At 43.6% G+C, this 71,469-nt stretch overlaps 3 protein-coding genes across 4 annotated transcripts in view; 1 reads left to right on the top strand and 2 right to left on the bottom strand.

Annotated features, from left to right (window-relative positions):
• gch2 (GTP cyclohydrolase 2) overlaps nucleotides 1-1,609 on the bottom strand; it is a 9,133-nt gene extending 7,524 nt beyond the window's left edge. Inside the window, exon 1 of the mRNA XM_029684756.2 lies at nucleotides 1,170-1,609. Coding sequence (XP_029540616.1) covers nucleotides 1,170-1,467 — 298 coding nt within the window. The 5' untranslated portion in view covers nucleotides 1,468-1,609. The remainder of the gene's footprint in view (nucleotides 1-1,169) is intronic.
• Nucleotides 1,610-11,288: 9,679 nt separating this feature from the next.
• On the top strand, nucleotides 11,289-33,866 carry msh2 (mutS homolog 2 (E. coli)). The gene is made up of 16 exons (XM_029684755.2): nucleotides 11,289-11,538; nucleotides 13,878-14,023; nucleotides 14,108-14,386; nucleotides 19,618-19,764; nucleotides 19,978-20,127; nucleotides 24,776-24,909; nucleotides 28,349-28,548; nucleotides 28,634-28,743; nucleotides 28,810-28,933; nucleotides 29,008-29,158; nucleotides 29,234-29,331; nucleotides 29,455-29,700; nucleotides 31,479-31,683; nucleotides 32,309-32,556; nucleotides 32,636-32,799; nucleotides 33,554-33,866. The coding sequence occupies exons 1-16, from the start codon at nucleotides 11,331-11,333 to the stop codon at nucleotides 33,728-33,730; spliced, it is 2,787 nt and encodes a 928-aa protein (XP_029540615.1). The 5' UTR covers nucleotides 11,289-11,330; the 3' UTR covers nucleotides 33,731-33,866.
• A 7,444-nt stretch (nucleotides 33,867-41,310) lies between these two features.
• On the bottom strand, nucleotides 41,311-57,482 carry LOC115144067 (F-box only protein 11-like). 2 transcript variants are annotated; one of them, XM_029684753.2, is made up of 20 exons: nucleotides 57,186-57,482; nucleotides 55,705-55,862; nucleotides 55,391-55,472; nucleotides 55,128-55,272; nucleotides 54,385-54,514; nucleotides 54,229-54,312; nucleotides 53,993-54,125; nucleotides 53,783-53,889; nucleotides 53,593-53,704; nucleotides 49,470-49,576; nucleotides 49,220-49,357; nucleotides 48,497-48,714; nucleotides 46,202-46,382; nucleotides 45,998-46,120; nucleotides 45,787-45,872; nucleotides 45,354-45,685; nucleotides 45,144-45,251; nucleotides 42,885-42,993; nucleotides 42,698-42,796; nucleotides 41,311-42,529 (listed from the first exon to the last, which is right to left on the bottom strand). In XM_029684753.2, exons 1-20 carry the CDS (start codon nucleotides 57,271-57,273, stop codon nucleotides 42,400-42,402), a joined length of 2,670 nt encoding a protein of 889 aa, XP_029540613.1. In that variant the 5' UTR covers nucleotides 57,274-57,482; the 3' UTR covers nucleotides 41,311-42,399. The 2 variants fall into 2 exon arrangements, with proteins under 2 accessions (XP_029540613.1, XP_029540614.1); XM_029684754.2 differs by having other exon boundaries at nucleotides 55,705-55,859.
• Between the last annotated feature and the right edge of the window lie 13,987 nt (nucleotides 57,483-71,469).

Here is a 71,469-nt window from a genome sequence, read left to right as displayed (position 1 = left end):
TGCGTGGTCCCATGGTGTTTATACTTGCGAACTATTGTTTGTACAGATGAACGTGGTACCTTCAGGCATTTGGAAATTGCTCCCAAGCATGAACAAGACTTGTGGAGGTCTACAATTTTTTTTTCTGAGGTCTTGGCCTATTTCTTTTGATTTTCCCATGATGTCAAGTAAAGAGGCACGGAGTTTGAAGGTAGGCCTTGAAATATCTCCACAGGTACACCTGTGGTACACCTCAAATGATTTCAAGTCTATCAGAAGCCATGACATAATTTTCTAGAATTTTCCAAGCTGTTTAAAGGCACAGTCAACTTAGTGTATGTAAACTTCTGACCCACTGTAATTGTATGTGAAATAATCGGTCTGTAAGCAATTGTTGGAAAATGTTGTGTCATGCACAAAGTAGATGTCCTAACCGACTTGCCAAAACTATAGTTTGTTAGCAAGAAATTTGTGGAGTGGTTGAAAAAGGAGTTGTAATGACTCCAATGTAAGTGTATGTAAACTTCCGACTTCAACTGTAATATATACAAACTTTTTATAAATACATATATATATATATATATATATATATATATATATATATATATATATATTTTTTTTTAAATAAAAAGTGTATTTATTTATTTATATATAGATATATATATGTATATCTATATATATATACATATCTATATATGAATAAATAAATTTAAAAAGTATTACAAAAAATATATATATATAACAAACAAAAAATATATATATATGTATTTATAAAAAGTTTGTATTTATTAGGTTTAACCAAAGGGGAAAAGTAAATTGAGTGTTTAAAGAAGTAGGCAGCTGAACTAATAATCAAATAACAGTTGGCAGCGAATCATATATTTGTTTTCAACAAATGTTTTTTTTTTACAATTTACAGTGTAGGAAGGAATGTGTTCCTAGCTCTCTATTCTCTCTCTATCCTACGTTTGGCACTCTCCTGCTGCTCATCTTTGATAAATGTATTCTTATTTTGTTTCTGCACCAAAAACAAAAACCTATAGGCCTATAGGTTTGCATTGCTTTTGCATCAGCTTTTGAAATTGATGGCAAAAACAGGGTACTGATATTCAAGTTGGATGTGCCCTTTACTTTTAGCATATTCCCCCCAACTATTAATCGACCAAATACTGAGTCCCACCGGGTCTTACCGTACACGTCCTCGTGGTATCCCTTGGTAAGGAACTGCATTGCCTTGGCGGCTCTTAGAGGCGTCCTCAGGAGCCCCTGCCGGTCCGTGTCCTCCCCGAGACCCCGCAAGATGCTGCTGTACGCTGCTTCGAGTGCCGGTAACCGGGACTCATCCTCAGCATCTTTACCGGACGTCTCATGCTGTTTCCGCTGCTGTACGGTGGTCTTCTTGGTCTCGAGGCTCAACTCACTGAAACCGTTATTATAGTAGAAATCTGTCACCAGCTGCTTCCCGGTCCCGTTACAATGGCTGTTCATCGCCGTTGGTTTTTAGTATTCGATCTGACAGAGGGAGAAACAATATACAGCCTTTCTAACTCAAGAAGTTGCTGATTGTAAACGCTAGTTGTCGTTTTGTTGTCCGCCAAGCAGTGACCAGCAGCAGATTGTCCATGGCCCTGACCTGCGCTCCGTTTATATACCAGACCTACAGCAGCCGCGTGCGCACGGTGCCAAACCAAACCTCGCTCCGCATTTCGTCACGCTAATGAAAAACATCGGGTGACGCCATCCTGCGCTCCAAGGGGTTAGTTCGTATGAATTGTCACGACTAGAAAAGCTTGCTTGTCTGTTGTTATCAATTCGTTAACTGAATGTTTGATTGTTTGTCATATCTGATTGGATTAAAAAAAGGATTGTCATGACTTGATCATCGGTCATTATCGATAATAAGCCCATATTCGCACGGAACGAGTATTAGTACAGAACGTTGATTATGTAACTATATTATCCCAGAATGTCTGTTATTCCAGATAACGATTCGGAGGGGATTCGTTTTTTCCAAACTGCCCGATGTAATTCTTTATTTTTGTTGTTGTTGTTTATAAGCCATACCAAACAATCGTTGGTATAGATAGTGTCGCCATAATATTTGAATTGAGGAATTGTGATCATTTTAGCGATCCACAATAGAAGACGTCCTAAATGTCCCCTCGTCTTCAGATGTGAGCCAACAGCGCCCTTGATATGCATTTTTAGTCTATGGATGAGAAAGTTAACTTGTCATTTCCAAACGTTAGCTCAGTTGTATTATGCTTTGCGATCTACTAACAGCAAGGTTATAAAAAACATAGTATATTACGAAAAAGGGATCTGCTATGGTTACAAGCCAAATAACCCTTATTTGACACTATATATAACCATTATTTTGTGTGTGTGTATAGTAGTTGCGAATCACAACTTATTTTTAATTATCTATACAAAATATAATTGGTTTGACTTGATTACCTGGGGCAATGGACATTCACAACCCGGATCGTGGGAAGTGACAACGAGCTCTTATAGGACCAGGGCATAAATAATAATATAATAATAATCAATAATTTTGCTCTTTATTTCACCATCTTACATATAAAACCTTATTTATTCATCGAAAATTGTGAATAATTCACCACAGGTTAATGAGAAGGGTGTGCTTGAAAGGATGCACATGACTCTGCAATGTTAGGTTGTATTGGAGAGTCTCAGTCTTTAATAATTTTCCACACACAGTTTGTGCCTGTATTTAGTTTTCATACTCGTGAGGCTTGATAATCCACTCTCACATAGGTACGTGGTTGCAAAGGGCATCAGTGTCTTAACAGCACAATTTGCCAAGGCAGGATACTCTGAGCGCAGCCCAATCCAGAAATCTGACAGTGGTTTCTGACTAAATTCAATTTTCACAGAACCGCTTGTTCAGATATTGGTGTGGACTGGAGGCAAGGCATGAAAGGGATAAGGAATCCAGTTCTTTGTGTCATCCGTTTCGGGGAAAGTACCTGCGTAATTGCGCATGCAACTCACTCAGGTGCTTTGCCAAATCACATTTGACATCGTCCGTAAGCTTGAGTTAATTTGCACACAAAAAGATCATACGATGATGGAAAGACCTGTGTGTAGTCCTTGTTAATGCAGACAGAGAAGAGCTCCAACTTCTTAATCATAAAATATAGTTGCGGAGATGTAATCCTTGATTCAGATCATTCAGGCAAGAAATAAAATCACCCAGATAGGCCAGTCATGTGAGAAACTCGCCATCATGCAAGCGTCAGACAAGTGAAAATTATCGTCAGTAAAGAAAACTTTAAGCTCATCTCTCAATTCCAAAATAGTGTCAATACTCTGCCCCTTGATAAACAGATGACTTCTTTCTGTATGTTGTAAAAGCGTTACATGGTCGCTTCCTATATCATTGCATAGTGCAGAAAATACACAAAAGTTCAGAGGCCTTGCTTTAATAAACAAAGTTCACCATTTTCACTGTAGTGTCCAAAACGTCTTTCAAGATGTCAGGCATTCCCTTGGCAGCAAGAGTCTCTTGGTGGATGCTGCAGTGTACCCACGTGGCGTCGGGAGCAACTGCTTGCATGCACGTTACCACTCCACTATGTCTCCCTGTCATGGCTTTTGCGCCATCAGTACAGATACCAACATGAGCAGCAGCTACGTTTGGCTACATATGGACCATTCCCACGAGAGAGTAACGCTAAATGTGATTGGATGTTAATTATTTGACTAGGCTACCTGTATTTGACATTGTGTTGTTATTTCGCTGAAAAGCAGATAGATTAATTAGATTTTTGGCAGTAAAACGAGGCTACTCTGGCAACAAAAAAAACTCACCCAAATGTATAGCCCAGTTGGAAAAAATAAATGGACTGTTAAAAATGTCATCGCATTTTTATTTGGCATACCCCGACGGCATTGCGCGTACCCCTGGGGGCGCGAGAAGTATGCAAGTATGAGATCTTTCTAGGAACAAATTGCTGTTTGCAAATTACTTTGAATTTCTCTGCAGTATTTTCAGGTATCATACATTTAATTGCAGCTTTTGACTTTTTCGGTGGCATGTTGAAAAAGTAATACATTTGTTGAGCATCACAACTTATTTATACTTATTATCTGTACAAAATACCATTGGTTAAACGGTTTGACTTGATTACCTGGGGCAATGGACATTAAGGATCTGCCCCTTTTTAAAAATGTTCACCAAAACTGACATACCCAAATCTAACTGCCAATAGCTCAGGACCTGAAGCAAGGATATGCATATTCTTGATACCATTTTGAAAGGAAACCCTTTGAAGTTTGTGTAAATGTGAAATGAATGTAGGAGAATATAACACAATAGATCTGGTAAAAGATAATACAATAAAAAAAACATGCTTTTTTGTAATTTTTTTGTACCATCATCTTTGAAATGCAAGGGAAAAGCCATAATGTATTATTCCAGCCAATGTGCAATTTAGTTATTGGCCACTAGATGGCAGCAGTGTATGTGCAAGGTTTTAGACTGATCCAATGAACCATTGCATTTCTGTTCAAACTTTTGTATCAAGACTGCCCAAGTGTGCCTAACTGGTTTATTAATAACTTAACTCCTCAAACAATAGCATGTTATTATTTCACTGTAATAGCTACTGTAAATTGGACAGTTCAGGAATTTAAGCTTTCTGCCAATATCAGATTTGTCTATGTCCTGGGAAATGTTCTTCTTACTTACAACCTCATGCTAATCGCATTAGCCTACATTAGCTCAACCGTCCCATGAGGGACCCACCAATCCTGAAGAGGTTTTAAGGAGAATGGGCATTTACAGAATGTTTAGATAGAAATGTATTGTGCAGATCAAATTTACTGTGAGATAGATTTGAATAGCATAGGACATTGTGGGTGCTCTATTCATTGTATTTATGTTTTCAACATGCAGTTCCAGATACAGCCCTGGCATTAGTTGAAGGTATCCAATCCAATAGTTTCTGAAAAGTGGTCACTTCCTGAGATCTGTATTCAAATATAAACAAAAATAAAGTAGTTGCATTCTCAGATCTGTATTCAAATAGTTTTAAAAAGTAGTGCTTTTTGGGGATCTGTATTCAAATAGTTGTAGTCAGCTCCAAAGTAACTATTTGTTCGCCACTAAAAATAGTTACCTTCCACAAAGCATAGTTAAACTACAGTTATCCTAGGTCTGAGTGTATGTGTGTGCGTGTGTGTGTGAGCTTGTGTGTGTGTTTGTGTGTGATGCTGCAGTAGTAATCTACTGTAGTCTGTCACTCTGGGCCTCTCAGGTGAATCACTGCTATGTTGTAATCAACACATTTGCTGTCGTTATATGAGTTTCAGGCATCTATCAAACAGCAGAAGTGGTTCATCAAATGGTGGGATGATTTTGACAACCAATTCTTTTTGTTGGACGATGTTGCCTGTATTTCCCCTCAGCAATAAAAGGACACATACAATTATTTTTATCTATGGAAATAGACACAATGTTCCAGAAAATGGATAAAGCAATGCTTGCTTATTACAGTGATAGTATCAAATGTAGGCTAAGACCACAATGTTCCTGTGCCCATTTTTAAAAAAACGACCTTGCACAATCACACTGTTCTTTAACGTTGACTTAAAAATAATTCAGAAAAACAAAGGGGATAATGGCCACCACTTAGTAAAACAAATGTAGAACATTTTGTTGTGGGCCTTTTCCCTTCAAGGCACTCTTGAGGAAAAACAAAAGGCTGAACAAATTGATTTAAAATGCCTTTATTTATTTATTTATTTAGGTAGAAATACTGTATTTAAAAACATGTTTCGGGCTTGTTATCTGCCTTTATCAGGGAGTACACTTTCAGAATCCCCTTACATGCAGATACAACTTAGCTGTGAGTGAAAGTGAATGAAGTGTTGTGCACACTGTGTGAAAAGGTTTGAAATAGAAACGGTTTGAAAAGGTCTGGTCAATGTGTGTGTGTGTCTGTCTGTTGGGCTGTCCAGTGATGATAGACAGACATCTACCATCCAGCACACACGCACACTTCTGTCTTGGTTAGACAAAGGCGTGTGTTGGGTCACTCATCTCTGTAACAGAGATGAGTGATGCACAATAACCTGGGGCAATATGGGGGAGAGAGTGAGCAAGAGGGAGAATAAAAGAGGGCGTTGCAGCCAGCAGAGACGTAGGTGGTTGAAACGCACACACCTGATATCATCTGTGTTGCCATGGCATTGGTCGCCCTGGCAACATTAAGAGATCTGTCATTTCTCACCCGTAAATAGGTATCACACACACCAAGTAGAACACAATAAAAAAAAAAAGAAGAATAGAGAACTGTGAAAACAGAGCCAGCCATCACCAGAAATGTCCAGGGCCTCGTTTCCCACTTGCCTTGTAACTAACTTAAGCATTACGATGATCGTACCAGATGCGTCGCTATTTACGAACCAACTTTTTAAAAGTGTTTCCCAAACAAGCACATAGTGTGAAGAAGGTTGGCTAAGTGCGTCGTTAGACCATGTGTCGATACTGATAGTATCGAAAGAAAAGCAGCGCTGCTCTCGGATCAGCTTTCTCCATTCAAATCTTACCTTAACATTAGAATTCTTCCACAATACTAAAGATGGATTAGATCCTAGCAACATATTTCCACCTATGGCTGCAAATAGGCTATTGAGGGGGCTTATTGTGATTACCCAATAATAATAATGCACTAAATCACAGATTGGGCCTATCATTGCGCACGTTGTCACACATCATGAAACACATTGAGGCTAAAATTACAGACAGTAACCTATTTGCAAAATAGAACTCAATTCATTGAACATGAAATTGATTTCAATATGATTGAAAAAGCCTATATCATCCCAGACACCCTAGACCCACTCCAATTTGCATACCTCCCCAACAGAGCCACAGATGACACAATCTTAATTGCACTTCACACTGCCCTCTCCCACCTGGACAAGAGGGGAAATAACTCTGCGAGAATGCTGTTCATAGACTACAGCTCAGCTTTCAACAACATAGTCCCCTCCAAGCTCATCACCAAGCTTGGGACTGAACCCCTCCCTCTGCAACTGGATTCTGGACTTGCCGACGGGCCAGCCCCAGGTGGTGAGGGTAGGTAACAATAACTCCATCACACTGACCCTCAACACGGGGGCCCCTCAGGGGTGTGTGCTTGGTCCCCTCCTGTACTCCCTGTTAACCCACAACTGCATCTATCTATACAGTGGGGAGAACAAGTATTTGATAACCTGCAAAATTGGCAGTGTTTCTCACTTACAAAGCATGTAGAGGTCTGTCATTTTTATCATAGGTACACTTCAACTGTGAGAGACGGAATCTAAAACAAAACTCCAGAAAATCACATTGTATGATTTTTAAGTAATTAATTTGCATTTTATTGCATGACATAAGTATTTGATACATCAGAAAAGCAGAACTTAAAATTTAGTAGAGAAAACTTTGTTTGCAATTACAGAGATCATACGTTTCCTGTAGTTCTTGACCAGGTTTGCACACACTGCAGCAGGGATTTTGGCCCACTCCTCCATACAGACAGTCTCCAGATCCTTCAGGTTTCGGGGCTGTCGCTGGGCAATACGGACTTTCAGCTCCCTCCAAAGATTTTCTATTGGGCTCAGGTCTGGAGACTGGCTAGGCCACTCCAGGACCTTGAGATGCTTCTTACGGAGCCACTCCTTAGTTGCCCTGGCTGTGTGTTTCGGATCGTTGTCATGCTGGAAGACCAAGCCATGACCCATCTTCAATGCTCTTACTGAGGGAAGGAGGTTGTTGGCCAAGATCTCGCGATACATGGCCCCATCCATCCTCCACTCAATACGGTGCAGTCGTCCTGTCCCCTTTCCAGAAAAGCATCCCCAAAGAATGATGTTTCCACCTCCATGCTTCACGGTTGGGATGGTGTTCTTGGGGTTGTACTCATCCTTCTTCTTCCTCCAACCAGGGCGAGTGGAGTTTAGACCAAAAGCTCTATTTTTGTCTCATCAGACCACATGACCTTCTCCCATTCCTCCTCTGGATCATCCAGATGGTCATTGGCAAACTTCAGACGGGCCTGGACATGCGCTGGCTTGAGCAGGGGGGACCTTGCGTGCGCTGCAGGATTTTAATCCATGACGGCGTAGTGTGTTACTAATGGTTTTCTTTGAGACTGTGGTCCCAGCTCTCTTCGGGTCATTGACCAGGTCCTGCTGTGTAGTTCTGGGCTGATCCCTCACCTTCCTCATGATCATTGATGCCCCACAAGGTGAGATCTTGCATGGAGCCCCAGACGGAGGGTGATTGACCGTCATCTTGAACTTCTTCCATTTTCGAATAATTGTGCCAACAGTTGTTGCCTTCTCACCAAGCTGCTTGCCTATTGTCCTGTAGCCCATCCCAACTTTGTGCAGGTCTACAATTGCATCCCGTTGTCCTTACACAGCTCTCTGGTCTTGGCCATTGTGGAGAGGTTGGAGTCTGTTTGATTAAGTGTGTGGACAGGTGTCTTTTATACAGGTAACGAGTTCAAACAGGTGCAGTTAATACAGGCAATGAGTGGAGAAAAGGAGGGCTTCTTAAAGAAAAACTAACAGGTCTTTGAGAGCTGGAATTCTTACTGGTTGGTAGGTGATCAAATACTTATGTCATGCAATAAAATGCCAATAATTACTTTTAATTACTTAAAAATCATACAATGTGATTTTCTGGATTTTATTTTTAGATTCCGTCTCTCACAGTTGAAGTGTACCTATGATAAAAATTACAGACCTCTACATGCTTTGTAAGTAGGGAAACCTGCAAAATCGTCAGTGTATCAAATACTTCTCCCCACTGTATCTTGACTGGCTTCATCACCGCTTGGGGCTGAGCTCCCTGCCATCCAAGACCTCTGTATCAGGCGATGTCAGATGAAGGCCCGAAAAATTGTCAGAGACTCCAGCCACCCAAGCCATAGACTGTTCACTTAGCTACTGTCCGACAAACGGTACCGGAGCATCGGCTCTTGGACCAACAGGCTTCGAGACAGCTTCTACCCCCAAGCCATAAGACTGCTAAAAAGCCAGACTGGTAAATAATCAATTAGTGGTACCTGAACTATCTGCACTGACTCTATCTTGCACTGACCATACGCACGCTCACTAAACAATATTTACACACTCACACACACACTACATTGACACTCCCACACAAAACCCATACACATTCACATGCGCACACATAACACAGACACTCATACCAACAACAAACACACATACACATTACACACACACACATTTCTACACTCATAATTTGTTGCTGCTACACTGTTTTTTTATTCTTACTCTTATTATTGTCTATCCTGAAGCCTAGTCACTTTACCCTGCTTCCATTTACATATCTACCTCAAATACACTGTACCCCTACACATTGGTCTGGTACTGGTACTCCCTGTACTGTATATAGCTCTATTCTTGTGTATTTCAGTGCATTTGATAGACCAATGTAGCCCAATGCAGTCATCTTGGTTTTCATTTGAAGCATAATTTTGCCCTTCACTTGTTTGTAACAATTGCAAATAAATAATTAGGCAACTTTGTATTTGTAGTCAACTTCATTCTGAAGTAATCAGCAGTCAGTCAGACAAATAGAATCAAGATGTTTAGGCTATGTTGAGCAGAGATCTTCTATGAATAAAATGAAGTGGAAGGGAAAAGAAAGCACTTGTAGATGTGCAAAGGTTTTTAAGAGCCACCTTACTAACGAAGGCTATGGGAAACACCTCGGCTCCTAGATACATCGTAAGAAGGTTCTAATGATGATATTACCACTACGAAGGCTCTGAGGAAGGAGGCCCAGGCCTTACCCCAACCCAGCCTGAAGACCAACGTTGAATTACATTGGATGCTTCAGGAGAGAAATCTGAACGTACCAGCACTTTGAAAAGTTCATGTAATTATACTTTCCTGTGGATATATTGTATCACATTCCTACCTGCAAAAGGACCAACCGCACGGACAACCGGTAAAGTAAGTTAAAATTTGATTTTGTTGAACATCCTGGCTTGTGGAGGTGGTGAGAGGAAACTTTCCTGATCCAAACGCTCATTTGTGCCTGTCATCGTAGAATTCAATCAAATTTAACTTCAGGTTTCCAGGCTAACTCCAACCCTAATCCAGGTGTGGGACCCTTTCTTTTACAACCAACAACACTTTTAGAATAGTTTATGATTTGTAACTACTGTAGCTATAAAAACACATGTAATCTTTTTTTGTATTTTACCCCTTTTTCTCCCCAATTTTGATCTTGTCTCATCACTGCAACTCCCCAACAGGCTAGGGAGGCGAAGGTCGAGTCACACGTCCCCCGAAATATGATCCGCCAAACCGCGCTTTTTAACGCCAGCCGCACCACTGTGTTGGAGGAAACACTGTTCAACTGACTACCTCAGTCAATCTTGGTCGCCACAAGGAGTCGCTAGAGCGCGATGAGCCAAGTAAAGCCCCATGGCCAAACCCTCCCCAAACCCGGACGATGCTGGGCCAATTGTGCGCCTCCCTATGGGAATCGACCGCGATCGAACCCGGGTCTGTAGTGTTGCCTCTAGCACTGCAGTGCCTTAGACCACGATGCAGTGCCTTAAACCGCTGTGCCACTCGGAAGGCCCACATTTAATCTTTTTGCGACACTTTGGCACTAAAGTTGCCAACTCGGGGGCCAGGGAAAATGTTTGACTCAGATGGCGTGTCGAGTGGAGATGAGAGTGAGAAGAATTGTATTACAGTGGTGAATGCAAAAGGAAATAAGTAAAATGGTAGTGGAAACTAGTCGTTTTTGGTTGGAAGAAGGGTTTTGAATCGATGATGATACCTGGGAGATCCGTTTGAAGTCTCTATTAAAATTGTGAATGAGGTGGCATCGATGAGAGTAAAGAGAGGTGGGTTTATTTTGTTTCAGGAAGTTGTGGGATTGGAATTTGTTGTGTGTGGATCTTCGAAGCAGGGCGCCTATCAAGGGTGTTATCTCTGGTTAGAGGCCAGGCTGTATCACAACCGGCCGTGATTGGGAGTCCCATAGAGCGGGGGCACAATTGGCCCAGCGTCGTCCGGGTTAGGGTCATTGTAAATAAGAATTTGTTCTTTGTCTGCTAACTTGTCTAGGTAAAGGTTAAAAAATTAAAAAATAAACAGAATGTCGGCCCAAATATATTTTGTTCCATCTTTTCCCACTGCCTGGGCTTCCTCTCACTACCATATTAGGTACTGCGTTGAAACGCCAACCGGATGCTTCACATTTATACATCCGGTGAAATATCTGTCTCATAGTTCTATCTGTGCGTAACTTCCCGTTTCTCCAGTCTGTGGCGGGAGATTCCAGCATGGCGGTGCAACCTAAACAGAGCTTGTCCATGGATGCTGCTGCCGAACATGGCTTCCTTACCTACTACTTTTCCATGCCGGAGAAGCCAGACACCACTTTCAGGGTCTTCGACCGGGGTGACTACTACACGGTGCACGGGACCGAAGCGCTGTTCGCCGCCAAGGAGATTTTCAAGACCAACGGAGTCATCAAGACCCTGGGCTCAGGTAGCTACACTTATTTAGCTCAAAGCTAGCCATCTGCATGGTTTTCACTTTAGATTAGCTAATCCTGATAGCTAGATGCTTAACTACTTCAATATTTGCGTGGGCTATTGTTAGCTTGATACATATGACGCTACCTAAATCCCAATTTGAGCTAACCTAAAATCACGCCACTTTTACGACCGGAATAGAGCTTTTCGTAGTATGTTATGAGAATTTACACAGCAGGGGCCTCGTTTATCAAAGTATTTGTCAAGGAACATGCCTGACATAATTGTTGGGACGCTTAAAAAAATTAAATTGAAAAAAAGTCATGTAACGTCAGACGTTATTCCCGCAGTAGTCCGTTTCGGTGAAAATCACTACAAAAAATGTGCTTCAGCCAAAGATTTATATAACTAAACCAAGATGGACCACAGTCTGTCGTTTCCAATGGGAACAAATGAGCCATGGGGGGCAGAGCGAAGCACGAATTCCCCGTTACACTCCTAAACAACGCGTTTAAAAATATATATATATTTTGCTAAAGTCAACAAACCATAGTCCACTCTGTTCATAACAGATTGTACTTTTGAGACCGGAACTGTATCGAGATCAAATGTTTAATCGTTGAGAGAATTTGAAGATTGTCGACCAAAATCTCTAGTTCCATCTTCTGCCAGCCAGTGTGCTTCCTCTAGTTTTTAAAAATTTATTTCACCTTTATTTAACCAGGTAGGCTAGTTGAGAACAAGTTCTCATTTGCAACTGCGACCTGGCCAATATAAAGCATAGCAGTTCGACACATACAACAACACAGAGTTACACATGGAAAGAACAAAACATACAGTCAATAATACAGTAGGGGGAAAAAGTATATATACAGTGAGTGCAAATAAGGGAGTTAAGGCAATAAATAGGCAAAGTAATTACAATATGGCAATTAAACACTGGAATGGTAGATGTGCAATAGATGGATGTGCAAGTAGAGATACTGTGGTGCAAAAGGAGCAAAATAAATAAATACAGTATGGGAATGAGGTAGGTAGATGGGCTATGAACAGGTGCAGTGATCTGTGAGCTGCTCTGACAGATGGTTCTTAAAGTTAGTGAGGGAGATGGGAATCTCCAGCTTCAGTGATTTTTGCAGTTCGTTCCAGTCAGTGGCAGCAGAGAACTGGAAGGAAAGGCGACCAAAGGAGGAATTGGCTTTGGGGGTGACCAGAGGGATACCTGCTGGAGCGTGTGCTACGAGTGGGTGCTGCTATGGTGACCAGCGAGCTGAGATAGGGCGAGGCTTTACCTAGCAGAGACTTGTAGATAACCTGTAGCCAGTTGGTTTGGTGACGAGTATGAAGTGAGGGCCAGCAAACGAGAGTGTACAGGTCGCAGTGGTGGGTAGTATATGGGGCTTTGGTGATAAAACTGATGGCACTGTGATAGACTACATCCAGTTTGCTGAGTAGAGTGTTGGAGGCTATTTTATAGATGACATCGCCGAAGTTAAGGATCGGTAGGCTGGTCAGTTTTACGAGGGTATGTTTGGCAGCATAAGTGAAGGAAGCTTTGTTGCGAAATAGGAAGCCGATTCTAGATTTAATTTTTGATTGGAGATGCTTAATGTGAGTCTGGAAGGAGAGTTTACAGTCTAGCCAGACACCTAGGTATTTGTAGTTATCCACGTATTCTAAGTCTGAGCCGTCCAGAGTAGTGATGCTGGATGGGCGGGCAGGTGCGGGCAATGATCGGTTGAATAGCATGCATTTAGATTTATTTGCGTTTAAGAGCAGTTGGATGCCACTGAAGGAGAGTTGTATGGCATTGAAGCTCGTCTGGAGGTTAGTTAACAGTGTCCAAAGAAGGGCCAGAAGTATACAGAATGGTGTCGTCTGTGTAGAGGTGGATTAGAGAATCACCAGCAGCAAGAGCAACATCATTGATGTATACAGAGAAGAGAGTCGGCCTGAGAATTGAACCCTGTGGCACCCCCATAGAGACTGCCAGAGGTCCGGACAACAGGCCCTCCGATTTGACACACTGAGCTCTATCAGATAAGTAGTTGGTGAACGAGGCGAGGCAATCATTTGAGAAACCAAGGCTGTTGAGTCTGCCAATAAAAATGTGGTGATTGACAGAGTCGAAAAGCTTGGCCAGGTCGATGAATACAGCTGCACAGTAGTGTCTCTTATCGATGGCGGTTATGATATTGTTAAGGACCTTGAGCGTGGCTGGGGTGCACCCATGACCAGCTCGGAAACCAGATTGCATAGCGGAGAAGGTACGATGTGATTCAACATGGTCAGTAATCTGTTTAACTTGGCTTTCGAAGACCTTAGATCTGTATTTATTGTGTGTGTGTGTAGGTAGCCGCAAGCTGGAGAGTGTGGTTCTCAGCAAGACAAACTTTGAGGCTCTGGTCAGAGACCTGCTGCTGGTGAAACAATACAGAGTGGAAGTCTACAGGAACCAAAGCAAATCCAAGGATCACAGCTGGCAACTGGAGTACAAGGTACAAACACAGCCATAGACACAATCTGAAGGTTACATTTACAAGTCTTGTAATATTTCTCTCTTTCACTACTTCTCTCTTCAGGCGTCTCCAGGGAATCTGAGCCAGTTTGAGGAGGTTCTATTTGGTGGGGCTGAGGGAAGAGGGGCTGGTTCAGCGGGGGTTGTGGCCGTACGGTTGGCTGTCGGGGGTGACGGACAGCGCGTGGTGGGCGTGGGCTATGTGGACGCGTCCCTAAGGACCATGGGAGTGTGTGAGTTCCTTGATGGAGAGACTTTCTGTAACCTGGAGGCTCTGCTTGTGCAGCTGAGCCCTAAGGAATGTCTGCTACCACAGGGTGACAACACTGATAACATACGACAGGTAGGTGTGCGTGTGTCTATGCAACAGAGAGAAAATGTCTTTGTGGGAGGTGAATGAAGTCTGTGAGAAAGGGACTGACTGTGAGGTGAGGAAGGAAGGGAGTGAGTGATTGAGGGGAGGGAGGGAGGGAGTGAGTGAGTCTATATAAAGTACCAGTCAAAAGTTTGGACACCTACTCATTAAAGGGTTTTTCTTTATTTACACTATTTTCTACATTGTAGAATAATAGTGAAGACATCAAAACGATGAAATAACACACATGGAATCATGTAGTAACCAAAAAAAGTGTGAAACAAATCAATCTATTTTATATTTTAGTTATTTCAAAGTAGTCACCTTTTGCCTTGATGACAACTTTGCACACTCTTGGACGGATGATTGTGTAGGCCAGATCATCTGATGCAGCACTCCATCAATCTCCTTGGTCAAATAGCCCGTACACAGCCTGGAGGTTTGTTTTGGGTCATTCTCCTGTTGAAAAACAAATGATAGTCCCACTAAGCACAAACCAGATGGGATGGCATATTGCAGCAGAATGCTGTGGTAGCCATGCTGGTTACGTGTGCCTTGAATTCTAAACCAATGACTGACAGTGTCACAAGCAAAACACCACCACCTCCATGCTTCACGGTGGGAACCACACATGCGGAGATCATCCGTTAACCTACTTTGTGTCTCACAAAGTCACTGTGGTTGGAACCAAAAATCTCAAATTTGGACTCATCAGACCAATGGACAGATTTCCACCAGTCTAATGTCCATTGTTCGTGTTTCTTGGCACCAAGCAAGTCTCTTCTTCTTATTGGTGTCCTTTAGTAGTGATTTATTTGCAACAATTCAACCGTGAAGGCCTGATTCACACAGTCTCCTCTGAACAGTTGATGTTGAGATGTGTCTGTTACGTGAACTCTGTGAAGCATTTGTTTGCACTGCAGTCTGAGGTGCAGTTACCTCTAATGCACTTATCCTCTGCAGCAGAGGTAACATGAGAGACAGTTTCATCATTGCGCTTGATGGTTTTTGCGACTGCACTTGAAGGAAGTTCTTGAAGTTTTCCACATTGACTGACCATGTCTTAAAGTAATGATGGACTGTCATTTCTCTTTGCTTATTTGAGCTGTTCTTGCCATAATATGGACTTGATATTTTACCAAACACAACTGATAGACTCAAATGCATTAAGAAGGAAATTCCACAAATTAACTTTTTAAGAAGGCACACCTGTTAATTGAAATGCATTCCAGGTGACTACCTCATGAAGCTGGTTGAGAGAATGCCAAGAGTGTGCAAAGCTGTCATCAAGGCACAGGGTGGGTACTTTGAAGAATCTCAAATATAAAATATATTTAGAACTGTTTAACACTTCTTTTTTTTGGTTACGACATGATTCCATATGTTATTTAATCATTTTGATGTAATCACTATTCATTCTACAATGTGGAAAATAGTGTAAATAAAGAAAAACCCTGGAATGAGTAGGTGTCCAAACTTTTCACTGGAACTGTATATACCTGTGTGTTCGTCCTTCCTTCGGAAAGTATTCAGACGAAGTTGACTTTCCCCCATTCTGTTACGTTAGAGCCTTATTCTAAAATGGATAATAAAACCAACTCCGAAATCTACACACACTACCCCATAATCAGAAAGCATTATTTTTTTTGTGTATGTTATTTACAGACTCTTTTGCTATAAGACTCAAAATTGAGCTCGGATGCATCCTGTTTCCATTGATCATCCCTGAGATGTTTCTACAACTGGATTGGAATCCACCTGTGGTAAATTCAATTGATTGGACATGATTTGGATAGGCACACCTGTTTCATATAAGGTCCCACAATTGACAGTGCATGTCAGAACAAAAACCAAGCAATAAGGTCAAAGGAATTGTTTGTGGAGCTCCGGGACAGGATTGCGTCGGCACAGATCTGGGGAAGGGTACCAAACCATTTCTGCAGCATTGAAGGTCCCCAAGAACACAGTGGCCTTCATCATTCTTAAATGGAAGAAGTTTGGAACCACCAAGACTCTTCGTAGAGTTGGCTGCCCGGCCAAACTGAGCAATCGGGGGAGAAGGACCTTGGTCAGGGAGGTTACCAAGAACCCGATGGTCACTCTGACAGAGTTCCTCTGTGGAGATGGGAGAACCTTCCAGAAGAACATCTCTGCAGCACTCCACCAATCAGGCCTTTATGGAAGAGTGGCCAGACGAAAGCCACTCCTCAGTAAAAGGCACATGAGAGCACGCGTGGAGTTTGCCAAAAGGCACCTAAAGGACTTTCAGACCATGAGAAACAAGATTCTCTGGTCTGATGAAACAAAGATTGAACTCTTTGGCCTGAATGCCATGCGTCACATCTGGAGGAAACCTGGCACAATCCCTATGGTGAAGCGTGGTAGTGGCAGCGTCATGCTGTGGGGATGTTTGTCAGCGGCAGGGACTGGGAGACTAGTCAGCATTGAGGCAAAGATGAACGGAACAAAGTACAGAGATACTTAATTAAAACATGCTCAGGACCTCAGACTGGGGCGAAGGTTCCCCTTCCAACAGGACAACGACCCGAAGCACACAGCCAAGACGACGCAGGAGTGGCTTTGGGAATGTCCTTGAGTGGCCCAGCCAGAGCCCGGACTTGAAACCAATCGAACATCTCTGGAGGGACCTGAAAATAGCTGTGCAGCAACACACCCCATCCAACCTGACAGAGCTTGAGAGGATCTGCAGAGAAGAATGGGAGAAACTCCCCAAATACAGGTGTGCCAAGCTTGTAGCGTCATACCCAAGAAGACTTGAGGCTTGTAATCGCTGCCAAAGGTGCTTCAACAAAGTGCTGAATGAAGGGTCTGAATACTTATGTAAATGTGATTTCAGTTTATTTTGACTAAATTAGCTAACATTTCTAAACTAGTTGGGTATTGTGTGTAGATTGAGAGGGTGGGGGACAATTATAAATCAAGTTTTATCTGTCAAATGCTATATAACAGGTGTACTATTTATTTATTTTACCTTTACCTTTATTTAACCAGGCAAGTCTGTTAAGAACAAATTCTTATTTTCAATGACGGCCTAGGAACAGTGGGTTAACTGGGGCAGAACGACAGATTTGTGCCTTGTCAGCTCGGGGGTTTGAACTTGCAACCTTCCGGTTACTAGTCCAACACTCTAACCACTAGGCTACCCTGCCGCCCTTACAGTGAAATGCTTACCTACAAGCTCTTAACCAATTTCAAGAAAAAATGATTGAAAAATAGATTAGTAAAACATTTTTAAAGTAATTTAAAGAGCACCAGTAAAAAAAAAAAAAGTAGTGAGACTATATACAGGGTTCCTGGTACAGATTCAATATGCGAGGGCACAGGTTAGTCAAGGTACATATTACTTCAATTATATGTAGGTAGGTTTAAATTGACTGTGCAACGATGATAACCAGCGTATCAGCGGCGTAAAAGAGGGGTTACAATGCAAATAGTCTGGGTAGCCATTGGATGTTCAGGAGTCTTATGGCTTGGGGGTAGAAGCTGTTGAGAAGCCTTTTTGACCTAGACTTGGTGCTCCGGTACCGCTTGCCGTGCTGTAGCAGAGAGAAGTCTTTGACTAGGGTGGCAGGAGTCTATGACAATTTTTAAGGCCTTCCTCTGTCACCGCCTGGTATAGAGGTCCTGGATGGCAGGAAGCTTGGCCCCAGTGATGTACTGGGCTGTACGTACTACCTGTGTAGTGCCTATAGGTAGCTGGCAACCAGTCAGGATGCTCTCGATGGTGCAGTTGTAGAACCTTTTGAAGATCTGAGGACCCCTGCCAAATATTTTCAGTCTCCTGAGGGGGCATAGGCTTTGTCCTGCCATCTTCACGACTGTCTTGGTGTGTTTGGACTATGATAGGTTGTTGGTGATGTGGACACCGAAAAACTTGAAGCTCTCAACTTTCTCCACTACAACCCCGTCCATGAGAGTATGGGCGTGCTCGGTCCTCCTTTTCCTGTAGTCTACAATAATCTTATTGATCACGTTGAGGGAGAGGTTATCCTGGCACCACACGGCCAGGTCTCTGACCTCCCTATAGGCTGTCTCACCATTGTCGGTGATCAAGCCTACCACTGTTGTCGTCGGCTAACTTAATTATGGTGTTGGAGTTGTTCCTGGCCATGCAGTCATGAGTGAACAAGGAGTACAGGAGGGGACTGAGCACGTACCCCTGAGGGACCCCTGTGTTGAGGATCAGTGTGGCGTATGTGTTGTTGCCCACCCTTTCCACCTGAGGCTTTGTACGCGCCTCTGTGTGTGGAGTAAAGGTGGTCTAGAGTTTTTCTTCCCTCTGGTTGCACATTTAACATGCTGATAGATATTAGGTAAAACTGGTTTGTGTGCCTGCATTAAAGTCCCCGGCCACTAGGAGTGCTGCCTCTGAGTGTTTTCCTGTTTCCTTCTGGCCTTATACAGCTTGTTGAGTGGGGTCTTAGTGCCAGCATCGGTTTGTGGTGGTAAATAGACAGCTACGAAGAATATAAATGAAAACTCTCTTGATAAAACGTGTGGTCTGCAGCTTATGAGATACTCCACCTCGGGCTAGCAAAACCTTGAGACTTCCTTACTATTAGATGTTGTGCACCAGTTGTTGTTTACACAGACCGCTACCCCTTGTCTTATCGGAGGCAGCTATTCTATCTTGCCGATGCAGCGCAAAACCCGCCAACTGTATGTTATCCATGTCGTCGTTCAGAATAAGATATCCGTTTTTAATGTCCCGTTGATGGGATGGATATACGTGATCGTAGTTCGTCTATTTTGTTATCCAATGATTGTACGTTGGCTAATAGGACGGATGGTGAAGGCAGATTACCCACTCGCCGTCGGATCCTTCCAAGGCACCCCGACCTATGTCTCGATATCTCTCTTTCTCCTGCGAATGACGGGGATGAGGGCCTTTTGTCTGAAGTAAATCCTTCGTATCACTCTTTTTAAGGAAAAAAAATGTCTTCCAGTACGAGGTGAGTAATCGCTGTCCTGATATCTAGAAGCTCTTTTCGATCATAAGAGACGGTGGCAGAAACATGATCTAAAAACAAGTTACAAATAATGCAAAAACACACAAGCACAATTGGCTAGGAGACTGTGAAATGACAGCCGTCTCCTTCGGAGCCATTGTAGAGGAGATGGCTGTAACCCAACAAAATGTGGGAAAAGCCAAGGGGTATGAATACTTTCTGATGGCACTGTGTATATAACGTGTGTAGGTGGTGCAGCGTGGCGGTGTGTTGCTGTCAGACAGAAAGAGAACAGAGTTCAATAGTAAAGACATGACCCAGGACCTCAACCGACTGCTACGGACCAGGAAAGGGGAGGCCAACGCCTGCAATGTTCTGCCTGAACTAGACAAACAGGTAACACACACAAACCGACTCGTATAGGATGAGTCTTAATAAACAATTGTTGTTAACGCTGTGGGTCGGTCTGGGTTGCAGCAGTTTGTTATGCCAGCGTGCATTGCCATTAGTAAAGTTATTTATATAACCGCGTCGCACATGGGATAATATGACTGTTTCCAAACACAACCCACTCTGTTAGTAGTAAAATGACATGTCTGTGTGTTCCAGGTAGCTATGTCATGCTTGGCAGCAGTGGTTCGTTACCTGGAGTTGCTGTCTGACCAATCAAACTTCAGCTCCTTCAGCTTGACGACCCTTGACCTGAGCCAGTACATGAGGCTGGACAACGCTGCTGTACAAGCCCTCAACCTATTTCAGGTACATTTCAGGTAACATTTAGCATTTAAGTTGATCAACTATGAATAATTCACATCACAAGCGCGGGCCAAATGCGTCAATGTTCTAAAATGCTATTACGGGAGAACACCGTTCTCAAACATGCACCTGATGCGCATGTTTAAAAAAAATAATGCGACAGAGATGGATATACAGCGTAATAGTAGAAACTTGGAGGGAATATCTGAAGATGCAACAATAGGATTGTGCCTTACTGACAGAATAAGCTATAGGCTATGTAAAATGTCCAGGTTTCCATCAATGATATGGCTGGTTAGTCATGGCATATGTAATTATTTAGGTTATGGAAAAATATAATTGTAGAATATCATTCTAATGTTAAGCAAATAGGCCTATTAGAATGCACTTTTGACTCTCTCCCAGCCTGTATTTCTTTATTTTATTTTACCTTTTATTTAACTAGGCAAGTCAGTTAATAACAAATTCTTATTTTCAATGACGGCCTAGGAACAGTGGGTTAACTTCCTTGTTCAGAGGCAGAAGGACAGATCTTTACGTTGTCAGCTCTGGGATTCGACTCTCTAACCACTAGGCTACCTGCCTCCAGCAGGCCCAGAATTGAGGTTTTGTGCCCGGAGTTGCTATGGCATTTGCATTAGCTGTAGGCTGTGGCTAGCTACTAGGTTATTGTAGAAAATATGGTTGTATCTCCCTGAACTGAATTCACACTGTAAAATGTGCTAAGTATTTCTGCATCACGCTGCAACATTGCCTGGCTGGGGGCTGTGCGTGCACACTTGAAGAGCTGAGCGACGGATTCATTTTTAGAAGCGCTGTGCACAGGCATAAACGTTTTTAATATACTGAAGTGAGACTTTGTCCTTGTGATTCTTGGCTATTTACAATGTTTTGTTCACAAGCTAGGTTGAGTTTCAACTGCTAGGGAAGAGAATAGAGGTCGACCGATTTAATCGGAATGGCCGATTTTTAATTAGGGCCGATTTCAAGTTTTCCCAACAAGCAGATTTAAAAATGTTATTTTTATTATTATTTTTTTTTTTACACCTTTTAATCTTTATTTAACTAGGCAAGTCAGTTAAGAACACATTCTTATTTTCAATGACGGCCTAGGAACGGGAGGTGGGGGGGGTTTAACTGCCTTGTTCAGGGGCAGAACAACAGATTTTTACCTTGTCAGCTCAGGGATTCAATCTTGCAACCTTACGGTTAACTAGTCCAACGCTCTAACCACCTGCCTCACGAGGAGCCCATCTGTTACGCGAATGCAGTAAGAAGCCAAGGTAAGTTGCTAGATAGCATTAAACTTAATCAATCATAATCACTAGTTATAACTACACATGGTTGATGATATTACTAGTTTATCTAGCGTGTCCTGTGTTGCATATAATCGATGCTGTGCGCATTCGCGAAAAAGGACTGTCGGTGCTCCAACGTGTACCTAACCATAAACACCAATGCCTTTCTTAAAATCAATACACAGAAGTATATTTTTAAACCTGCATATTTAGCTAAAAGAAATCCAGGTTAGCAGGCAATATTAACCAGGTGAAATTGTGTCACTTCTCTTGCGTTCATTGCATGCAGAGTCAGGGTATATGCAACAGTTTGGGCCGCCTGGCTCATTGCGAACTAATTTGCCAGAATTTTACGTAATTATGACATAACATTGAAGGTTATGCAATGTAACAGGAATATTTAGACTTATGGATGCCACCCGTTAGATAAAATACGGAACGGTTCCGTATTCACTGAAAAAATAAGTCTGTTTTTCGAAATGATACGTTTTTGGATTCGACCATATTAATGACCTAAGGCTCGCATTTCTGTGTGTTATTATGTTATAATTAAGTCTATGATTTGATAGAACAGTCTGACTGAGCGATGGTAGGCACCAGCAGGCTCATAAGCATTCATTCAAACAGCACATTTGTGTGTTTTGCCAGCAGCTCTGCTGTTTATGACTTCAAGCCTAACTACTCCCGAGATTAGGCTGATGTAACGATGGGGTGCGTGCTAATAGCGTTTCAAATGTCACTCGCTCTGAGACTTGGAGTCGTTGTTCCCCTTGCTCTGCATGGGTAACGCTGCTTCAAGGGTGGCTGTTGTCGTTGTGTTCCTGGTTCGAGCCCAGGGAGGAGCGAGGAGAGGGACGGAACTATACTGTTACACTGGCAATACTAAAGTGCCTATAAGAACATCCAATAGTCAAAGGTACAGTGGGGCAAAAAAGTATTTAGTCAGCCACCAATTGTGCAAGTTCTCCCACTTAAAAAGATGAGGCCTGTAATTTTCATCATAGGTACACTTCAACTATGACAGACAAAATGAGAAGAAAAAAATCCAGAAAATCACATTGTAGGATTTATAATGAATTTATTTGCAAATTATGGTGGAAAATAAGTATTTGGTCACCGACAAACAAGCAAGATTTCTGGCTCTCACAGACCTGTAACTTCTTCTTTAAGAGGCTCCTCTGTCCTCCACTCATTACCTGTATTAATGGCACCTGTTTGAACTTGTTATCAGTATAAAAGACACCTGTCCACAACCTCAAACAGTCACACTCCAAACTTCACTATGGCCAAGACCAAAGCGCTGTCAAAGGATACCAGAAACGAAATTGTAGACCTGTACCAGGCTGGGAAGACTGAATCTGCAATAGGTAAGCAGCTTGGTTTGAAGAAATCAACTGCGGGAGCAATTATTTATTATTTTGGTAAAAACTCAACTCGTCGTGTTTGGAGGACAAAGAATGCTGAGTTGCATCCAAAGAACACCATACCTACTGTGAAGCATGGGGGTGGAAACATCATGCTTTGGGGCTGTTTTTCTGCAAAGGGACCAGGACGACTGATCCGTGTAAAGGAAAGAATGAATGGGGTCATGTATCGTGAGATTTTGAGTGAAAACCTCCTTCCATCAGCAAGGCCATTGAAGATGAAACGTGGCTGGGTCTTTCAGCATGACAATGATCCCAAACACACCGCCCGGGCAACGAAGGAGTGGCTTCGTAAGAAGCATTTCAAGGTCCTGGAGTGGCCTAGCCAGTCTCCAGATCTCAACCCCATAGAAAATCTTTCGAGGGAGTTGAAAGTCCGTGTTGCCCAGCAACAGCCCCAAAACATCACTGCTCTAGAGGAGATCTGCATGGAGGAATGGGCCAAAATACCAGCAACAGTGTGTGAAAACCTTGTGAAGACTTACAGAAAACGTTTGACCTCTGTCATTGCCAACAAAGGGTATATAACAAAGTATTGAGAAACTTTTGTTATTGACCAAATACTTGTTTTCCACCATAATTTGCAAATAAATAAATTAAAAATCCTACAATGTGATTTTCTGGAATTTTTTTTTCTCATTTTGTCTGTCATAGTTGAAGTGTACCTATGATGAAAATTACAGGCCTCATCTTTTTAAGTGGGAGAACTTGCATAATTGGTGGCTGACTAAATACTTTTCTGCCCCACTGTATATGAAATACAAATGGTATAGAGAGAAATAGTCCTATAATAACTACAACCTAAAACTTCTTACCTGGGAATATTGAAGACTCATGTTAAAAGGAATCACCAGCTTTCATATGTTCTCATGTTCTGAGCAAGGAACTTAAACATTAGTATTTTACATGGCAGATACTGCACTTTTACTTTCTTCTCCAACACTTTGTTTTTGCATTATTTAAACCAAATTGAACATGTTTAATTATTTATTTGAGGAAAAATTGATTTTATTTATGCATTATAATAAGTTAAAATAAGTGTTCATTCAGTATTGTTGTAATTGTCCAAATACATTTTTAAAAATCGGCCGATTTAATCGGTATCGGCCTTTTTTGTCCTCCAATAATCGGTATTGGCGTTGAAAAATCATAATCGGTCGACCTCCAGAAGCGAAGCAACACCGATGCTAGTCAGATTCTCAATCCCACGGGCACAAACATGACATGTTTCGCAACCCCGGTGAGCATGTCTCATCTGATATTTTGGATAAAGATCTTTGGTCACAAAAAATTAAATGAAACAATATACAACATTACTGCTCAAAAAGGTCAAGGCGACCATTCTTCAGTGACTGAAGGAGGGTGAAGCAGAGAAATTGAAAGCTGGGGAACACGCACACCTGTTCTTTATGGTATATTGTTATGTTTTAAAGGGGCAGCTGGTGGTGGAATGTAATGTCTCTAAATTAATTTCCTTCAGTAACCAGTTCACAATAACATTGTTCTCTCTTAGACGTACATGTTGTCAGCATGTTCAATGAGTACATTATAATTATTAATGTAATGTATGTTTTTGTTAAGATGCAAAAAGTTTATTATTTTTCGTAACAAATGAAGTTTATGTAATATAGATGTCTCAGAAATACACCAATTACTTTAAAAGCACTGCCAAGGACATAGACTCATGTTGGAATATCAACATTTAAAAAACAAGTATTTGAATTTTGGGACAGTTGAAATTGCACTTTGGGACCGGAACGGTGAGGAAAAAATATGTTCGTCTCGAGCCATGGTTACTACATACTATTTAATCGACTTAGTGAGTATACGTTGCAGTTCAGTGTGCGGGTAACCCCAAACATTGTGCTCCTGGTATTTGTCTTGATTCCGAGCAGTCTGAGTCTGTCCTGATAGGCTCGTTCTCCCCAGGGTTCTCCCGATGACACCAGTGGAGCCCACTCATTGGCCGGGATTCTGAATAAGTGCCGCACCCCTCAGGGCCAGCGATTGGTCAACCAGTGGATCAAACAGCCACTCATGGACAAGAACAGGATTGAGGAGAGGTGAGGTCCAACATCTCTTCAACCCTCTCTCCCTTTCTCTTTCACTCATCTCAGTACTCTACCAAAGAGAATGTCCATGAACAACTCCAGAAACTGCTTCGACAATAGAAATCCCTGATCAGGTTTGTAGGCAGCGTCATGGCGACTTTAGCTCGCTAAGCTCATGCGCATGAATGTGTCATCAGGTCTAACGGTTGTGTTGTGCAAGCCATCAAATAAAAGGCACTCCTTCGATATGAAGTTGTTTTTGACAAATGGAAGAGTCCGTTTTGTCAAGGTTGTAGTAATGACTAATCATATGATAAAAAATGTATCATACCAACTATTACTGCCTGCTTGAATGGTGAATAGCTCCAATACACATGAAATGACCCCTGGAATCGATAGAACACCGCTCAGAGATTCACATATGATATAACATTCAAAATGGGTTAATCTTTCTTTTAAGGACGAATGCAGGGGTGTGTGCTATCTCAAGTTATGACGTCAGTGATTTTCAGGTCGCAAAGTCGGAGCTCTAGAAAGATGCTTGAATTTCCGAGTTGGATGACAGTTCAAAGTGATTTTTTTTCTCCCCAGAGTTAATTGTTTTAAGTTCCCAAGTTGTCTTGAAAGCACCAAAGTCGGAGAGTTCCCGAGTGCCCAGTTGTTTTGAAAGCGGCATTATTGATCTATTAACTAATGTCACCAGGCAGGTCAATACTCCATCTCATCTGAACAGGCTGACATTTCAGGCTGTCTCTTCAAACGGCTCTTAAACGAAAAGGGAATTTTTGCCATTTCACAGCGTTCTTCCAACCTCCATACTGTGGAATATATAAAACACAGGAAAATCAAGTCAACTGCAGGATTTGAATATGCGATCATCTGACTTTGACCTCTTTTGCTAACATGGCCTTCAATATGACATCTTCAAAGCAAGTCATGTCGCACTGCTGTGAGTGGACGTCAACATTAGTACATTGACACGTTTTATTCAACAAAAGCAATGTCACAAAATATCATCGCGTCAATTGTAATGGAAGCCACAGATGTAGGATACATTTTCTAAAGCTAGAATACATTGTTATCCATTCGACCGGTGGATTCTATCGTCCAACTTTAAAAACATTTTTACCTTTATTTAACTAATCAAGTCAGTTAAGAACAAATTCTTATTTTCAATGACTGCCTAGGCACAGTGGGTTAACTGCCTGTTCAGGGGCAGTACGACAGATTTGTACCTTGTCAGCTCGGGGGTTTGAACTTGCAACCTTCCGGTTACTAGTCCAACGCTTTAACCACTAGGCTACCCTGCGACTGATGATTGACAAATCAATTTGTAAGGCACGTGATGTTATTACATACACTAAGGTTGGAGTCATTAAAACTTGTTTTTCAACCACTCCACAAATTTCTTGTTAACAAACTATAGTTTTGGCAAGTTGGTTAGGACATATACTTTGTGCATCACACAATACATTTTTCCAACAATTGTTTACAAGCAGATTATTTCACTTATAATTCACTATCACAATTCCAGTGGGTCAGAAGTTTACATACACTAAGTTGACTGTGCCTTTAAACAGCTTGGAAAATTCCAGACAATTATGTCATGGCTTTAGAAGATTCTGATAGGCTAATTGAAATCATTTGAGTCAATTGGAGGTGTACCTGTGGAGGTATTTCAAGGCCTACCTTCAAACTCAGTGCCTCTTTGCTTGACATCATGGGGAAATCAGCCAAGAAAAAAAATTGTAGACCTCCACAAGTCTGGTTCATCCTTGGGAGCAATTTCCTTACGCCTGAAGGTACCATGTTCATCTGTACAAACAATAGTACGCAAATATAAACACCATGGGACCACGCAGCCATCATTACCGTTCAGGAAGGAGGTATGTTCTGTCTCCTCGAGATGAACGTACTTTAGTGGGTAAAGTGCAAATCAATCCCAGTACAACAGCAAAGGACCATGTGAAGATGCTGGAGGAAACGGGTACAAAAGTATCTATATCCACAGTAAAACGAGTCCTATATCGACCTAACCTGAATGGCCGCTCAGCAAGGAAGAAGCCACTGCTCCAAAACCGCCATAAAAAAGCCAGACTAAGGTTTGCAACTGCAGATGGGGACAAAAATCGTACCTTTTGGAGAAATATCCTCTGGTCTGATGAAACAAAAAAAATAACTGTTTGCCATAATGACCATCGTTATGTTTGGAAGAAAAAGGGTGATGCTTGCAAGCCGAAGAACACCATCCCAACCGTGAAGCACGGGGGTGGCAGCATCATGTTGTGGGGTTGCTTTGCTGCAGGAGGGACTGGTGCACTTCACAAAATAGATGGCATCATGAGCAAGGAAAATTATGTGGATTATATTGAAGCAACATCTCAAAACATCAGTCAGGAACCTGACTCCGTTACACCAGCCCTGTCAGGATTTAATGGGACAAAATTCACCCAACTTATTGTCGGAAGCTTGTGGAAGGCTGCCAGAAATGTTTTTTTTTTGTTTGTTTGTTTTTTTGACCCAAGTTAAACAATTTAAAGGCAATGCTACCAAATACTAATTGAGTGTAAGTAAACCTCTGACCCACTCATTCTATCTACTATTATTCTGACATTTCACATTCTTAAAATAAAGTGGTGATCCTAAACTGACCTAAAATGGGATTATTACTAAATGTCAGGAATTGTGAAAGTTGAGTTTAAATGTATTTGGCTAAGGTGTATGTAAACTTCCGAATTCAACTGTAACTATGAACACATTTAATTCCAAATGCCTACTGCTTGCAAAATCCAGTCATTCAACTCTAAAAATATTTAATTGCGAGACACGGCTGGTCTTGACTTTGAAGAATGCCTGAATTGCTTTATACTGCAATTCAAAGTTTCACCATCAAATTGTTAGATTTTTACTAGGCCTTCATGAGTGCAAGGTACGCCATGAATATTAGGCTTTTCTTGCATTGTATCCATGCTGGCTTTTGCGATGGGTGGGCAGGGCATACAGCGTGTCGCCACTTTATTAATGCACAATTTGCTGAAATGGAAACACTTAAACCACTTTAATTTTATTAAACATTCTAGATTTAAAAATATATATATATGTTTTGACAACAGTTCAATGGAAACGCATCATGGCAGGCAATTGTCGCATCTACTTCCTTATGCAAACTTTCTAAATGTTAACAAAAAAAATCACTGGACAAGTTAATGGAAACTTAGCTACTGGCTCGACTGTGGGTTGTGCCTTTTTAGATTTGAGAGAAAAATAACTAAGGATACATTTTTCACTTCTCCCATTGACTTCTCAACCCCCTGGTCTGTCGAGCCTGCTCCGAGGCGTTCCCAGAAGTATTAGCAGTGTTTCCTGTAGCCCTCTGTTCTGCTGCCACCTTCTGGTCTTTCCTAGTACTGCAGACCCTACCTGTGAATTCTCATTGTGTGTGTGTGTGTAGACTGGACCTGGTAGAGTGCCTCGTGAATGACGGTGAGGCCAGACAGACTCTTCAGGATGATCTGTTGCGGCGGTTCCCAGATCTCCACCGCTTGTCCAAAAAGTTTCACCGGCTCTCGGCAACACTGCAGGACTGTTACCGTGGTTACCAGGCCGTGGGCCAGATCCCTGCACTTCTGTTGGCTCTGGAGAAACACCAAGGTACACACGTGCACGCACGCACACACACACATACTAAGATGCACGTGCGCGCACACTAACTCCCTAGCACCGTCCTGTGTTGTAGGAAGTCACCAGATGCTGTTGGGGGCCGTGTTCATCTCTCCTCTCAGAGACCTGCAGGCTGACTTTATCAAGTACCAGGAGATGATAGAAACTACACTGGATATGAACCAGGTAGGGTGTGTGTGTGTGTGTTCCGTGGTAGAATACACTAGATGTGAACCGTGTGTGTTTTTGTAGGTGGAGCACCATGAGTTCCTGGTGAAGGCGTCGTTTGACCCGGTGCTCTCTGAGCTGAGGGAGAAGATGGACACACTGGAGAACAGCATGCAGAGTGTACTGAACAGCGCAGCACGGGAACTGGGTACACCACACAGACACAGACACACACACAGAATAGACACACACCAGTGTATTTCATTGTGTGTGTGTGTATAGGTCTGGATGCTGGTAAGACGGTGAAGTTGGAGTGTAACAGTGTGTTGGGGTATTACCTGAGGGTGACCTGTAAAGAGGAGAAGAGTCTGAGGAACAACAAAACATTCACAACACTGGACGTCCAGAAGAATGGAGTCCGGTTCACCAACAGGTTTGGCGCTCACACACACACACACACACACAATTTGCCCCGCGGGGAGATAACTTTTTCTTTGTGTGTGTGTAGTAAGCTGAGTTCTTTGAATGAAGACTACACCAGGAACAGAGAGGAGTATGAGGAGGCTCAGAACGCCATTGTTAAGGAGATCATCAGCATCGCCGCGGGTGAGGACACGTACACACACACTGCAACTTCCTATCAGGTTTGATGTAGCATTTTTGGTAGAAATTCATGTTGGAACAGAGTCTCCTTTTTCGTTTCTTAAATATACCCTTGGACGTCCCCAGGTTACGTGGACCCCCTGCAGTCGTTGAGTGACGTCATCGCCCAGCTGGATGCGGTGGTCAGCTTCTCTGTGGCGTCAGTCTCTGCCCCCATCCCCTACGTCAGGCCACGCCTCCTGGCTGCGGACCGCAGGCGCCTGGAGCTCCAACAGGCCAGACACCCCTGCCTGGAGTCGGACGCAGACACAGCCTTCATACCTAATGATATATCCTTCATACAGGGGGAGCAGAGCTTCTATATCATCACAGGTACACATGCACAGCTCTTTTATTTTGAGAGGATTTCAGAGGAGGCTGCAGCCGTTCATTCACCCGTTTAAACGGGATTTGACTGAACACCAAGTCGGAGGACATTAAAAACAAGGGCTAAGTTCCATTCGCGATCTCCGGTTTGGTACTATAATTTTTGTTGCGTTCGGTACTTCTGTCACGCGTCTCTCACACGATTGAGAGGATCAAGTCTATAGCGCGAAGAGGTAAGATCCCGCTACACTTATTCATTGCTAGAGCTGTCTGGGCTGCATTGTTAACTCCCAACTCCTGCTGCACACAAGTTGGCACACTTGAATAATGCAACACGGCATGTTGAAACTGTTAATTACTGTTCGCAAAACAATATCCACACTGGCTAAAACACTTTCACAATGCAAGAAGATACTGGTAGCTTCCAGCTTTAATTGTAGGCTAACTTTCTCTGCTAATTTACAGCTGAATTCACTACCCTCGTACTTTGTTTGTGAAACCATAATGCTAAATATGCTGATTTCAAAGCGTTATTAATTCACTTAGTCTCCCTCGCCAACAAAAACAAATTTGCTTAATCTTCCTCGCCTTCTGGTTCCCACAAAGTCAGATTCCACTTCCTCTCCTCATGTCTCATTACTTTCTTAGAGCCGGCGCACACTTTTATCAGGGTGCTTCTTCTATGCAAATGTTGTTGGTCAGGACAACACAATAAGTTCTCCTGGCAGTTGCCAATTAAATAAATCTTAAATGGCAGGGACTTTGTCATCTGTAGCCCCGTGAAATGAGCTAAAACAAACTCAATAATATGCCTTCACCTGTATTGTGAGTAGACCTAGGCTACATCTTGATTTACCCAGTTCATCAAGAGATGTACCATTCAAATAATTGATTATCGTTATGTTTCGGTAGTTAGATTGGTAAAAAGTCAATTGACTGGATAATTGATGAATTAAACCTTGGCCTACAATCGGAAATCAAAGTAACATCATAAAAAAAAATCTGCCAGTTTAAGATGGAGATCTTCTTTTTTTGTTGTTGCATGGCTGCGTCTCAATCCGCCGATATTGCCCTTCCTTCCACATCTGTGGTGAAAGGTGGCAGAGCTAGAGCAGTGTTTGTCCGACCGTGAGACATAACGAAAACGTCTGTGGCGTCCGAACGGTTTGGCCTATAAAACTATTATGGCCACTCTATTGAAAGATGACCCTCACGAACACGATGGTGTTCTCCGTTTTGCTCTAGGATGCCAACAAGACTCGTCTTAAGATCCCCGGTACCAGATTTTAAAAAATGAACGTTGAGTGCCTAAAATAAGTACATGTAAATGAAAATAAACACATGGTTTCCTGATCTTATCTCCGATATAGGACAGACACTTCAGAACAAACTTTGTTTTGGACTGACCTCTGTTCCATTAAGTGAATCTGTTATTCATTGCGTTTGTATTGGCTAATGGCAGTAATGCCAAATTCAATGTTTCATCCAATCATTTTTTATATTTTTTATCTTGAGTCTTAAAATTCAAAATCCAATAGTTAACCTGGTATCAAAGTCAAATTGATGGTATCAGGACAACACTAGTGTCCATACCATAGACTTTATAAGGGTCAATACCCATAAACTGAGCACACCATGGAGACGTGCACAATTGTCTTGATACATTTAGCCCGAGAAATGCACAATGCTCTTCTGTACTGTATGTGCTACGTTCATTTTAGTACAAACACACACCCCTCTGGCCTGACGTACAGATTTACATACACTAACCCTCCCCTCCACAGGTCCTAATATGGGCGGGAAGTCTACCTTCATCAGGCAGGTGGGCGTGATCTCTCTGATGGCTCAGATTGGCTGCTTTGTCCCCTGTGAGAAGGCGGAGCTAAGCATGATTGACAGCTGTCTGTGCCGTGTGGGGGCGGGGGATAGCCAGCTCAAGGGCGTGTCTACATTTATGTCCGAGATGCTGGAGACTGCAGCTATTCTCCGGTGAGAGCACGCACGCACACGCCACCATCTCTGCAGCTCTTTTCTCTTTTAGTTTAGTCAAATCCTTTGCTCTCCCTGATTACATGATCAAAGTGCTTTGTTGTGCATCATTGATAATGAACATGTACAGGAAACTGCAACATAAAGGGTATTAATAGGGCTTTGGGGCACCACGAGCCAGAACAGCTTCACTGTACCTAGGCATAGATTCTACAAGTGTTTGAAACTCTATTGGAGGGATGCGACACCATTGTTCCACAAGAAATTCCATAATTTTCTGTTTTTTTGATGGTGGTAGAAAATGCTGTCTAATGCATATGTTTTTAATTGGGTTGAGGCCTGGTGACTTAGACTTGATTTACATCGTTTTCATGCTCCTCAAACCATTCCGTGACCACTAGTGCCCTGTGGAAGGAGGCATTGTCATCCTATCATAGCCATGATAGCCAAAATAATAGCCTGCCCAGCATTTTTGATTTATGACCCTAACCATGATGGGATGTTAATTGCTTAACTCAGCAAACACACCTGTGTGGAAACACCTGTTTTCAATGTACTTTGTATCCATTATTTTTGGCAGTTGCCTGTACGTTGACTCAACTGTTACACTGTTTTCTCTCCCTAGCGCTGCCACGAAGAACTCTCTAATAATAATCGATGAGTTGGGTCGCGGAACATCTACATTCGATGGCTTTGGTCTGGCCTGGGCCATCAGTGAACACATCGCCTCGAAGATTGGCTGCTTCTGTCTGTTTGCCACTCACTTCCATGAGCTTACGGCGTTGGCCACACACCACCTCACCGTCCGCAACCTGCACGTCACCGCTCTGACCACTCAACACACACTCACCATGCTCTACAGGGTCAAACCAGGTACACACACTACACTGTAGTATCCAGTATATACACACAAACATCAGAACAGAGGTTGACAAAGTATGTGTGTGTTTAGGTGTGTGTGACCAGAGTTTTGGGATCCATGTGGCGGAGTTGGCGTGTTTCCCGCCGGCGGTGGTTGCCATGGCAAAGCAGAAGGCTGCAGAACTGGAGGAGTTTCAGGAGGAGCCGAGTGGGGAGGAGGGGCCAGAGGCCAAGAAACGACGCAGCGATAAACGGGTAAACGCACACACTACTACAACGCTAAGACAAGGTCGTTTTGGCATGTAGAACTATACAGAACAAAAATATAAATGCAACATGCAACAATTTCAGAGTTTACTGAGTTACAGTTCATATAAGGAAATCAGTCAATTCAATTAGGTCCTAATATATGGATTTCACATGACTGGGCAGGCGTGTAGTTTGAGGGCATAGGCCCAGCCAATCCATATTCGTCTTCGGCTTTATTACAGACAGAAATACTCCTCAGCACCACCGCCCGCCCCAACCCCCCTCAGACAATCCCACAGGGGAAGAAGCCGGATGTAGAGGTCCTGGGCTGGCGTGGTTAGTGGTTGAGGCCAAATTCTCTAAAATGACATTGGAGGCAGCTTATGGTAGAGAAATTAACATTCAATTCTCTGGCAACAGCTCTGTTGGACATTCCTGCAGTCAGCATGCCAATTGCACGCTCCCTCAACCTGAGACATTGGTGGCCTTTTGTCCCCAGCACAAAATCATGCTTCTTGATATGCCAGGCATGTCAGCTGAATGGATTAGCTTGGCAAAGGAAAAACGCTCACTAAAAGTGATGTAAACACATGTTTGCACAAAATGAGAGCGAAATAAGCTAATGGAAAACTTCAGGGATCTTTTATTATCAGCTCATTAAACATGGCACCAATACGACATGTTGCTTTTATGTATTTGTTCGGTGTAGAATGACTTGGCTTCATAATTACTCCAACCTTCTAATACCATCTCTTTCCAGGAGGGAGAGGTATTGATCCAGTCGTTTCTGGAGAAGGTGAAATCTCTGCCGGCAGTCACCATGACTGACCAGGAGGTGAAGGCGGAGCTTAGAGCCATGAAGCAGGAGCTTGTTGCCCATAACAACGCTTACATCACTGAGCTCCTGGCACGCTCCGCCCCTATCCACACAACCTGAGACCGGTCGTACGGTACACACACACGCATACCCTAGTGAGGTGTCATCTACAGTAGTTTGGTCAATTTTCCCTTAACATTTTTCTCGTTATTTGACCAGGTTACCAATAAAATAAACCTCTTTAAACAAGTGCAAATCATTGTGTTTTCTTGAAAGTAATGATGGTTGCATGAATAAACCCCATCCCTCGTAGCTGAAATCATTAGTTTCTATTGGACTAATTCTGGTAGGTCCCTCCAGTTTCATAGGCATACTGCATTTCAGTAAAAATTTGAAGAAACTATTTATTGAATGTCTAAATACATTGGGGTAAATCATACAGACAAGTCATTAACAGAATAAATCTTTTTTCAGATCAAGTTCAAGCTATAAATAATGTTGGTGTGGGTTTTGACACGCATCAAATCTGAGTGAGACTTTATTTTATTTAGCCTGGCTGACATGACTCGTGGTACACAGGGTCCTGGCTAGAAGGGATCCAGCTTTTGTCAAATTAACGGCAAAAGTAGAATTTTGCCCTTAGTTTGACGACCTGGACCCTCCTAGCCATGACCAGCGACACACAGCTTGTTTCTCTAAACTTGTTTTTCTTTCTGGGGGTGGGGTTGAGACCTATCATGCTTTGGATTGGTATAGGGCAGCGCTCGAGTGAGAGACCGAGGGGGAGGGCAAAACAATTAGTAAGAAAGCTCAGGTCCCTTCATTAGATGCTTCATACCTACATCAAGGAGCATTTCCAGACTCTGAAGTCAGAAATACTGAATTTGGCTTCAACCAGATTAGCTCCGGATGCCTGACAGAAAAAAAGACATGGCCTGAAACTTTGGCAACTAAGTTGTTTTTTTCACTCTTTGTGCTGGATAGTAAGAATAACACCGACAGATACAAATAAAAATTAAAAGATGGTCACTTCGAGTTCTTAGGAAACTATGCAGTATTTTTGTTGTACTATTTCTTACATTTTCTACCCTGGGAAAAACTATAGGATATAGGAGCACCACCAACATTACGACCAGGAATACAACTTTCCCGAAGTGGATCCTCTGTTCGGACCTCCACCCAGGACAAATGATCTAATACCAGGAGCCGACCCAAAAAAACGGAGCCGCAGAAGGTGGAGAGGCCTCCTGGTCAGGCTCCGTAGACCACTCCCTAGTATACTACTCGCCAATGTCCAGTCTCTTGACAACAAGGTAGACGAAATTCGAGCCAGGGTTGTCTTCCAGAGTAACATTCTCTGTTTCACGGAACCATGGCTCTCTCGGGATATGTTGTCGGAATCGGTTCAGCCACCGGGCTTCTCCATGCATCTCTCCAACAGAGAAACACTTCTCTGGAAAGAGGAAGGGTGGGGTGTATGCTTTATGATTAACGACTCATGGTGTAATCATAACATACAGGTACTCAAGTCCTGCTCACCCGACCTAGAATTCCTTACAATCAAATGCCGGCCGTTTTACCTACCAAGAGAGTTATTTTCAGTTATCATCACAGCTGTGGACATTCCCCCTCAAGCGAACTTCACTGGACTCTATGTAAACTATACAGTTGTGGCCAAATGTTTTGAGAATGACACAAATATAAATGTTCAAAGTCTGCTGCCTCGGAAGATATTTTTGTCAGATATTACTATGCAATACTGAAGTATAATTACAAGCATTTCATAAGTGTCAACGGCTTTTATTGACAATTACATGAAGTTGATGCAAAGAGTCAATATTTGCAGTGTTGACCCTTTTTCAAGACCTCTGCAATCCGCCCTGGCGTGCTGTCAATTAACTTCTGGGCCACATCCTGACTGATGGCAGCCTATTCTTGCATAATCGATGCTTGGAGTTTGTCAGAATTTGTGGGTTTTTGTTTGTCCACCTTTCTCTTGAGGATTGACCACAAGTTCTCAATGGGATTAAGGTCTGGGGAGTGTCCTGGCCATAGACCCAAAATATCAATGTTTGTTCCCCGAGCCACTTAGTTATCACTTTTGCCTTATGGCAAGGTGCTCCATCATGCTGGAAAAGGCATTGTTCATCACCAAACTGTTCCTGGATGGTTGGGAGAAGTTTCTCTCTGAGGATGTGTTGGTACCATAATATATTCATGGGTGTGTTTGTTCTTAGGCAAAATTGTGAGTGAGCCCACTCTCTTGGCTGAGAAGCAACCCCACACATGAATGGTCTCCAGGATGCTTTACTGTTGGCATGACACAGGACTGATGATAGTGCTCACCTTGTCTTCTCCGGACAAGCTTTTTTCAGGATGCCCCAAACAATCGGAAAGGGGATTGATCAGAGAAAATGACTTTACCCCAGTCCTCAGCAGTCCAATCCCTGTACCTTTTGCAGTATAGTCTGTTCCTGATGTTTTTCCTGGAGAGAAGTGGCTTCTTTGCTGCCCTTCTTGACACCAGGCCATCCTCCAAAAGTCTTCTCACTGTGCGTGCAGATGCACTCACACCTGCCTGCTGCAATTCCTGAGCAACAAGCTCTGTACTGGTGGTGCCCCGATCCCACAGCTGAATCAACTTTAGGAGACGGTCCTGGCTCTTGCTGGACTTTCTTGGGCGCCCTGAAGCCTTCTTCACAACAATTGAACCGCTCTCCTTGACGTTCTTGATCCGATAAATGGTTGATTTAGGTGCAATCTTACTGGCAGCAATATCCTTGCCTGTGAAGCCCTTTTTGTGCAAAGCAATGATGACAACACATGTTTCCTTGCAGGTAACAACAATGATTCCAAGCACCACCCTCCTTTTGAAGCTTCCAGTCTGTTATTCGAACTCAATCAGCATGCCAGAGTGATCTCCAGCCTTGTCCTTGTCAACACTCACGCCTGTGTTAACGAGAGAATCACTGACATGATGTCAGCTGGTCCTTTTGTGGCAGGGCTGAAATGCAGTGGAAATGTTTTTTGGGGATTCCGTTCATTTGCATGGCAAAATGGGACTTTGCAATTAATCATCACTCTTCATAACATTCTGGAGTATATGCAAATTGCCATCATACAAACGGAGGCAGTAGACCTGGAAAATTAATATTATTGTCATTCTCAACTTTTGGCCATGACTGTATATATCCGGAGGCTGCATTTATTGTAGCTGGGATTTTAAGAAAGCAAATGAGAACAAGGCTACCTAAATTCTATTAGCATATTGATTGCAGGACACGCAGGGCTAATACTTGACCACTGCTACTCAAACTTCTGTGATGCATACAAAACCCTCCCCTCAGCAAATCTGACCCCGACGCCATCTTATAGGCAGAAACTCCCAACAGGATGTACCAGTGACGAGAACCATTCAACACTGATCTGGCCAATTGGAAGCTATGCTTCAAGATTGTTTTCTATGTACCGGTCAGCCTCAGAGAACAACATTAACCTAAAACGACTGACTCTGAGTGCTTTTATAAAGAAGTGCATTGGAGATGTTGTACCCACTGTGACGACTAAAACCTACCCTAACCAGAAACAGTGGATGGATGGCGGCATTCGCGCAAAACTGAAAGCGCGATCCACCACATTTAACCATGGAAAGAGGTCTGGAAATATGGCTGAATAGAAAGTGTAGTTGTTCCCTCCGCAAGGCAATCAAACAAGCGAAATGCCTGTACAGGGACAAGGTGGAGTCGCAATTCAACGCCTCAGACACGAGACGTATGCGGCAGGGTCTACAGGAAATAATGCTACAAAAAGAAAACCAGCCACGTCACGGACACCGTCACTCGTCCACACAAACAAACACTTTTGCCCGCTTTGAGGATAATACATTGCCACTGTCGCGGCTCACTAACCAAGACCCCCCCCCTATTTCTCCGTGGCTAGCGTGAGTAAGACATTTAAATGTGTTAACCCTCGCAAGGCTGCTGGCCCAGACGGCATCCCTAGCCGTGACCTCAGAGCATGCGCAGACCAGCTGGTTGGTGTGTTTACGGACATATTCAGTCGCTCCCTATCCCAGTCTGTTGTCCCCTCAAGCTTCAAGATGGCTACCATTGTTCCTGTACCCAAGAAGGCCAAGGACTAAACTGACTACCGCCCGTAGCACTCAACTCTGTCATCATGAAGTGCTTTGAGAGGCTAGTCAAGGATCATATCACCGCCACCTTAACACCCACCCTAGGCCCACTCCAGTTTGCATACCACCCCAACAGGTCCACAGACACAATCGCCATCACACTGCCCAATCCCATCTGGACAAAAATAATACCTATGTAAGAATGCTGTTTATTGACTACAGCTCAGCATTCAACACCATAGTACCCTCCCAAGCTCATCAAGCTGGAGGCCCTGGGTTCCAACCCCGCCCTGTGCCACTGGGCCATCCCCAGGTGGTGAAGGTAGGAAACAACCTCTTCGGTGACCTTCAACACTGGGACCCCACAAGAGTGTGTGCTCAGCCCTCTCCTGTACTTCCTGTTCACCCAGGACTCCAACTCATCAAGTTTGCAGACAACAGTAGTGGGCTTGATCACCAACGACGAGACAGCCTACAGGGAGGTGGTGAGGGCACGCGGAGTGTGGTGTCAGGAAAACAACCTCTCACTCAACATTAACAAAACCAAAGGAGTTGATCGTGGACTTCAGGAAACAGCAGAGCGAGCACCTCCCTATCCACATCGAAGGGACAGCAGTGGAGAAGGTGGAAAGATCCTGGGCGTACACATCAGACGGACTGAAATGGTCCACCCACACAGACAGTGTGGTGAAGGTGCAACAGCGCCTCTTAAACCTTTAGGAGGCTGAAGAAATTTGGCTTGTCATCTCAGCCCAGAACTACACAGCAGGACCTGGTCAATGACCTGAAGAGAGCTAGGACCACAGTCTCAAAGAAAACCATTAGTAACACACTACGCCGTCATGGATTAAAATCCTGCAGCGCACGCAAGGTCCCCCTGCTCAAGCCAGCGCATGTCCAGGCCCGTCTGAAGTTTGCCAATGACCATCTGGATGATCCAGAGGAGGAATGGGAGAAGGTCATGTGGTCTGATGAGACAAAAATAGAGCTTTTTGGTCTAAACTCCACTCGCTGTGTTTGGAGGAACAAGAAGGATGAGTACAACCCCAAGAACACCATCCCAACCGTGAAGCATGGAGGTGGAAACATCATTCTTTGGGGATGCTTTTCTGCAAAGGGGACAGGACGACTGCACCGTATTGAGGGGAGGATGGATGGGGCCATGTAGCGCAGGATCTTGGCCAACAACCTCCTTCCCTCAGTAAGAGCATTGAAGCTGGGTCTTCCAGCATGACAACGATCCGAAACACACAGCCAGGGCAACTAAGGAGTGGCTCCGTAAGAAGCATCTTGAGGTCCTGGAGTGGCCTAGCCAGTCTCCAGACCTGAACCCAATAGAAAATATTTGGAGGGAGCTGAAAGTCCGTATTGCCCAGCGACAGCCCCGAAACCTGAAGGACCTGGAGAAGGTCTGTATGGAGGAGTGGGCCAAAATCCCTGCTGCAGTGTGTGCAAACCTGGTCAAGAACTACAGGAAACGTATGATCTCTGTACCAAATATTAAGTTCTGCTTTTCTGATGTATCAAATACTTATGTCATGCAATAAAAGGCAAATTAATTACTTAAATCATTTGATTTTTCTGGATTTTTGTTTTAGATTCCATCTCACAGTTGAAGTGTACCTATGATATAAATTACAGACCTCTACATGCTTTGTAAGTAGGAACACCTGCAGTGTATCAAATACTTGTTCTCCCCACTGTATATACTGTATTTTATACCATCTATTGCACCTTTATTTATGCTGCTCGGCCATATTCTCATTCACCCCTTTAGATGTGTATATTAGGGTGCTCTGGAATTGTTAGCTATTACTGCACTGTAAGAACTAGAAGCGCAAGGCTTTCACTAACCAAGTGTATGTGACCAATAACATTTGATTTTGATGTGTGGTTCATGTGTAACCTATGAGCAGAATTAGTTTTTATCTCCGTTGCTTTCAAACAAGGAATTGTTCTTCCACCACATGGGCCAGCCCCTAGCGATTAGAGTTCCAGCCTGCACCCACATCAGAGCGTTCTGAAACTATTCAGACCCCTAGACTTTATCCACATTTTGTTACATTACAGCCTTATTCTAAAATGGATTATTCCCTTCAATCTACACCCAATACCCCATAATGACAATGAAAAAATAATAACTTAATTATTCAGACCCTTTTCTCAGTACATTGTTGAAGCACCTTTGGCAGCAATTAAAGCCTCAAGTCTTCTTGGGTATGATGCTATAAGCTTGGCACCTGTATTTGAGGAGCTTCTCCTATTCTTCTCTGCAGATTTTAAGCTGCCTGGTTGGATGGGGAGCTTCGCTGCACAGCTATTTATGTCACTCCAGAGATGTTCAAATCCGGGCTCTGGCTGGGTCACTTCTCCCGAAGCCACTCCTGCGTTGTCTTGGCTGTGTGCTTAGGGTTGTTGTGCTGTTGGAACGTGAACCTTCGCCTCAGTTTGAAGTTCTGATCGCTCCGAAGCAGGCTTATATCAATGATTACTCCGTTCATCTTTCCCTCTCCTGACTCGTCTCCCAGTCCCTGCTGCTGAAAAACATCCCCACAGCATGATCCTGCCACCACCATGCTTCACCGTAGGGATGGTGCCAGGTTAACTCCAGACTGTGATACTTGGCCTTCAGGCCAGATTTCAATATTGGTATGGTCAAAGTCCTTTTAGGTGCCTTTTCCTGAGGAGTGGCATGTCTAGCCACTCTACCATAAAGGCCTGAGTGGTGGAGTGCTGCATAGGAGTACCTTCCAGAAGAACAACCATTGAGTTCTTCGTCGCCCTTCTGTGCGGCCAGCTCTAGGTGGTTCCAAACTTTAGTTTAAAAATGGAGACCTTCAATGCTGCATAAATGTTTTGGTATCCTTCCCCAGATCTGTGTCTCGACACAATCCTGTCTCAGAGCTCTACAGACAATTCCTTTGACTTTGGTTTTTGCTCTGACTTGCAATTATAGACTGCCTTTCCCCAATGAAGTTAAAACAAGATTCACATGAGCTCAATTTCAGGTTTCCTAGCATCTGGATACTTTAAAAAAAATAAACAACTTATTTGCAACAAGGCTGTAACATCACAAAATGTGAAAAAAGTCTAGGGGTCTGAATATTTTATGAAAGCACCTGTCAAAACAATTTCTAGGTACCATGGTTGTCTTAAGCGCTTCTGGCAAAAAATGATGCAGAATCCTTTTCAAATTTGTGGCAATGTGAAATTAATGTAGGAGAATAACACATTTAAATAATTTTTTGTTGCATCTTTGAAATGCAAGAGAAAGGTAATATGCGTAAAGTCTCAGACTGATCCAGTGAAGCATTAAATTGGTACTGAAGAACATAATACTATGGTAATATTTAGCTTCCCCATAGAAAACACTAACCTTCATCTCGATGGCCGGGTGGGGAGACAGCTGGGATTCAAACTGTAGGACCATCATGATGACAAATCAAACAGCATGGTATTTTTCCCCCACTAAATTGGACAGTGCAGTTAGATTAACAAGAAACGTTCTGCCCATAAGTCATTCCAGTCACATTAGCAACAACCGTAGAGGTTAATCAGACACACAACACTGATCTAATAGTTTTATTTTCTTACAAATGACCAGTTTCCTTTCTTTTTTTTCTTTCTAGGAAATTAAAACCCTTTTTGAATTCATACTAGCATCTACATAATGGTTTTTAATACTTCACAATATATTAAGTCTAGATGTTATGGTACACATGCTTACAATCCAGGCTGCCTGAAGAGCCACAGTCACCACAATACACAGGAGGGAAGTAGGGAGCGGGTGGGAGACTGCAGAATTACTCATGTCTGACCCTCTCCAGTGGCTGAATATGAACACAACCATACACATGCACCCACTAAACAACAATCCACACAGATTCACAACAGCCAGCCATACCTACCTTGTTCCACCGGTCCTATATATATCTATAACCTGGAGAGGGTCTTCATTAGTGTTAAACGCGATTCTCTTTCACAGAAAGAACTGGGACATGAAGAGCTACTGCAGCAAGCCTGGGGCTAACAAAAATAATAATTAACATAATATATAAAGACATTCAAGTACATTAAGATTTTTGCTTGAAAATACAAAACTACATGAGAAAGCATTAAAATAATATAAAAGCTGAAGTGCTCGATCAGTCTCTCTCCCGTGAGCTGTACATGTACAGCTGTACATCAGCAATCCGCTGCCGAGTAACAGTTGCCACAAGGACTACAATGCCTTGGGACCAGAAGTGTCTTTCTCAGTGGGCGGGGCTAAATATAATCCTCTTCCTGTCTGGAGAGGAAGTTTGTTTTCCAGGACCGCGGCGAGTCGCAGAGAGGTGAAGGGCCACAGGCAAAGGAAGTATCTCATTGGCCACTCTCCAACAGAGCAGCCATAACCCACTCCAGCTCACTCTACCCGTCCATTTGGTGGCCGTTAAGAGTCCATTTCTCATTACAGTAGACCAGACAAATCCCTTTAGAAGAGACCCCCCCCCCCCCCCACAGTGCAGCAGTGTCTGAGCTTCAGGGTCCCTATAACCGTCACTGCTGAGAACACCGTATTCTGCCTCCTTATGGCCACAGTTCTTGCGTGTTTGCGAGTGGTGTGTGACAGAGGGTGGTATGTGTGTAGACTATAGGGTGTGTGTTTATGTAGTGTTCAGTTGTGCTGCAGCGTGTTGGACTCTATGGGCGGAGCGGAGTCGTAGAGTGTGTCTGTGTCATGCGTTGGTTCTCCAGCCAGCGTACAGGGGTTGGAAAGAGTTCCCGCTCCACAGTCACAGAAAAACCTACAGAGAGACCAGGGTTAACATGGAATACAGGACAAAACAAGGAAAATATAGAATTGAATGGTCAGCCTGGTATTCTAGAAAAAAAATTCTATAGTCAAGACACAGTCATGGCAAGCCACAAATGGGAACGTCTAGTCAGTAGTAAATGGTTGGTGCGCTACTCACCTATCGTGCCGTATAAACTCCACGTCGTGTCCTTGGTGACACTTCTTGATGCAGTTCACACAGATGGCGTTCCTGTCTGTCGTATTGCAGGTGTGACACCTTGACACCACACAGAGGTCACAGAAAATCAGCACTGGTGTAACTGCTGTGTAACTAACTGAATGTCATGCTAGTTGAGTGTGTGTACCTGTAGAAGTCGTGCATGGGGTAGGAGGTGTAGCTGGAGATCTTGTAGAGACACTGTCCTCTGCTCACAGCTTTCTCTATGGCATCCTGATTATTCAATATCTTATTATCTGGAAGAGAGGAAGAGACTGCTCTGACCAAGAACCTATTTGATATAGTCTAAGCCAAACAGTCATTGCGCGTCTCTCAGCAACAATCTGAATGAATGTGTTGTGCAAGTTATTTTCCTCAGTCAGCTGAATGTGCCATTGATTTAGTTCATAGAACAGTGGTTACGTAAGTAACCTTCGATATCCACTATTAGCAACTGGGCCAAACGAAGCGGTAATATGAATGTGGTTAAAGCTTTTCAACAGTTGAAGCTATTAGCGAATATGACCCCATTCCTGAAAGCCAAGACTCTCAGGAACAAGTACGAGTCTTCTGTTTCCATCTCTGACACACACAAGCTGTGTAGGACTCGTTAGAAGGTAGAGTGATGAATCTGCACAGAATGACTGGGGAAATTAATTGATTAAAGCCTATACTTCCTTCCATTACCTGGTTTAACAGATCTTGTGTCATAACGTTTAAGTTAATGGAAATAAAGCCATATTCAAAAGATGCCTCAAATGTATTTTACACATTGGTTTCTGATACTCAAGTGTCCTACAAAAGAGATTGAAATAGCTTGATGGGCCATGTATCTTAAATATCATGTATGAATTTGTGACCCCCCCCAACACCCCTTCTCCAAAGGGTAGGATATATAGGTTGTTTCACAAAAGTGGCTCCTTCAGAAATATTAGTGACTACCACTGGTCTATTTCAAGAACTGACAAGACTGAAATAATATTAGCATTAGCCCAAGTGCTACATGACGTTAGTGTCGCTGACAGGCTAGGCTAATGTCCGATAACGTAATAGCAGTGTTTTTAGCCTTTAGAGTATGTGAGCGGATGGGAGCTGGAACGGAGAGATCCCAATTTGACTGGAGTGCCGGCCTTCTTGCCCACTCCAATAGCGCCAACGTCACGAGCTCAGGGCAAACCCGGCTCAGCATGCATTTGTAGTCTACTTGTGTGCCTCTTGCTTTAGCTACTGTCATGGAGTTTGCTAAATATTTTCATAAAGAAACTGATAAAACACACAGGTGCTAAATCAAGGTGACTTATAAAGATGAGGATCAAGAGAGGGAGTGTGGTGATGTAGTGTCCACAACTAAAGAATCATAGTGAAGTATGAAAAGACAAATATTCCAAAAACATGGTGTACTTACTACTTGCACATGCTAAAAGAAAGGAATGAGGTGGGTAGATAACTAAGTGTGTCATTGTAGCAAAATATTTATAAACTAAAAATCAGATCTCTTAAACGTTTCGTTCATTTTTGATGTATTATCCATACTAGGCCATAATTGAGTCAAGGAGGTTTCTGTTTCGATCAGGACATTTTGTGTGTTACTTTTTACCCCATTTTCGTGGTATCCAATTGGTAGTTAGTCGTGTCCAATAGCTGCAACTCCCGTACAGACTCGGGAGAGACGAAGGTCGAGAGCCATGTGTTCTCAAAAACACAAACCTGCCAAGCCGCACTGCTTCTTGACACACTGCTCACTTAACCCGGAAACCAGCTGCACTAACATGTCAGAGGAAACACCATACACCTGGCAACCGTGTCAGCGTACATGCGCCCGGCCCGCCACAGGAGTCGCTAGAGCACGATGGGACAAGGACATCCAGGGCAAGCCAAACGATGCCCTAACTCGGACGGCGCTGGGTCAATTGTGTCTCATGGGGTGTCCCGGTCGCTGATTCACAGCCCAGGATCGAACCCGTGACTGTAGTGATGCCTCAAGCAATGCAATGCTACTCGGGAGGCCTGATTAGATAAACAATCATGCCCAACCTGTCAAGGATGGCCAAAAGGACGTTTAGCATCCCCAGTGGCTCTGCAAGTGTGGAGAGGATATTCTCTACTGCTGGCTGGCTCTCCAGGCACCATCGCTTCTTGACACATTGTCTAGATTAGCCTGAAGCCGCAGACTGGCCAAACGCTTGTTTCTAAAAATAAATTCAAGGGCATTTTTCCTTTATTCTAAGTTAGTCACAGCCTATATGTGCAATGTATAGACTAAATGATTTAATACAACAAAACGTTTAAATGCTGAGCGCTTTGTTCCTACCAGCCTATTGTGTCCTATTGTATCCATGAGCGAGATTTCCAATCGTTCCAACTCCTCACATACTCTGACCCTTAGTGCTACAGTAGCACTAGTTACCTTTCATGGTGACGTTGACCCCCGAGGCGAGGAACAGGCCACCAAAACGGTTGTTGAAGATCTGGTTTCCCTCCAGAGTCGCCGTGGCATGGTTGGTTATCTCGATACCTGAGACAGGAAATAACATTATCAACACAGGTGGATGAGTAGGTAACAGTACTGACCAGTCAGTACAGCATGGTAAAGTTAGTGTACACATGGGCAGCTGACCTGCAGCAAAGCCGTCAAAGATACGGTTCTTGCGGAGCACAGGGTGGCTGTTGGTGCTGATCAGAACTCCTGCCTGGGCATTCCTGAAAATATCGTTCTCCTCCAGAAGACCTCTCCCTCCGTTAAAGATACAGATGCCTCCGTCTCTCCCGTCGTGGATCTTGTTGCGTCGCAGCGTGGGGTTGCTGTCCGTCTTAATCCACACGCCCGCCATGGCGTTGTCGAAGATCTCATTGTCCTCGATGAAACCCAGACCCGAGTTGTAGACCAGAATGCCTCCGTTCTGCCCTCCCCAGATCTTGTTGCGTCGGATCTTGGGGTTGCTGCCAGTTCTGTAAAACCACCAACAATATTAGTGAAGCCTTCATCGAACGTTAGTCAAACGTTATCATATCCACTGTGTCCTGCATTTGACAGAAGAGGCAGGACGTACCGTATCTGAACGCCAGAGTACATGTGATTGTAGATGTCGTTGTCTTCCAACACCCCATGACCATTGTCATAGAAATACACCCCTACCTGAGGGATAAAGAGGGTTAAATCTGACTTTTTGCAGAATATATCATGTAGATACAATGAGACAGGCCTCCAATTGTCACAGAAAGTTTTTTTTTAAACAACGGTAACAGATGAGTGTGTTTTACCTGTTTGCCGCTGTGGATGCGGTTCCTGCGGAGGACAGGTGTGCTGCCGGTGGTCACCCAGACGCCTGCCAGCGTGTTGCTGTACACCTCGTTCTCCTCGATCACACCCTGGCCCTTCTCATGCTGCAAACACACACACACACGATTAGATTGTTTAATCAACATCTATAGGACTGAAAAAATCTAAACAGTATGTGTCTTTACCACGTAGATGCCACCATGCTGTCCGTCGTGGATCTTGTTGTGGCGTACAATTGGGCAGCTATTGGTTCTAATCTGGATTCCCGCCAGAGCGTTGCCATGGATATCATTCCCCTCGATCAGGCCACGCCCATCGCCAAATATGTACACGCCCCCTTGGTTACCGTTAAAGATTGCATTGCCCCTGGAGAATAACAGAACGGAACGTCAACAAACAGCCCATAATACTGAGAGGGGTTATTGCAGGGGTCTCCAACAGGTCGATCGCAAACTACCAGTAGCTCGCAGGCCAACTACGAGTAACTCGCCAAATAATTCTGAAAGCACATGCAATTTAAGTGTTCGACTGCAAACTGTCAAAAAAATCTTACAAGTACTAGACACTACAAGCTCCCAGCTACTATCTAATCAACGCAACATCGACATTATCCCACCCCTGGTTAGCCACTTTTGTCTTAAAAAGCTAAACCTAAGCCAATGAATTGCCACTCTGTGGTGTGCACACTGCTCTATTACTCCGTGTGTAGCCAGTTGATCGTCCTCGCAGTGGCAGACCACGTGTAACAACACCTGCACAGGATCGGTACATCCGAACATCCCACCTGCGGGACAGGTACAGGATGGCAACAACTTCCCGAGTTACACCAGGAACACACAATCCCTCCATCAGTGCTCAGATTGTCTGCAATAGTCCAGCCTCTCTCAGCCTAAGGGCTTGTAGGCCTGTGGTAAGGCAGGTCCTCACCAGACATCACCATCAACAACGTCGCCTATGGGCACAAACCCATCGCCGCTGGACCAGAGAGGACTGGCAAAAAGTGCTCTTCACTGACGAGTCGCGGTTTTGTCTCACCAGGGGTGATGGTCAGATTCACGTTTATCGTTGAAGAAATGAGCACTACACCGAGGCCTGTACTCTGGAGTGGGATCGATAGGGAGGTGGAGGGTCCATCATGGTCTGGGGCGATGTGTCACAGCATCATCGGACTGAGCTTGTTGTCATTGCAGGCAATCTCAAAGCTGTGTGTTACAGGGAAGACATCCTCCTCCCTCATGTGGTACCCTTCCTGCAGGCTCATCCTGACATGACCCTCCAGCATGACAATGCCACCAGCCATACTGCTCGTTCTGTGAATGATTTCCTGCAAGACAGGAATGTCAGTGTTCTGCCATGGCCAGCAAAGAGCCCGGATCTCAAACCCATTGAGCACGTCTGGGACCTGTTGGATCGGAGGGTGAAGGCTAGGGAGCTGTCCGGGAACTTGCAGGTGCCTTGGTGGAAAAGTGGGGTAACATCTCATAGCAAGAACTGTCAAATCTGGCGCAGTCCATGAGGAGGAGATGCACTGCAGTACTTAATGCAGCTGGTGGCCACACCAGATTCTGACTGTTAGTTTTGATTTAGACTCCCCCTTCGTTCAGGGACACATTCCATACCCGTTAGTCACATGTCTGTGGAACTTGTCTCAGTTGTTGAATCTTGTTATATTCATACATGTTAAGTTTGCTGAAAAACACAGTCAACAGTGAGAGGACGTTTATTTTTTTTGTGCTGAGTTTATATAATCTGTATATATTATTTGTGAACTTTGCCACGAAATCAGGGGCAGCAGTACAGAACCGTCACAGATGGTACATTCCTCACTCGCTAGATGCACAATTAAAAAAGGGCCAGATGCGGAATTAAGGGGAATTACAGTGAAATCTGTTTGATATTTGTGGGGGTCTGGAGGAAAACTAGTCTTCTGATGTGATTTAAGCATTGACATGAACTCAGAACATTCAATTTTGTTCTTTCTTTATGAACAATTGTAATTTTGAGAGTAAAAAAACATATCTAAAACAAAACAGAGGAAACATATTTTAGGAAAATATACAACAGAATTGGGGTTTTATAGGGCCCCCTTAGAGTGGTTTATAAACCGTTATTTTACCAGGTATACTGACAGAAAACATAATGCAATACTTTCTCTTGTACACTAAGGATCTGGGGAGGAGTTGCAGGGGAGAGGAGAAGAATGTGCCTATTTGAAAGCAATACAAATCATTAGGACCAGGGATGCTCTCTTGATAAGTGGGTGAATTTGACCATTTTTGCTAAGCATTCAAAATGTAATAAACTTTTGAGAGTCAGTGAAAATGTATGGAGTAAAAAGTACATTATTTTGTTTAGGAATGTAGTAGAGAAAAATAATGTTGTCAAAAATATAAATAGTTAAGTACCCCCCAAAAACGACTTATTAGTACTTTAAAGTATTTTTACTTAAGTACCCTACACCACTGATTGTGTGTGTGTACCGTATCGTAGGGTCACTGTTGGAGGTGATCCAGACTCCAGCGAAGTTGTTGGCGTAGATCTTGTTTTCTATGAACTGTCCCCGTCCTTTCTCATGCACATAGATTCCCCCTGTTTGGCCATGGTGGATCTCACAGCGAACCACTGTAGGGTTAGCATACGCCTTCACTTCAAAGCCTGCTATGCGATTCCGGTGGATGTTACAACTCTCAAAATAACCCTGGGGGAGAAGGAGAGAGAGCGATACTATCATCATGTTCAGCACAACTGTAAAGATCTCCAAAATGATGGGTGAGAGGTAAAGGCTGTCACTAGCTTCCACAGCTACAAAATCATAAACCATGCATTTTTATGAAATGCATCTTAAAATTGTATTTTAAACCTAACCTTAACCACACAGCTAACCTTACGCCTAACCTTAAAGGAAAACACCACCCAAAAACTGTATTTTGCCATTTGTTTCATTAGTCCATTTTTTATATAGTCCCAAAATGTTTTGCATGCCAGCAATCAAGTTTAAGATATGTTACTTTCAAAATAATCATATGATGCTGCATTTTGCAATTGACGAATGAAACAAATACCAAGAATTTTTGGGTGGATTTTTCCGTTAAGATCAAAAAGCACATTTTTGTTTCCATACATTTTTACAATATAGCCAATTTTGACCGTGGCTGTGGAAATCAGTTGTAAGAGGTTTGACGTTAAAGGTCAAAGTGAGATACCATTCCATGGTCGAAGGTGAAGACTCCTACATCTCGGCCGTGGTGGATGTGGTTTCGTCTGATGATGGGGTTGCCGTGGTTTTTTACCCAGATTCCCGCCAATGCATTATTACTGATCTCATTATCCTCATAGATACCCTGTAATACATTATCATTGTCATAGATACCATGCAGGAATACACAGTCAGAGAGGGTGTTTAAGTGTGGTTAGTGATGTGTGTGCATGGTCGGTGATGAAGTGTGCATTTACCTGCGCATGGTCAGTGATGTAAAGTCCAACGTTCTCACAGTCACTGATGTTGCAGTGTTTGATGCTAGGACACGCCCCCTGGCCGCTCACACAGACAGCCGAGCCAACTAGAATAGGGACAAACATTACCGGACATGCCCCACTGGAGACAACCTACATCAGGGATCAACAAGACTCAGCCACAGGCCTAATTCTTCTTGAGCAGCTGGTCTGGAGGACAGAAAATAATTACATTTTTTTTGTAGAATGCAAATTGCCCGCAATAAGCCCAAACAGATATATTTGACTAAAACATAATTTCAAACCTTGATTACATGTATATACAATCCCATATCTCACTAAGCGTGGGAATATTTTAGAACAGATAGCAAAAATGAAAATCATTTGGGAGCTGATTTCCTCTAAATCTTGTGCAGAAGTGTATTTTATGTTGTTATACACACTACCAGTTAAAAGTTTTAGAACACCTACTCATTCAAGGCCTTTTATTTTTACTATTTTCTACATTGTATAATCATATTGAAGACATCAAGACTATGAAATAACACGAATGGAATCATGTAGTAGCCAAAAAAAGTGTTAAACAAATCAAAATATATTTTATATTTGAGATTCTTCAAAGTAGCCACCCTTTGCCTAGATGACAGCTTTGCACACTCTTGGCATTCTCTCAACCAGCTTCACCTGGTATGCTTTTCCAACAGTCTTGAAAGAGTTTCCACATACAGTTGAAGTCAGACGTTTACATGCACCTTAGCCAAATACATGTAAACTCAATTTCACAGTTCCTGACATTCCCTGTCTTAAGTCAGTTAGGATCAACACTATTTTTTTATATATATTTTATTTTAACCCCTTTTTCTCCCCAATTTCGTGGTATCCAATTGTTTTAGTAGCTACTATGTCTCATCGCTACAACTCCCGTACGGGCTCGGAAGACGAAGGTTGAAAGTCATGCGTCCTCCGATACACAAGCGGCTTGGTTGGGTTGCTTCTTAACACAGCGCACATCCAACCCGGAAGCCAGCCGCACCAATGTGTCAGAGGAAACAACGTGCACCTGGCAACCTTGGTTAGCGTGCACTGCGCCCGGCCCGCCACAGGAGTCGCTGGTGCGCGATGAGACAAGGATATCCCTACCGGCCAAGCCCTCCCTAACCCGGACGACGCTAGGCCAATTGTGTGTCGCCCACGGACCTCCCGGTCGGTTGCGACAGAGCCTGGGCGCGAACCCAGGGTCTCTGGTGGCACAGCTGCAGTACAGCGCCCTTAGCTACTGCGCCACCCGGGAGGCCCCCCCACTTTATTTTAAGAATGGGTCATGTCAGAATAATAGCCAAGATGTTTATTTCAGCTTTTATTTCTTTCATCACATTCCCAGTGGATCAGAAGTTAACATACACTCATTTAGTATTTGGTAGCATTGCCTTTAAATTGTTTAACTTGGGTCAAACATTTCTGGTAGCCTTCCACAAGCTTCCCACAATAAGTTAGGTGAATTTTGGCCCATTCCTCCCGACAGAGCTGGTGTAGCTGAGTCAGCTTTGTAGGCCTCCTTGCTCACACATGCTTTTTCAGTTCTGCCCACAAAATGTATATGGGATTGAGGTCAGGGCGTTGTGATGGCCACTCCTATACCTTGTCATTATTCTCCTTAAGCCATTTTGCCACAACCTTTGAAGTATGCTTGGGGTCATTGTCCATTTGGAAGACCCAATTGCAACCAAGTTTAACTTCTTGACTGATGTCTTGAGATGTTGCTTCAATATATCCACATAATTTTCCTTGCTCATGATGCCATCTATTTTGTGAAGTGCACCAGTCCCTCCTGCAGCAAAGCACCCCCATAACATGATGCTGCCACCCCTGTGCTTCATGGTTGGGATGGTGTTCTTCACCTTGCAAGCTTCCCCCTTTTTCCTCCAAACATAATGATGGTCATTATGGCCAAACAGTTCTATTATCGTTTCAGCAGACCAGAGGATATTTCTCCAAAAAGTACGATCTTTGTCCCCATGTGCAGTTGCAAACCGCAGTCTGGCTTTTTTAATGGAGGTTTTGGAGCAGTGGCTTCTTCCTTGCTGAGCAGCCTTTCAGGTTATGTCGATATAGGACTCGTTTTACTGTGGATATAGATACTTTTGTACCCGTTTCCTCCAACATCTTCACAAGGTCCTTTGCTGTTGTTCTGGGATTGATTTGCACTTTTCGCACCAAAGTGCGTTCATCTCTAGGAGACAGAACACGTCTCCTTCCTGAGCGGTATGACGGCTGTGTGGTCCCATTTATGCTTGCATACTATTGTTTGAACGCGGTACCTTCAGGCGTGAGGAAATTGCTCCCAAGGATGAACCAGAATTGTGAAGGTCTAGCCTGAGGCGGCTTTTCCCTGAGGTCTTGGCTGATTTCTTCTGATTTTCCCATAATGTCAAGCAAAGAGGCACTGAGTTTGAAGGTAGGCCTTGAAATACATCCACAGGTACACCTTCAATTGACTCAAATGATGTCAATTAGCCTATCAGAAGCGTCTAAAGCCATTACATAATTTTCTGGAATTTTCCAAGCTGTTTAAAGGCAGTCAAATTAGTGTATGTAAACTTCTGACCCACTGGAATTGTGATAGGGAATTATAAGTGAAATAATCTGTATGTAAACAATTGTTGGAAAAATTACTTGTGTCATGCACAAAGTAGATGTCCTAACCGACTTGCCAAAACCATAGTTCACAAATTTCTTGTTGAGTGGTTGAAAAACGAGTTTTAATGACCTGAGTGTATGTAAACTTCCAACTTCAACTGTATGCTGAGCACTTGTTGGCTGCTTTTCCTTCACTCTGTGGTCTGACTCTTCCCAAACCATCTCAATTTGGTTGTGGTCGGGTGATTGTGGAGGCCAGGTCATCTGATGCAGCACTCCATCACTCTCCTTGGTCAAATAGCCTTTACACAGCCTGGAGTTGTGTTGGCTCATTGTCCTGTTGAAAAACAAAGGATAGTCCCACTAAAAGCAAACCAGATGGGATGGCTGCAGAATGCTGTGGTAGCCATACTGTTTAAGTGCGCCTTCTAAATAAATCACCGACAGTGTCACCAGCAAAGCACCCCCACACCACCTCCTCCATGCTTTACGGTGGGAACCACAAATGCAAAGATCATCCGTTCACCCACAACGCGTTTCACAAAGACACAGCAGGTACCAAAAACCTCAAATTTGGACTCCAAACCAAAGGACAAAATGTCCATTGCTTGTGTTTTTTGGCCCAAGCAAGTCTCTTATTGGTGTCCTTTAGTAGGGGTTTATTTGCAGCAATTCGACCACAAAGGTCTGATTCACACAGTCTCCTCTGAACATTTGATGTTGAGATGTGTCTGTTACTTGAACTCTGCGAAGCATTTATTTGGGCTGCAATTTCTGAAGCTGGTAACTCAAATGAACATACCCTCTGCAGCAGAGGTAACTCTGGGTCTTCCATTCCTGTGGCAGTCCTCATGAGAGCCAGTTTCATCATAGCGCTTGATGGTTTTTGCGAGTGCACTTAAACAAACTTTTAAAGTTCTTGAAATGTTCCATATTGACTGACCTGCATGTGTTAAAGTAACGGACTGTTGTTTCTTTTTGCTTATTTAAGCTGTTCTTGCTATAATATGGACTTGGTCTTTTACCAAATAGGGCTATCTTCTGTAAACCATCCCTACCCTGTCACAACACAACTGACTGGCTCAAATGCATTAAGAAAAAATGAAATTCCACAAACTAACTTAACTAGGCACACCTGTTAATTGAAATGCGTTCCAGGTGACTACCTCATGAAGCTGGTTGAGAGAATGCCATGACTGTGCAAAGCTGTCATCAACGCAAAGGGTGGCTATTTGAAGAATCTCAAATATAAAATATATTTTGATATGTTTCACACTTTTTGGTTACTACATGATTCCATGTGTTATTTCAAAGTTTTGATGTCTTCACTATTATTCCACAATGCAGAAATAATAAAGAAAAACCCTTGAATGAGTAGGTGTTCTAAAACTTTGACCGGTAGTGTATAAATAAATAAAAAGGGAACCCTGAACTACATTATTCACAGGAGAAACAAACATGCCCAACTGCAGACTGTTTGCATTACCTGTGCAGGTAGATCTGATGATACAGTGGTCTATGTTGGGAGAACAGTTGACAGTGATCTCCAGACAGTGGTGGGCATTGTGGTGCTGAGCCGACTTATCATCTGGGTTAAACTGTATAGGAAACACAGGAGGTTAGAGGGGAGGTGTGTAATGGGGTCTGTGTTTGCTGGGTCTGTGTTTGCAGCGTACCCTGATAGTCATGTATCCCACGTAGGCGTCCTCTGATCCTTCCATGAAGACAAACGTTGAGTCTCTGGTGTTCTCAATCACCACCTTATCAGACACCTTACCCGGAGCTACATACACACAAAAAGAAAGTCTGTTTATACCATAAGTAGTAGAGCATACATACAAACTAGAAAGAGCAAGACACACGCACAGACAGACCACACACAATACCTGCTCCGATCATGGTGATGGGGGACTCTATGTAGATCCACTCATCAGTGTAGATCCCAGAGTGCACGAAGATCAGCCCTTCAAAATGAGCCTCCTGCACCCCTCCTAATGCATCCTCTATTGTGTCATAGTACTGGAAACACAGAAACACGGTTACGCAAAATTGGAGCCGACGGGCAGCCATATTGAAAATGTATTTTCAATGGACCATGAGTGTGTGCGCGCACGTGTCTTACCAGCATATTCTCCCTGCCTTTGTACCTCCCAGGGTTGCTGTAAAAATGTTCAGCAAAGCCTGGCTTCACATGGGCTCCTTTATACTGCAAAAATGTTAAAACAATGTTAAAATAACATTAACACAACGCTTATCTAACTACACACACTTTACCCACCAGTTGTTGGAAGCTGTCCTTCCAGGGATTGGGGTGGTCGTGTTCCTCAGGGCTGACCTGGTAGAACTTTCCTGGCTCAGGGTGCATCATGGGACGTGTGTACTCAAACACCTCCATGTACAGACGCTTCCTGGACACACAGAGAGAGGGCAAATGTCAACCACCCCGGGCATAAAGGGTTTTGCACAAAGTAACAGTATGGACCAGTAATGGTCGATAGCGACTAGATTTATTTTGGTGACATGTCAGTTAACTATAACGGGCCAAAAAATATAGGTTAGGTTTATGCATGTTTGTGTTCCTTCAGTATAGGATCACAGAAGTGTGTCTGTGTGTACCAGAGTATAGGGTCGTTGGCTAGCTGGCTGAAGCGTTTGTGTTCCTTCAGTATAGGATCACAGAAGTGTGTCTGTGTGTACCAGAGTATAGGGTCGTTGGCTAGCTGGCTGAAGCGTTTGTGTTCCTTCAGTATAGGATCACAGAAGTGTGTATGTGTGTACCAGAGTATAGGGTCGTTGGCTAGCTGGCTGAAGCGTTTGTGTTCCTTCAGTATAGGATCACAGAAGTGTGTCTGTGTGTACCAGAGTATAGGGTCGTTGGCTAGCTGGCTGAAGCGTTTGTGTTCCTTCAGTATAGGATCACAGAAGTGTGTCTGTGTGTACCAGAGTATAGGGTCGTTGGCTAGCTGGCTAAAGCGTTTGTGTTCCTTCAGTATAGGATCACAGAAGTGTGTCTGTGTGTACCAGAGTATAGGGTCGTTGGCTAGCTGGCTGAAGCGTTTGCAGACGCAGGCAGTTTGACAGAGGTCCTGCTCCAGGAGGTAGGAGAAGATCTTCAGAACCACCTCATCTGGAAGCTTCTGCTGCAGGTACTGCTCTGCTGGAGCCGCTACACACACACACGCAGAGTTTCACTTAGCATTAACAGATGATGCATACACAGATGTAGAACGAGCCGTGCAGACACGTCACATCCGTGACTTGTACACCTACACACACATTGTTACCTGGCAGGTCGTGGCTTTTGCCGGAGACTCTGGCCCGTTTGGCTCGGTGGCCGAAGGGTTCGGTTGTTGAGGTGGATGCTCCCTGTGTCAGAATAACACACATCAGCAACACACACTGCTACCTCCCCCAGTGACGTGACTGAGACACACACACTTAAACATTCTGTCTCACTCAACTACACTGTCTAGCTTTCTCCTGAAATATACACTGGTGGTGTATACTCCCACTAGCACGTTTCAAAAACCAGTCCTCTCCTTATAAACCAATTAAGGAAAGTGAACAAGCACAGAAAGGTGCTCTCTCTCTCTCTGACCTCCATAGCAGTCTTGCTGGGACAGGCCACTGCAGTACTGGAGGCTGTTCTCTTGGGCAATAGAGACTTGCGTCGGAGCTGGTAGGGGCTGTTCCCAGCTGCAGGCCCGGACTCCTCCACAGCCACCTCCGCTGCTGCAGCTGGAGCCTCCTCATCTGCTGGACACAGAGGACACAGTCAGAACACAGTCTGACAGATACAGCACAAAGAAACGTCTTCTCTTTCAGCACAGTTCAACTGACTGGCAGCATCCTCTCTCTGCAGTTCGACAGACAAACACAGTCAGGCAGATGACATTTAAACACCATCCACCCACATAGATATCTACTGTACTGCAGTTGGTAGGGGAGTACAGACTGATTACAAAACACAGGTTAATAATGACAGCTGATCACTGGCATTCTAGTTCGCCTTTTATCAAAACGCTTTCAGGACATTCACAGACTGGGTGTCGTGGTTGTGTTTGATTGACTGCATAGAATGACAGGGACTGGCTGTTGTTTTGCAGGGCTGTGTGTGTGGCTGACAGACAAAGGTTGGTGATTGACAACCACAGATGTGTCCCTGCCGCCCAACAGAGCCCTACAATACCATTCCCTTCTCTAGCTGTCACACTGATACTAAAAGTCACAGCCCTGAACAGTTGACCTGAAGGTAACCTGGCCGCAGATTTTTACCGCGGGCGACCAGAGTCAAAACGCAACTAACGTTAGTTACGTAGCTAACTAGCTCGTAAATCCGTCGTGTAAACAAACATACAGCTAGCCAGCTAACGTTAGCGATCAATCAGACACAAATTTTTACTAGCTTGAACTAGTAGTTCACTAACTAGCTAGTTAGGTATATTAAATAACTAACGGTAGCCGATGAATGTGATCCACTCAGTTATCTACCGTTAACTGCCGACTGCTTAACGTTGGCAGGAAAATGAACCTGTCTAAATTGCGGATGATATATTCATATCAGTTGGCTAGTAAGATTAACTAACTTAGTTGCTGGAGGATGGCGACTGGCTAACACACCCCAAAATGGCAGTCCAAAAACGCAACGCAGATTAATTTCATCCGAAGCGTTACAGCTAATAGCTAACCTTTTAGTGAGCTAGTAACGTTACTGCCATGACCATGATGACACGTCCTGGCAAAGTCGGAACAAATACATTTAAAAATGTGGTCACTGTGGTTCCGCCATGGTCGTCGTTATGGTTGCGTAGTGTGGGCTAGTCACTTTACTAGCTGACTAGTTAGCGAGGTAACGTTAGCTACACAGGCAAAGCACTCACTAACGTCGTTACCCCTAGCCCCACTGGTAGCCACAGACACTCAAGCCAAACAAAGCGCGGCCTGGCCCGGGCCAAAAAGCTACAAGCGTCGGCTTTTCCTAAATAACACCCAGACAGCTGAGGTTGGGGGTCACAGTGGAACCTTGCCGCCCTGACACGACTACAGTCCCTACAGTACTCTGACCGTGGTCCCTCTCACCTCGGTCGCCCTCGTTCTGGTCGGGCTGCACCGGGCGCGGCCTTGAGACTCGCCTGGGTCTCCGGTTGGTGGCTCTGACGGAGTTCATTTGGGGAGTCGGTTGTTAAAATACAAAACGCTTTCCTCGACCGTCCACTTTGCGCTTTAACACCAGGCCTCGACTACAACCCCGTGCGCCGGTCTCTCTCAAACCACCCACCGCGCTAGCTAGCTACCCGAGGTGTAGTTTATGTTTTTTCGGACTGCTCCCTCCTGCACAGCTCTCTACCAGCTCTGTCTCTATATCAAGCAGGAGGAGCCATTAACTCACACAGGGACAGTCGGAGGCACTAATCATGAGCTTACAGCGACCTCCTGTGGCCAATAATAGACAGGTCCTCTTGAGCATGGGTTCTCAAAGTGGGGTCCGAGGTATTTCATGTTTATAATTTCTCTTCATTATTTGTCTTCATATGACAATAATTAAAAAGGATTTGCCAGTAAATTGTCGACTTGATTCATGACGATGACTGCTAGCTAAGATTTTGAAAGTATGATGTTGACATGACAGAGTCCAATCAAAGCTACTGTAGATAAGCCTTCCAGTGGTCTAAGGCACTGCATCGCAGTGCAAGCTGTGCCACTAGAGATTCTGGGTTTGAGTCCAGGCCCTGTCGAGACCGGGAGGCCCATGGGGCGGTGCACAATTGGCCCAGCGTCATCCGGGCTAGGGAGGGTTTGGCCGGCAGGGATATCCTTGTCTTAGCACTAGCGACTCCTGTGGCGGGCCGGGTGCAGTGCACGCTGATATGGTGGCCAGGTGTACTGTGTTTCCTCTGACACATTGGTGCGGCTGGCTTCCGGGTTGGATGGGCATTGTGTCAAGAAGCAGTGCTCCTTGGTTGTGTTGGGTTTCGGAGGACGAATGGCTCTCGATCTTCGCCTCTCCCGAGTCCGTACAGCAGTTGCAACGATGAGACAAGACTGTAACTACTACCAATTGGATACCACGAAATTGGGGGTAAAAAAAAAAAAAAATTATATATAAAAAAAAATGATATCATGTAATTTGACGTCATTTTATCTGTGGCCAATGACCTGGAGCCTTCTTGGATGGGCACTTCTAATGTAACTCTATGGCTTGAATTTTTGAGCTCTATCCTTAGATTTGGCAGTGATATAGTGTCCCCATGAGTGACAGAACACTAAGCCAATCACAGCACAACTAGAGAACATTACCAAGCCTTACACACATATTTTCTGCTGTCTGCCCCACCACCACAGAAAGCACTGAGCTAGGCTGAAACACCTGCATTTTGGAGCTGTCTTACTCAACAAAGCAAAAAAGAGACCATGTTTGTATGGAGAATTTACTAACGCAATTCATTATGTTTTTAAATCTTTTTTTTACATTTGCAAACTGATATGTGACATGTATTAATGCCAAAATAACATGCAAAACAGGCAAGCATTCTATAGGTTTTATTTCTCAACTCTCAATATTCAGCTCAATAGCAACTATTTTACAACCAAGATATTTGATACGGCTTTGAGATATGGATTGACACGTGCTAAATGCGCACTGGCCATTGCGAGGGCATATGGCCTATAGGTCTAATGGGTAGTAGCCTACAACTGCAATGTTTTTTTTTAGGACATTGCATTTACTGTTGGATGAATACATAGCTACTAACAGTGGATAGTATATTTAGAGTTAGCATTCTAGCTAGTTAGCATGTGTTCCTTGGGCGTTGAACCCCAACTTAATTCGCCTATGATATTAGTTAGTGAACACAAATATGTTTGTAATTTCTCTCTATAGTATAAAACAAAATCTGGGAATTCTGGAGTCCTATTTTGACAGTAAAATATAGCAACTGTAGTTTAATTGTCAACCCAAAATTCGCCCACAATCACTGGATTAGGTTGTACAAAATATATTGAGTCATGCATTCCTGCTTGGATGCGTTTGATGAAACAACTTATTTCTTGAATACCTCAGAAGTCTATTTATTACACTTCTTAATAAAGCACCATGAATGAATTTATACGATTCATTACTCATGACTTGGGTGAATGGGTCTGACCAATTCTTGGCTGGTGCCTGTGCCACCAACTGTAAAAGTCAGTGACACCAGGGAAAAATGTTAGTCTGGAGCCCTGTAATAGTGATTAACACTTAGGGTAGTTGTTGATTCAGGGGAACACATGACAGGCACTCATTTGCAATATAGCCTAAGTCGTTAGCTTGGCTTTCATAAAGTATAAGGCTTAAGCAGACAGGCAGACAGACATACAGACAGAGACCAAAAGAAGCACAGAGAGACAGCAGAAAATATGCTGGGATAGACAACACAACAGGAAATGGAAAGGAGGCAAACAAAATGGCTAAAACAGAGGCACAGTTATAGTGGTGAGTCGTATCTCCAGTGTATTTTTACATATTGTATTTGTTTTAAACATGAGCTGGTTAAAAAAGAGGAGGACCAAGTCTCGCTAGTCACTGGCACAGAAATGGTTGAGAAACACAGTACTCTACTAACAATGTTATGTGTCAGCACTACCGCCTGTGTCTAAGTGTAGCGTCAGGGTTAGGATGACCACATTTAAAATGCCCAAATGCGGGACAACAGGATGATTTGGCAGACCTAACTTCAAAATAGGCCATGGCACCATCACTGTCTGTTGTGAATGAGGATTCTTCTGATTTTACCAGTGAAATGTCCAAACTGCATCTGCATTCCAATCATTTGATCTAAATCAGTTTTTCATGGGAATATGCATGTTAATATTCTTGAATGACTGTTTCGTGAGCAAATTAGAGCAGATTGTGTTAAAAAACTATATAGACTTCCTGTATTTTGTTTCAATCAAAGCGCATTCTGCCTAGTGTGTGCTCTCTGTGGAGTTTTGGCAACATGATCATTTTTGGGGACTGTTCAGCCAACCATCCTAAAATCTCAGAAGAAATTAGGTGGTGTTTTTGGTGTAACAGTAACATTATACTATTGTAGTGATCTTCCAAGATGTGGATTCAGCTTTGATCTAACTTTACTAAACAAGCGCCATTGTGAAAAGTGGCGCTGGGGTGTGCTCCAGCAAAGCACTTCATGGCTATAGACGTGAGTGCTACGGGTCGGTAGTTATTTCGTCAGGTTACTTTAGTGTTCTTGGGCACATGGACTATGGTGGTCTGCTTATAACATGTTGGTATTACAGACTCAGTCAGGGACACGTTGAAAATGTCAGTGAAGACACTTGCCAGTTGGTCAGCGCATGGCCCTGCAGCCTTGTGAATGTTGACCTGTTTAAAAGTCTTCCTCACATCGGCTATGGAGAGCGTGATCACACAGTCGTCCAGAATAGCTGATGCTCTCATGCATGCTTCAGTGTTGTTTGCCTTGAAGTGAGCATAAAAGTAATTTAGCTCATTTGGTAGGCTCATGTTACTGGGCAACTTGCGGCTGTGTTTCCCTTTGAAGTCTGTAATAGTTTGCAAGCCCTGCCACATCCGGCGAGCGTCAGAGCCAGTGTAGTACGATTCAATCTTAGTCCTCTATTGACGTTTTGCCTGTTTGATGTTTCATCTGAGGGCATAGCGGGATTTCTTATCAGTGTCCGGGTTAGAGTCTCGATCCTTGAAAGCGGCAGCTCTACTCTTTAGCTCAGTGTGGATGTTGCCTGTAACCATGGCTTCTGGTTTGGGGTGTGTACGTACTGTCACAGTGGGGACGACATCATCGATGCACTTATTGATGAAGCCAGTGACTGATGTGGTGTACTCCTCAATGCCACCCGAAGAGCATATTCCAGTCTGTGCTAGCAAAATAATCTGCGTCATCTGACCACTTCTTTGTAACAGTATTTTTATTGAAATTTCACAATTTTCACCCATATTAAGAGATACAACAACAGAGACAAAGCACACAGAACAAAAAGAAAAACAGCCCCCACTTACCCATATCTACGTGCATATACATACACATACATACATACCCATACATACACACATATACATATACCCATGCATATACCCACACATATACATACACATACATACATACCCATACATACACATACATACATACCCATACATACACACATATACATATACCCATGCATATACCCACACATATGCATACATACACGCACGCACGCACACACATATACACACCCATACATACGTACACCATTTTCCTCTCCCCGCTCTGTGCTTCTCTCACCCCATCACCATCATTGCGTCCCTCAATACATACATTTTAAACAAACTTACAAACAGAAATTAAACAAAAAAGCTCAGTTTAAACCAAGAGGTTAGGTTCCACACATGGAACGTACAGTGTAGTTCTGAAATACATAGATCCCCGCCATTCTAAGAGAATCCTTGCAGCATAATAGCTGATACCTCAGGTTCTAGGTAATTTAGATAAGGTTCCCATACTTTGTAGAACTGGTCTGTTTTAGAATGCAATGTACATGTCAGATATTCCAGAGGCACCCATTCAAATAGTATCTTATGCCAGTCTTTAATAGAAGGAACCTTATCACTAATCCACTGTAAAAGGATGTTTTTCCTCGCTGCGAAGGTAAGGATGTTGTAAAGCCTCCTTTTACAGACAGAAGTAACATGCCTACTAGGGAGACCTAACAGTAAAGAAACTGGGTCCAATTCTAGATCAACCCCTAGGATCTTTTCAATTTCTTGCAGGACACCAGACCAGTATCTTTGTATTTTGGTACATGACCATAAACAATGTGTTAGGGTGCCTGTATCAGTTTTGCATTTAAGACACTGAGGGGAAGAGGAAGTGGGGCTAAAAGCATGTCTGCGATTTGGGGATATATGCAATCTGTGTATTATTCTTAATTGGATTGCTCTAGTACGGTTACATATAGATATTGTTTTTGCATATCTCCAAATGTCCTCCCACATCTCTTCGTCAATAGTAACAGACAATTCTTTCTCCCACACTTGTTTCACCCTCTGTGTGTTGACAGCAGAAAAGGACCTTAAAGTATCATAAAACAGACTTACAGACATTTTCCTTTGTGGGAAAAAAAGCATTCTTTCAATGACAGACATATCATGGTTACCAATTAAGGTGGTGCTCTCCAGAATATAATGTCTTACTTGTAGGAAGCGGTAAAAGTCCTGCTTTGGGAGTCGATATTTCTCGACCATCTGCTCAAATGACAACAAAATATTGTCAGCAAATAAGTCGTTTAGCCTGCGTATGCCCTTATTAAGCCATAAGTTAAAGCCAGCATCCAGCAATCCTGGACTGAAATCTGGGTTGTTAAGAATTGGGGTAAGAGCAGAGGTTAGTTTGGACGTTGAACTGACCTCCATACTTTGAGTGTGTTAAGTGTAACTGGATTATTGCAGTGTTCTTCTACAGACTTGAAACTTCTGAAAAATAAAAGATCCTGTAAGGGGTATTTTGAAAGAGAAGTCTCAATGTCTAACCAAATAGAGGAGTCATCATTTGTGATCCAGTCAGAAATATAACAAAGGTGGGCACACCATTGATAGAACTTGATATTGGGCAGGTCCAAGCCGCCCATAGAACTTGGCAGCTGCAATATTGCCATCTTAAGTCTTGGCTTGCGTTTACTCCATATAAAGGAACTTAGCCATCCATTTACATCCTTTATTACCTTATTGGAGAGTAATACTGGGATCATTTGGATTGGGTAAAGTAGTCTAGGTAAAACGTTCATTTTCAGGAGGGATATTCTACCCAACCAAGAAATGGGGAGAGAGTTCCAGCGCTCCAGATCCTGTCTTATTGTATCAAACAAGGGAACAAAATTGGCTTTGTACATTAGCTGGAATTTAGGAGTTACAAATATACCCAGATACATGAAACCTGAGGGAGACCATTTAAAAGGGAAGGGGGGAGAAGTATTAGGTACAGAGTGTAGGCTACCAAGTGGCATAGCCTCTGACTTAGTTAGGTTAATCTTGTAGCCTGAGAATTCACTGAATAAATCAATTATATTAATAAGAGATGTAATTGAAGTCTCGGGACTAGAGATGAATATCAGGACATCATCAGCATACAAGCTTATTTTATGGTGAACATCACCAATGAGCAGCCCCTGTATAGCAGGCGTTACCCTGATGGCCTCGGCCAGTGGTTCCATAACGAGTGCAAAGAGGAGGGGGGATAAATCAAATCAAATCAAATCAAATTTTATTTGTCACATACACATGGTTAGCAGATGTTAATGCGAGTGTAGCGAAATGCTTGTGCTTCTAGTTCCGACAATGCAGTGATAACCAACAAGTAATCTAACTAACAATTCCAAAACTACTGTCTTATACACAGTGTAAGGGGATAATGAATATGTACATAAGGATATATGAATGAGTGATGGTACAGAGCAGCATACAGTAGATGGTATCGAGTACAGTATATACATATGAGATGAGTATGTAGACCAGGGGTCCCCAAACTTTTTCCTGTGAGGGCCACATAACTTTTCCCTTCTCTGATGGGGGGCCGGTGTCAGTTTGTAACAGAAAAAGTGTGACGATCGTAGGGGAGCTTAAAAAATGTATTGTTTTCCAGAAAGCCACACATAACCAAATAACCCTTTCCAGGTTCTTTACAGAAAAAAAGTCAGGAAACAAATAATAACACTATTAATGAAATAAATAATAACTAAATAACTCTCTCTGGGTTCTTCATAGAAAAAAAAGCCATGGAACATTAACTTTCTGTCGTGCCATGCACAATCTTAACAGATAAAAGTTCAGCTCAGTTGTCAGAGCAGAATCTCTCTGACACATATGAGCAGTCTCTTAAAGTTCTTGTGTTCCTTCCTTATAATCCTTTTGTAGGTTCCAGTAGGCTTGTAGACACCGTTGTTTGCAGCTCTCTCTCATCAACTTCCCTGTGAAAACCACAAAAGAAGCAGGTTGAGAAACTGAACTAAGTGATACAGCACCTACACAGCACAATACATTTCACTACCAGTATGGTTGTAAAGATGGATTTTATCCCAGTAGATTTTATTATGATTATATTTGTTTATGCTCAGAATGACTCATTCAAGTCAGAAAAGTGAGCTTACCTATGTATGTTCATCAGTGTGAACTGTGGGCCTGCATCTGGCTGGTGAGAAGTTGAATATCAGGTTCCATTCTAGTTACAGCCAGTCTCAAGCACTGATGCAAATGTTCATCTGTCAATCTTGATCTCATCGGGGTTTTCAGCAGTTTCATGCGAGAAAACTCGCAGATATAGGTGCTGCCAAAAACTGTGGACATTTTGTTTGGATATGTGTCGTTTGGGAGGGCGGCATAGAAGTCAATGAGACTGTTGGGCTTGAATGCGTCTTTCAGAACATCACAGTTCTGTAACTCAGCCAACTCAAACTGATATGAAGGCTGGGCTTCATCAATGTCGGCAACAAAGGGGTTCTGAAAAAGACGGATTTCTTTTGCATGAACATGTAGTTCACTGAATCGCACACCGAACTCCGCCTTCAGCATTTCCAGTGCTTCCATGCACTTTTCAGCTGGGAACGGGACCGCTGGGTTCTCTGTCGACAGGTTTTGGGTAGCAGGAAGATGGACGAAGTTGTGCTTTTTCACTTGTTCCAAAAGCAGCGCTAATTTCACCTCAAATGCTTTTATGTGTGAATACATTTCGCAAATGAGTTTCCCCTCGCCTTGTAGCTGCAAGTTAAGGCTGTTAAGTATTTCTGTCACGTCTGTTAAAAATGCGAGGTGCCATTTCCATTCTGGGTCGATCAGCTCTGGGACCATTTTGTCTTTTAAATGAAGAAATGCGTTAATTTCGGGTAGCAGCTCGTAAAAACGCCCATCGGACCTCTGTGTAGTACAGCACATCTCCGTGCGTAGACTCCAGTTCAGACAGGAATTCTTGGAACTGCCTGTGTTTAAGTCCCTTTGCTCTGATGAAGTTTATGCACGACACCACAACCTTCATTACAGAATCCCACTTCAACACTTTGCAGCACAGTGCTTGCTGGTGAATTAGGCAGTGGACTCGTAGCGGGGCGGTGAGACCCCTTTTTTCCAACTCCCGGTTCATGCGTCCTATTAGACCGCGAGTTTCGCCCACCATGCTAGGAGCCCCGTCAGTCGTGATGCTAGCTAGCTTTGACCAGTCCAGGTCCAACTTCTCCATGGTTTGGCACACTTTGTCAAAAATATCCTCTCCCGTTGTAGTCCCTTTGAGACTTTGGAGGGCTGCCAGCTCCTCGCATATCTCAAAGTTTGCGCTAACTCCACGAATAAAAATGAGCAGTTGCGCTGTGTCTTGCACGTCTGTGCTCTCATCCAGTGCTAATGAAAAAAAGTCAAATTCTTTCGTCTTCTGCTGCAGCTGGGCATATACATTACTCCCGATTTCTTCAACTCGTCTGGTGATTGTACTCGCCGACAGACTTACGGCATTAAATGCATCTTTCTTCTCGGGACACACCTCCTCCGCGACAGCATCCATACATTTCTTAACAAACTCTCCGTCAGTGAAAGGCTTACCGCTTCTTGCTATCAGTTTAGCAACCCGAAAGCTGGCCCGAACGGATGCCTGGTTCAGCTGAGCTTGGCGTACAAATGTATTCTGCTGAGATAGTAGTCCACTTTTTAGCTTTGAGAGTTTGTCTGCTCGTATTTGGCCTTGCAAGCTATCGTACTTGTCTTTGTGACGGGATTCATAGTGTCGGCGAAGATTGTATTCTTTGAATACCGCCACGGTCTCTTGACAGATGAGACAAACAGCCTTTTCTTTGCATTGAACAAAAAAAAAATTGTTTGTCCACTGCAGGTTAAATACCCTGCATTCTGAATCAATTTTTCTCTTACCTAACCTTTTCGCCATTATTCCGTTCTCTCTTTGACAGGGCCGGGCCTAGGATTTTTTTTCTGGAGGCCAAATAGGAAAAAAATTTGATAGCGTCTCTGGTATTGTTCAGAGGGCCGGGCCAAATATGCTGACGGGCCGTATCCGGCCCGCGGGCCGTAGATTGGTGACCACTGATGTAGACAAAGTAAACAAAGTGGCATAGTTAAAGTGGCTAGTGATACATGTATTACATAAGGATGCAGTCGATGATGTAGAGTACAGTATATACGTATGCATATGAGATGAATAATGTAGGGTAAGTAACATTATATAAGGTAGCATTGTTTAAAGTGGCTAGTGATATATTTACATCATTTCCCATCAATTCCCATTATTAAAGTGGCTGGAGTTGGGTCAGTGTCAATGACAGTGTGTTGGCAGCAGCCACTCAATGTTAGTGGTGGCTGTTTAACAGTCTGATGGCCTTGAGATAGAAGCTGTTTTTCAGTCTCTCGGTCCCAGCTTTGATGCACCTGTACTGACCTCGCCTTCTGGATGATAGCGGGGTGAACAGGCAGTGGTTCGGGTGGTTGATGTCCTTGATGATCTTTATGGCCTTCCTGTAACATCGGGTGGTGTAGGTGTCCTGGAGGGCAGGTAGTTTGCCCCGGTGATGCGTTGTGCAGACCTCACTACCCTCTGGAGAGCCTTACGGTTGAGGGCGGAGCAGTTGCCGTACCAGGCGGTGATACAGCCCGCCAGGATGCTCTCGATTGTGCATCTGTAGAAGTTTGTGAGTGCTTTTGGTGACAAGCCGAATTTCTTCAGCCTCCTGAGGTTGAAGAGGCGCTGCTGCGCCTTCTTCACGACGCTGTCAGTGTGAGTGGACCAATTCAGTTTGTCTGTGATGTGTATGCCGAGGAACTTAAAACTTGCTACCCTCTCCACTACTGTTCCATCGATGTGGATAGGGGGTGTTCCCTCTGCTGTTTCCTGAAGTCCACAATCATCTCCTTAGTTTTGTTGACGTTGAGTGTGAGGTTATTTTCCTGACACCACACTCCGAGGGCCCTCACCTCCTCCCTGTAGGCCGTCTCGTCGTTGTTGGTAATCAAGCCTACCACTGTTGTGTCGTCCGCAAACTTGATGATTGAGTTGGAGGCGTGCGTGGCCACGCAGTCGTGGGTGAACAGGGAGTACAGGAGAGGGCTCAGAACGCACCCTTGTGGGGCCCCGTGTTGAGGATCAGCAGGGAGGAGATGTTGTTGCCTACCCTCACCACCTGGGGGCGGCCCGTCAGGAAGTCCAGTACCCAGTTGCACAGGGCGGGGTCGAGACCCAGGGTCTCGAGCTTGATGACGAGCTTGGAGGGTACTATGGTGTTGAATGCCGAGCTGTAGTCGATGAACAGCATTCTCACATAGGTATTCCTCTTGTCCAGGTGGGTTAGGGCAGTGTGCAGTGTGGTTGAGATTGCATCGTCTGTGGACCTATTTGGGCGGTAAGCAAATTGGAGTGGGTCTAGGGTGTCAGGTAGGGTGGAGGTGATATGGTCCTTGACTAGTCTCTCAAAGCACTTCATGATGACGGAAGTGAGTTCTACGGGGCGGTAGTCGTTTAGCTCAGTTACCTTAGCTTTCTTGGGAACAGGAACAATGGTGGCCCTCTTGAAGCATGTGGGAACAGCAGACTGGTATAGGGATTGATTGAATATGTCCGTAAACACACCGGCCAGCTGGTCTGCGCATGCTCTGAGGGCGCGGCTGGGGATGCCGTCTGGGCCTGCAGCCTTGCGAGGGTTAACACGTTTAAATGTCTTACTCACCTCGGCTGCAGTGAAGGAGAGACCGCATGTTTTCATTGCAGGCCGTGTCAGTGGCACTGTATTGTCCTCAAAGCGGGCAAAAAAGTTATTTAGTCTGCCTGGGAGCAAGACATCCTGGTCCGTGACTGGGCTGGGTTTCTTCTTGTAGTCCGTGATTGACTGTAGACCCTGCCACATGCCTCGTGTGTCTGAGCCGTTGAATTGAGATTCTACTTTGTCTCTGTACTGACGCTTAGCTTGTTTAATAGCCTTGCGGAGGGAATAGCTGCACTGTTTGTATTCGGTCATGTTGCCAGACACCTTGCCCTGATTAAAAGCAGTGGTTCGCACTTTCAGTTTCACGCGAATGCTGCCATCAATCCACGGTTTCTGGTTAGGGAATGTTTTTATCGTTGCTATGGGAACGACATCTTCAACGCACGTTCTAATGAACTCGCACACCGAATCAGCGTATTCGTCAATATTTTTATCTGACGCAATACGAAACATGTCCCAGTCCACGTGATGGAAGCAGTCTTGGAGTGTGGAGTCAGCTTGGTCTGACCAGCGTTGGACAGACCTCAGCGTGGGAGCCTCTTGTTTAAGTTTCTGCCTGTAGGCAGGGATCAACAAAATGGAGTCGTGGTCAGCTTTTCCGAAAGGGGGGCGGGGCAGGGCCTTATATGCGTCGCGGAAGTTAGAGTAACAATGATCCAAGGTTTTACCACCCCTGGTTGTGCAATCGATATGCTGATAAAATTTAGGGAGTCTTGTTTTCAGATTAGCTTTGTTAAAATCCCCAGCTACAATGAATGCAGCCTCCGGATAAATGGTTTCCAGTTTGCAAAGAGTTAAATAAAGTTCGTTCAGAGCCATCGATGTGTCTGCTTGGGGGGATATATACGGCTGTGATTATAATCGAAGTGAATTCTCTTGGAAGATAATGCGGTCTACATTTGATTGTGAGGAATTCTAAATCAGGTGAACAGAAGGATTTGAGTTCCTGTATGTTTCCTTCATCACACCATGTCTCGTTAGTCATGAGGCATACGCCCCCGCCACTCTTCTTACCAGAAAGATGTTTGTTTCTGTCGGCGCGATGCGTGGAGAAACCCGTTGGCTGCACCGCATCGGATAGCGTCTTCCCAGTAAGCCATGTTTCCGTGAAGCAGAGAACGTTGCAGTCTCTGATGTCCCTCTGGAATGCTACCCTTGCTCGGATTTCATCAACCTTGTTGTCAAGAGACTGGACATTGGCAAGAAGAATGCTGGGGAGTGGTGCGCGATGTGCCCTTGTCCGGAGTCTGACCAGAAGACCGCTACGTTTCCCTCTTTTTCGGAGTCGTTTTCTTGGGTCGCTGCATGCGATCCATTCCGTTGTCCTGTTTGTAAGGCAGAACACAGGATCCGCGTCGCGGAAAACATATTCTTGGTCGTACTGATGGTGAGTTGACGCTGATCTTATATTCAGTAGTTCTTCTCGACTGTATGTAATGAAACCTAAGATGACCTGGGGTACTAATGTAAGAAATAACACGTAAAAAAACAAAAAACTGCATAGTTTCCTAGGAACGCGAAGCGAGGCGGCCATCTCTGTCGGCGCCGGAAGTTTAGAGTTTATAAAGGACAGCCCTGTCTGGTACCTCTGTGTATAGAGAAGCTATTTGACCGTAGCCCATTAGTTAGGACAGCAGCCTGAGGATCATCATACAAAACTTTCACCCATTTTATAAAGTTGTCCCCCAGACCAAATTTATTTAGAGCAAATAATAGGTAAGACCACTCCACACGATCAAATGCTTTCTCAGCATCTAGGGAGAGCACAAGACCATCTACAGCACTTTGTTGGTAGGCTTGAATTACATTAAGAAGCCGCCTGACGTTGTTGCATGACTTACGGCCCCTAATGAAGCCAGTTTGGTCTCCTTTCACAATTAGTGGCAATGAGTCCTCTAATCTTGTGGCTAGAATTTTAGAAAGCAATTTTCTATCCACATTCAGAAGGGAAATTGGTCTGTACGAGGAACAAGACTCTGGACATTTTCCCTTTTTGAGAATAAGTGAAATGTTGGCTTCTCTCAGCGTTTGAGGGAGTTGGTCATTTGAAAATGAGTGGTTAAACATATCACGCAATGGCTCAAGGATCAGGCCATGGAACTCTTTATAGAACTCACTACAAAACCCGTCTGGTCCTGGGGCCTTACCATTTTGCAGATTCTTAATTGCGAACATTATCTCTTCCTTGGTAATAGGGGCATTAAGGAGGGACCTCTGTTCTTCGGAGATAGTAGGGAGCTCAATCTTACCAAAGAAGTTCTCCATTAATTTGGGTGCATCCTTTGGCAGTACTGAGGCATAAAGGTTTGTATAAAATTTCTTAAATGAGTCACTTATCAATTTATTTTCATATAAATGATTACCATCAGAATCAGTAATAGTAGCAATTGACTGAGAGTCAGCCCTCTTTTTAGCTAGGTATGCCAAGTACTTTCCTGGCTTATCGCCATGTTCATATAGCTTTTGCCTGACAAATCTCATTTTCTTTTCAGCGTCCTGTGTTAGGAGAGAGTCTAACGTTGATCTAATGACTGATATTTTCTTTAACAGGGCAGGAGTGGGCGTTTTAATGTAGTCCTTCTCTTTAGTTCCTAATTCACCCTCTAACATTTTTTGCTTTTCCCGCTTTTTCCGTCTCTTAGTAGCTGTGTATGACATAATCAGACCCCTGGCATACGCTTTACAGGTCTCCCAAAGGAGCGAGGGGTTATCTGTTGATTGAGAGTTAATAGAGAAAAATGCTTTAAACTCTGTTATAAAGTATGATGTGAATGTATGGTCTTTAAGAATGGTTGTGTTCAACCTCCAATGTCTTGACCGATTGAATGCCCCGTTGAGTTTTATGTCCAGGATCACCTCAGCATGATCAGATATGACTATGCTTCCTATCCTAGCAGATAAAACAGACTGCAAAGACATCTTGGGCATAAAAAAATAATCTATTCTAGTCTGACATCCATGAGGTGCAGAGAAAAAAGTGAACTCTCTGTTGGAGGGATGGAAAGCTCTCCAGACATCCGCATACCCCAGATCATCACAAATAACTTTAAGTGACTTAGCTTGAGGAGAGAGTGAAGCTATACCACTGGGAAACTTATCAATAAGGGGGTTCAACAAGCAGTTAAAATCTCCTCCAACCACTGCAGTGTCTGAGTTTAATTCTGAAAAGTCTAGAAATGCCTTAGTGAGGAAATCAGGGGGGTGAGCAGGGGGGGAAGTAAATGTTCATTATGGAAATGTTCTGCCCTTGTAAAGTACCATTAATTATAACAAAGCGACCAAATTTATCTTTCACACAATTCAAGACCTTAAGTGGTAAGTTCTTTTTCACCAGAATTGCTACACCTCTACTTCTGGATGTAAATGATGAGAAAAACACTTGACCAAACCCTCCTTGTTGTAATTTCAGGTGCTCCTTATCATCCAAATGGGTTTCTTGCAACAGGGCAATATCAATATTTTCTTTTTTCAAAAAAGACAATACTTTCTTCCTCTTAATGGGGTTATGGCTCCCTCTAATGTTCCACGTACATACACGCAGTCTGTTATCTGCCATTGTATCTTGACCATTCAATATTCAGACTGGATCCTACTGTAAAAGTGGGGTGGTACCTTTTCCATG

The sequence above is a fragment of the Oncorhynchus nerka genome, linkage group LG16 (genome assembly GCF_034236695.1).
Source record: "Oncorhynchus nerka isolate Pitt River linkage group LG16, Oner_Uvic_2.0, whole genome shotgun sequence".
In the NCBI taxonomy this organism is placed as follows: Eukaryota; Metazoa; Chordata; class Actinopteri; order Salmoniformes; family Salmonidae; genus Oncorhynchus; species Oncorhynchus nerka.
This window is presented reverse-complemented; position numbering and strand designations above follow the sequence as displayed.

What these genes read in the sequence shown, in the direction of transcription:
- msh2 (XM_029684755.2), top strand. Translation starts at nt 11,331, where the DNA reads ATGGCGGTGCAACCTAAACAGAGCTTGTCCATGGATGCTGCTGCCGAA. An exon ending in TGCCTGAACTAGACAAACAG is followed by an intron (nt 19,765 to 19,977) that starts GTAACACACACA and finishes TGTGTGTTCCAG; the next exon opens with GTAGCTATGTCATGCTTGGC. An exon ending in AAGCCCTCAACCTATTTCAG is followed by an intron (nt 20,128 to 24,775) that starts GTACATTTCAGG and finishes CGTTCTCCCCAG; the next exon opens with GGTTCTCCCGATGACACCAG.
- LOC115144067 (XM_029684753.2), bottom strand. Translation starts at nt 57,273, where the DNA reads ATGAACTCCGTCAGAGCCACCAACCGGAGACCCAGGCGAGTCTCAAGG. An exon ending in AGGACAGCTTCCAACAACTG is followed by an intron (nt 54,313 to 54,384) that starts GTGGGTAAAGTG and finishes ACATTTTTGCAG; the next exon opens with TATAAAGGAGCCCATGTGAA. An exon ending in AAGGCAGGGAGAATATGCTG is followed by an intron (nt 54,126 to 54,228) that starts GTAAGACACGTG and finishes CTGTGTTTCCAG; the next exon opens with TACTATGACACAATAGAGGA.